Raw genomic sequence first — 72089 nt, 5'->3', positions numbered from 1 at the left:
TTGTGCAATATTCCATGTGCAATACTTGTAAATATTCTTAAAGTGTAAAGATTATTTTGCTTTTTTAATTTTTATATTTATGTGGTTAATTTTCGTTGATTTGTATTGTTAAACTTTATTTATTTTTATTTTTATATATCGCTGTTGTCGGAAAAAAAAACCCTGTATCTCCAAAATGGTAACTTTACACAAAAAGGAAAAAACCTTCTTTATTTTTAATGTAAGTCAATGGAACCGGACTTTTTTCCAAGTCATTTTAAGTCATTTCTTCTGGTCCATTCATCATGAGATTTACACACAATGTTTACATGCTACATTAAGCTCTTTGTTTATCTTTATTTTTTTAAATAGCCATGAAAATTCACTTTTCAGTTTTACAAAACTCTAAGATTTACGGCGGGGGGCAGGGGGGGTTTTGTTTTTGCTTCTTCTTCTGAAGTAAAGTCTTAATTTAGGAGATCGGAAGACCCCCAAACACACCCCCCCCCCTTAATTCTCACCGTGGCAGTGAATGTAGCTTAATTTGAATCAAAATTGTAAAAGTTTGGGCGACGCCCACTCAGCTCCCCCTACTCCTCCACTGAAACTTACACAGCAGGCTGCCTTATTATTCTTTTCATGCCGCTGTCCTGACAGATTAGCTGTCATGCAGGAAAGGAGCTGGCCTATCCTTGCTTTGTTTTGCTCCCTTCACCTTCCTGTTTTTTCTGTAAAGGCAATTTTAGTCATCACGAAGACGGAGCCAGATGCTTAGGATACAATGAAACTACAAGTTGTGTCAGTTGCTTGCAAAATAATTTGCATGCAACTTGATGATTCCATTAAGCAATGCAAAAAAAGTCAACAGTTATGTCTACATTTATTAATTTCTATCTATCTATCTATCTATCTATCTATCTATCTATCTATCTATCTAAAAAAAAGAATCATTTGAAATTATGTAATTCAACGCAATGACACGTTTTGTTGGCTGTTTCATAAAACTTCTTTCACAAAGTTGAGATATTTGCAACTGTTGCACATAAGTTTCAAACAGGTTGCAGGACACTTTACACAATACAACTCAGGAGTAATTTAATTTCATGTAAGTATTAAGCAACTAAAGTTGCATGAAAGTTTCATCATGTATATTCATGCTGAAGGCCCAGGTCACACTTGCACACAGTGGTGGTAATAGGAACCAGGGGTCGCCATGCCTACAACACAAATATAGCTATTTTATTCCCTATCCAAAAACCCCAGTGAACCTACACGAGTCTTCTGAGTTTTCATAATGAATGCTGATGATGGTAAAATCTAAAAAATACATTTTTATTACATATTTAGGGACTATTTTTCCATACAATGCCCTGCATGTATACCTTTCTGCCTTATTTAAAAAGTACATTTTAGGCCAAAAACATCTTAAAAATATCATAAAGCAATGTTTGAGACACGATATGTAACAGTTTCATGTAATAACTTTCCTATCACCACCACTGTAAACAATTCTGACTTGGTAAGTTTCGATAGAAAGGAGAATTTCAGACCAAACCAAATCTTACCAATTATAGTAATTATGCAGAAATAAAAAAAAAAAAAATGGTGGAAATCTCTCCAGTCTCTTCATCACCCCCACCACAGCCACCTAACATAGATGATGTAACTGGAGATTCCACTGTGCCCAATCTGAATCGCACGTTTACTGCCTACTCACGTTGCCAAACAAGCAAACAGAATTCTTACAAGTTGCCAGCTGCTGTTATCCATGTAAGCACTAACAACATTAACAAGAAACAGTCAGAAGTTCTGAAGAAAGACTCTACTTCTCTAATCAACAAGCTTAGGAACCAGTGTAATTGTGTCAAATCTGACCCGCTTCCTGTTTTTAATCTGGACATGGAGGCTTTTAGTCTTCTATCTGTCCAAAATGACTGGCTCAAGAAATGCTGTTCTGCCAACAATGTGAACTTTGTGGAAAATTGGAACTCATTCTGGAGAACACCTGTGCTTTTTAGACAGGATCGACTTCATCCAACTCGGTAAGGTACGTCTACTTTAGCTCTAAATATACTGAAGCTTTGCTGGAAAAAACTAACACATTAACGCTCCAGATTCCATTTGTCAGCCAAATGTATACAGTCAGAAACATTTTGGAAAAATTCAAGCTTTATTATTGATTAGAAAAAAGAAAAGAAACCCAAATATAATTATGAACAGATGTATTTACTGCATTCCCTGTGCACTCTGCACTGAGAAATGTAGCCCCATATACTTCATTTGGCTTTTTTTTTGTTTTGTTTTTTTTGGATTTTCATGCAATTTTCTTTCCAAATTAGTCTTCGCCAGTTCTATCTGCTAGCTAGACTTCCATAGAGAGACAATCACACAATGCTATCCAAGCTGGGAAGGTGAAGGTAGCACTTGCATCCTCAGTCACACGTGAAGCTCCACCAGATCTTTTCAAACTGCTGCTAAGACAATGTCATTGGACAGCGCAACACTAACTGCCAGTTCTAAACCGAAAGTCGCAAAAGCAAAGATTGTTAGAAAACATTATTTTGAAGAATCAACCACAATTGAATTTGCGGGCATTTTGCAAAACTTCCAGAGCCCAAGTTATCCTGTCTGACTGCATTATAAAGCTCAAAGCTTAAATACTGATTCAACCCATCATCTAAACATAGTGGCGCAGCAAATGAAAAAGTCTCAGACAGAAGCTGTTGTATGGTAAAATGAGCAGTTACAGTCCTTTAAAATAAATTGTCATAAAACAACGATTGTGGAGGAAAACAAGATTATTAATGCATCTTGAGGTCTTTAAAAGTTGTATAGCACAATTCTTTTCTCAGATCATTACTTACAATCCTGGGTTTCCCAGAAGCATCTTAGCACAAAGATGATTTTTAAATGGTGGTCTGAGCATTACATTGAACATTGAACTTCTGTACCAGCTAAACCAGCAGTATAAAATTTTAACCCAGTACACTTTTTGTCAGATTCAGCGAATATCCCCTCACCGTCTGCTAGCTGTCCACACTGTAAAAAACCCAGTGTTCATAGACAGCCCTGGCTCTGTAAATGGGAAACAAACAAATGGGCCAAGTCACACAACACTGAGAAAGATGGCAGAGAAACAGCCAAAGAGGAGAAGATCTGAAGAACAAAGACTAAGAAGGAAGTTCTTAGATCAGACAAGGGCGTTTCAACGGTGAAGAGACCACCAACTGTCGACTGTGAGACATTTCAAGACCTCAGATGAGGTTCAAGCTGGCTTCCTATTCGCCTTTTCCAGTTCCACCTTAAATCAGGCAGCAATTCCATTGCCATAATGTAACTGTGGCACCAAATAAGGTGGAACAGGAAATTTCAAATGAGAAGCTGAGGTGCCAGAATGTAACTCCTGCCCAATTTAAGGTGGAACAGAAAAATATGAACAAAAGGCTGAGGCACTGGCATGCAACTGCTGCACCATTTGATGTGGAATGGCAAAATTCACTTTCATTTAGAGCTGAAAGGCATGAAAAGGGATGAGGAGGTTGCTCTGCTCTGTTGCTCTTCAACATTAACATATTTGTGCTGTTTCACAGAACCAATAGGTCAGTGTTGTTTTGTCTCATTTGCTAATGTTTGTGATAACAACTGGTCAGCTTTGCTGCAGCAATCGTAGCGACAGTTTGCTAACCTATAACTTCGCTAACTTTAGTTACAGTACTTGCTGTGTCCTTGTTTGCTGTAACATTATATCATGGAATTTGCTCTGTAAAACGTTTGCAAAGAGTTTTATGGCCACAAAGATATGAAAAACAAGTTTGCTAGCCCGGTATCATTCACCTTGGCAGTGTGTGTGCCTGACTTTGAACTGGGGAGGTGGGGGGTCAATCTCCAGAATCATGTACTGCACCTTGAAGATGATCTCAACACTAAGGTGCTTTTGGGAAACTGGGCCAATGCAAGTAACTCGAAGATTCTGTTTTCAACTGTCAATCATCTCTTACATCTCCCACCGGTCACTACTGAAGTATCATCTGCAAATTGTGAAGTCTTTGCCTTGTTACTTCAGAGCAGCCATACAGTTCTCAGTTGGTTGTATATGAGAGTCAATAGATTACCATCCACAGTACTTTGGGTATTTTTTTAAAAAATGAACCTTGGTAATATATTTTTTTATATATATTCCAATCAAGATTCAGATCTGGTCATAATACAGAAATAGCACTGCTTAGACTAGTTAATGATCAAACTCGATGCTGATGGGAAGAACACATCAGTCTTCGTACTACACATCTTTTCTGCTGCCTTTGATGCCGTAAACCACACAATACAAGACAGACTTGAAAAATGGGTAAGATTGTCAAATTTTCTCAAATGACTAAGTAATAAGTATTCTTATTTAACTGGTAGAAAGTACTTAGTTACTCTTGTGATCATGTATCTGAAAGTATTACATTCCTTCCGGTGGTCCATTTCTTTATATGTGTTACCACATAGTCAAATTGTTAACAAATACAGCATCAATTTCCATAGTTACCAGATGACAGCCAGCTTTGCATATCTGGTAAGCCAGATAACTGTAATGCCCTAAACATTCTGGCCAATTGTATATATTTACTTTCTATTATTGTTGCTGATTATGCTTTTATGACTATTATATTAATTATTTTTTAAGCTTTAATTGTTTTAGATTACTTTATCGTTTATCATTATCATTTTACCCTATTCATGCTGCTTTTTTACTGTTTCTTCTTGTCTGTGAAGCACTTTGAGCTGTATTTTATACACGAAAGGTGTTATACAAATAAAGCTTATTATAATAATTATTATTTTATCACGTTAATTCCCAAGTGAAGAGGTGGACAGTCTGGCTGATGTAAACTGAATGTGTAAAGGATCTGACTGACCATTTAATTCCAACCTGTAGATTTTAAATGCTGTCTCAGCAACTGTGCTTCACTGCATCATCATACAGGCATTCCTCTGGCATAATGAGGTGCTAAATGTAACATGGGCAGTCCACATACTGCACACTCACAGACAGCTAACAAATGAGCTGTGCTAACCACAGAGCTGCAGTTATGACAAGGTCAACAGAGCAATATTTGCATCTCTCTCAAATACAAAAACTGCATATGAAGAAGATAAGAACTGCTCATATTCTGGCATGTCAGGAAGGATCCGGACTAGAGCTTTAATCAGACGTAAATCTGAGCCCAACCCGACCCAAAACACAGCACTGCTTTTTGATTCTGAAACTGACCCAAACCGGCCCATCATCACCCAAAGTACAGCTGTCCAAAATTTAGAAAAACATACGTGAAACCCCTCCTTCTTCTAATCTAGCACCCTATAAATTCACATCCTCACTTTCTGTTCCCATGATGAAGCGTTCGCAATCCCCACTGCCACCCTATCTCCATCAGTCCTACTACAGTTATGAGGGGGGATCTGGTCTTCTAGCTACAGGCAGAAGCCTCCCAGAACTCCAGCCCAAGTTCTCAGAGCTCTCTCCCCTCCCTCAATCAGTCTTCCCTCATACTACCACCACCATGTTGAAGGCATGGTCTGAACTCACACACATTCTTTTTTAACTATTTAAATAATGCTTTTGAACTGCATCTCAGACATTTTAGTCTTCCCATACTTCCCATACTGCACTGTTCTCAGGCTTTGTGGTGCTGATGTAGTAGGGTGACCACCTCTTTTTTCAGGATGTCCTCCTTTTGGGACCTAAAATGTTCCTCTGGAAAGGATTTCTAAACTGCCTAAAATGCCCAATGTTTGGCTTTGCTTTCATGTTGAAATTTGCTTGCTACAGTCTGCCCTATCACCCTATGATGTAACATATTACTTTTACCTGTTTGGGATTTTATGTCCATTTTACCATCTTGGCTGTAAATATATCTCAGTATTTACTAGTATAGGCTAAAAATATAATATAAAAGAAAACGCAATCTCACTTTGCTCCACTTTAAGCTATAGCTTTTCTCGCATCTCCAGCAGGAAACTTTTCCATGAAAGTAGAATAGTTTCTTGTAAAATGTCTCTCAATGTTTGATTTTTTAAGAACCTGAAGTCAACGTCTCATTCGCCAGACAATTTATTGTTAACATTGTGTTAGAACAATCAGCAGAGCTTTATTTTACTGCAAAGGAGGATTATTTTATCTTTACCTAAAAATCTAATTCTGCTGTGCAGCCGCAACAGAGCGGTAAAAGAGCCGCATGGTTGCTAAAACATTATTTTGGGTGCACTGAAGTGTCATCCAGAAACATATTTGAGAAATTATGTCTGAAATCCAACATGACCTGGTGTGACCTGAATGCTAATGTTGGGTTCGGGTGTAATTTATAAAAAATTCAAGCTCTAATCCAGACCAATGATTGTGGATTGTTTAACCTTTGCACTTGGTGGAGTCTGCACTGTGGGACTGTGAGAAAATGGCTTTATAGAACCATTAGAAGTTTGGAGTATATGTCCTGACAAGTTGTGGTGCATGTGGAAGGTGTTGGTTCCACAGAACATAGAAACAAACAAAAAATGTTAGTCACCAGAGACACTTGATGCATGTGTAGATATGGCTTTTTGAAGGTGTGGAGGATTAAAGAAAACATACCACTTCTACTGGAAAACATGTCTGTGGGAGTGTTTAGGGAGCAGCTGCCACTAAAACTTGCTCACATCTTCTTTGTGGTGCAAAAGGTAGGAGTGGACCAAACTCTGAAGTTAAAAGGAAAAAGTAGCTTGTTCACGTACAAATATATCGCTCAAATGTTGAAAATGACCACTGGCCAAAAAATACTAGTCTTGTGCACTGTTTGCATGCAATGACATCATCGGAACTTAGCTATTTCCAATGCCCAACCACTGGTTTTATCTCCCTGTATGACAAAGTGCTAGCAAATGAGATAGCGAAGGCTAGAACGTCCTTCCTCTGAAACACATAAATCTTTCCAAACCGCAGCATCATTAACAACAATTAGAATCATGTTTAGACTCAAATCTCACTCATTCTGTGGAGGCTAACATGAACAGCCATCACATTAGTGTAACTACATTTGCATGCAAACACACTACACTGTGTTTGAACACCTCAGGTCAAATGACTCAATTTGTTTACTGAGTAAGTATGTAAGTTTGTGTTGAGGATATTAAGGAAGCTAAGACGTCCTCAACAGGGAACACAATTAAATATGGCATTTTTCTGCCAATTTAAGTGCATAATTGTTATTTATTTGGGTTTGGCAAAACATAAAATGTGCTATAACCTTTGCACAGGCCACATTTTATGTTTTATTAACCCCCCTCCCCCAATTTATGACATTCAGCAAATGAACAGTATTTGTGCATTAAATTGTGTAGAAGTGTGTTAAGTTAATGTCATTTGACCAGGGGTGCAACATTTACACACAACTGTATGTTATGTCACCTTTGTGAACATTTTGCAAAGTATTAATTCTGAACATAGCATTCTAAAACGGATAGTTCCAGTCCTAGAATCTGATTGGCTGATTCTAGGCGCATTCTAACAGCAACTGAACTGGGTATCACTGCGCCACAGCATGAAAACCCTTGTGCTGTTAATGGAATAATCTTTGACCCTCATGCTGCTCACATGGACCACCAAGTATACTGATGAAGTAAGAACCCATTTTTTGTTCAAACTGAGAGGCAAATCATGTTTTTCCATCATTAATATCACAGGCTTAAATTAAAGTACTTATGGTGTGATTAACTGTAAAATGGCAGTATGAAAGTCTAAAATGTCACTTGAATGTCTTACACACTTCAAATGTTCGTGTTTCAGTCAGAAGTAGCGTCAAACCCAGGCTGAATCCCAAACTGCTCCGTACTCCCTAAATAAGGTACTAGCTATGGAAGTTTAGAAATTCTAGCTTATACAGCCAAACAGTGCATCATTTATCGAGTGTGGATGTGTCTGAGTCCCAAACGACTATTTCTCAGCTATATTTTGCACCGTTGGGCTGCAGGATGTCAGGAGCAGAGAGCCATTTAAGATTCAGCCCCTCCGTGAGAAGAGGGGCGCCGCTGGATTGGCGCTAAATAAGCCTCGTGGTGTTAATTTGGTGACCAAAAAGTGCTTTTAAAGTGAAAGTTTTTGCATTAATCAGTGCTGTGTTATCATATGTTCATTGTTATACGACAAAAAGTTTAAAAATGCAATATACAGCAATGGCCGACTGAACGTTCTGCTCAATTAGCGGCCCATGGTTGCTTGGCAATGATACCATACTCTAAAGGAACTACATTTCTTGGTGGAATACTTGTTTATATTGATTATTATTGATAATAACTTTGTGTATTTTATCATATTTTATGTTGGCCGCTGCTTTATAAAAGCAAGAAGCCACTTGAGGCTGAGCGTTACTGCAATTTTATCATAGGTGAGGGAGTTTTTCACTCCACTTCGTGTCGTGCCTAAGAACACCCTTCCAGTGATAAAATCACAGTAATGCACAGTCTGTTGTGGCTTATTGCTTTATTAACATACCATTCATGTTTACTTTCTAGTGCACTTATTGGTGTTGTAATAGCGCTTGGTGACTTTATCCTCACCTGGAAGAATAAAAAAATTGCTAAACTGTTGTTGGCTTTGCCTGCAAGTGTTAGCAAAGACAGAAAATGTAAGAGTTACAGCAGCTCTGCTTCCACACGACTGCGCACAAGTTATCTACTCAGAAGAACAGCCAACCTTCTGATTTGGCCTAGAACTCTATGTATTTCTTCCTGAACTGAAGTCGTGACATACATCAATCAGGCATAACATTCTGACCACCTCCTTGTTTCTACGCTCATTGTCCATTTTATCAGCTCCACTTACTATATAGGTGCACTTTGTAGTGCTACAGTTACAGACTGTAGTCCATCTGACCCCCTTTTACCCTGTTCTTCAGTGGTCAGGACCCCCATGGACCCTCACAGAGCAGGTACTATTTGGGTGGTGGATCATTCTCAGCACTGCAGTAACACTGACATGGCGGCGGTGTGTTAATGTGTGTTGCGCTGGTCTGAGTGGATCAGACACAGCAGTGGTTGATAATGTCCTGGGCTTGTGCTTTGTGTATGTGCGTTTATGTGTCTCACTGACACTCCCACTGGAAACTAAAGAGGATTACGTAGAACACCTCGCCTCATTCGTTCTGACAACCCATCACCACTATTTTGAAAGTACATCATGCATGAGTGGAAACGTAACGTCCTGACTCACTAAAATGTGCACCAGTCTGCAGAAAAATGTCCTGGCAATAACACCGTGTCTGTAAGAACATGTACCTCCTAAGATAAATATCAAATATAAGAGTCGGTGCGGGCATAGGCGTGGTTTGGCCTCAGGGAGTGGGCTTGACATCACCCACCCCTATCCTGTCTCCTCACTCTCCAAGATACACAGCTGTGCTGCTTTATATGCTATCAGTGTTGTGTTTGGCTGGCATTCAGATTCAAGCTGCAAAGAATGAACTCGGTTTTTCACTTATTTTGACTGAAACATCTAATTAGACACTTAATGGTCCTGAGATGTTAATCTGAGGTGTGGTACTAATGATTTCTGCTGAAAAAGCCTGCAACAAGGTGTGTCCTAATCGTAAGTGATAACTGTGCTCGGGGTGTGTTTGCCCAAACCAGACAGCAGAAACAGAAGCAGGTAGGACAAGATTGACAAAAACTTGTTCTTCTGTGTTTCTTACAAGAATTACAAGGGAAAGGTCAGCGCAGAAAGATAATACAGCACACCTGCAACACCTGCAAGCTGTGCACACTGAAAAAAATGTCTGTCAGTTCAACCTAAAAAAAATACTTCATGTGGTAACAAGTAATTTAACCCTTGTGTGGTGTTCAGGTCTGTGGGACCCATTTTCAGTGTTTACCAGATGAAGAAATTATGCAATTTATTAACACTTCAACCTCAGATTCTTGGCCTTTGCTCATTTTCTGTGATGAACATGTAAAATAGCCCATTTTCAGTGTCTTCACTCTGTTCACCCCCCACACATTTATATTACACATGTGGTGTTGGGCTGAAACTGCGGGGAGTAAAAGTGTGGAGGTGTTGTGTCCTTCACTCTGTTCTCCTCCTACAAGGCCTGCTGTTAGTGTGTGTGTCTGTGTGTGAATGTGTTTGTATGTGTGTGTGTGTGTGTGTGTGTGTGTGTGTGTGTGTGTGTGTGTGGACAACATGGACAGGCTGCTGACTGGCTACAGCTGCTAAAGGAGAACCCGACGCTGGACACTTGTGATATTTTAAACATCTGGTATCTTTACCTAAATTGTTATGGCTGAATTGATTTAAAAGACCTATATGGTGGGTCCATCAGACCACTGAGTAACAAACACATCAACACCACACAAGGGTTAAATAGTTTTATTCAACCTAAATAAATACTTGAATGAACGATTATTTCAAAGTAATTTTCTGAGTTGAATAAAACTATTTAAGTTTGTTTACTAAATACTATTTAAAACTATTTGTTTGTTACTAACCTGCCCAGGGTGTATCCTGCCTTTCGCCTAATGACAGCTGGGATAGGCTCCAGCACCCCATCGTGACCCAGAAGGATAAGTGGTTTAAATGATGTGTGTGTGGAAAAAAAAGTAGGTGTGTTGGAATAATGAAGGTATTTCAATTGAACAAAAAAAAAACATGGTCAAATCAGGATCCCGCTTGTCTACTTGGTATTTGCCATTAAAATGTAATCCCTCTGTGAAAGAAAAGTGAAAAAGGTCAAATATACAGTTTTCCACTCACCCCAGATGTAGGTGGTCAGCTGAGGTATGTTTGGTGTCCAAATTTATTTTTCATTCTACTCAAAAAATGACATTGATTGAGAGAATCGTTCATTTAAACTATTTAGTTAGGTTGAATAAATCTAGTTTATTTACTTGTTACGACATGATTTTTTTTTAGGTTGATGTGATGAACCATTCTTGACAGTGTAGGAGATTAACAGTCACGGCTATGACTGTGAGCTACGAACATTAGCAATGCTCCACTGTAGCTGAACACTGTGGGTGACTATTTTAGGCAACAGATGTTGTGCCAAATTCTGACTCCTCCAGTGTATCAGACTCACATTCACATGCATGATGAAGGCATATGGCTTTAGCATCCCAATGCCTGCTTATACTTGAAGAGCAGTCAGAAATCAGCACAACACCATACTGTGTCCAAAACCACATCAACAACCCTGTGCAACCTTAATAAAAAAGATTTGGGTGACTATTGACTTCAAGTTCAAGTTTGTTACACTGTAAAAAACTAGTTTGTCCATTCAACCTAAAAAAATGACATTATGTGGCAACAAGCAATTGAACTAGTTTTATTCGACTCAAAAATTGTTTTGATCTTATTTATTTAGATTAATAAAACATTCAATTTCTTATTGCTACATGAAGTCATTTTTCAGGTTGAACTGACGAACCATTTTTTACAGTGTAGCAAAATTAGCTCCAGTTTAAAATGAAAGAAGCAAAATTTGGACACAACACACATCTTGGCTGATTGCCTACATCTGTGGTAAGTGGAACATTGTGCAAATCTGATTTTTTGCCAGACCATTCCTATCAGAGCAAACTGCCTTGAACCCTTACGCAACGTAGCTTCTCTCCCTCATAAAAAGAAACAAGAACTGCCAGTCATCAGTGACTAGAGTGATAGTCAGCTGGTATAAAACCTGCTAACATGTGAGAAAGAACCAAAGAGGAACGCCTTGAAGGGAAGTTCCACTGATTTTTTCAAATGATTGCATGTTTCAGTTGTATTCAGTCACTCAGAGTGGAATGAGGTGAAATGCTTCATTTTTGTGATTTAGCCAATTTATTCACATCCCAAACCACCGGAGAACCTACATGTGTCTCCTGAGCTTTTATATGCAATGCTGATGATGAAGAGTGATAAATCTTTTTTTTGCGTGCTGCTTTATCTTACAATGCCATGCGTGTATGTCTCCACCCTGAATGGACAAAAGCTTTTTAGATCAAAATCATTAGTTTTAGATTCAAATCTTATCTCGAAACTATAGTAACACCATATCTCAGCCATCAGCAAGTGCACTCACAACATTTCATCTAATGGCTTTCTGTGAAGGAGCTTTTAGAGGCATTGAACTCTTCTGGCATCGCTGTGAACAATTCTGATGCAGCAGTTTTCTCTACAATGGAACACTTCACATCAAACCACTTGAAATGGTTTACATTTTAACCATTTAATTATGCAGAAATTTCTGTGGAATTCCCCTTTTAAATGGCCAGGAGCGGCTAACAAGTCCAGACGTCCACTCCTCAGTCCTGTAACTGTAGAATAACTCAGCCAGGTTGCCTTTTTTACTAACTAATAAGCCTGAGGATATAATAAGCCTGGGATTTTAAGAGGTCAAAAGCCTCCACTTAGAAAAGTCCCTGACAATTAGGAAAAATCAAATCACTCTGTTTTAGGACGTTCTACTGAAGTTCTATACGCTGTTACTTTTGGCTCCTGATCAACAGTGTAAGGGGGGAAGACATTCCTTCAATGCACTGCAGGCCATTTGCTTTGTCTCCAGAGAAAGAGGAGTGTTCCATGGGTGGAGCTTTCCTCCTGTAGATAAGTTCTAGAAGCAGAGGACTGAAAGCGCACCTTCCACTCTCCCTCCACCAGTGTACATCTGGCAAATCCCCCTCAGCTCTCTGCCAGCTGAAAGCATTCTCCGCCTGACGGAGACCGGACCATCTTACGAGCTCACAAACCGAGGTAAGGAGTAACGTCTGAACGTTGTCTGGACATAGCTCTCTTTCATGTTTCACCACTTCGCTGACAGAGCACATTCCATTGCATTTACTCTGGACGCGAGGAAGTGGCCGAGGAAGCGTAACAGAATAGGTTTATTTGGGTCAGTGTCCTGGGAGGTCTACAGTTGCGGTCATGCAGTAAAGAGGCACTGCAAACATTTACACACAGCTACCTTTGACCATTCATGACTGAGGCGCAATGTAAGTAAGTGATGATTGTTAAACATAATTTAAGGGTGGGTCACTCACTTATATGGTCTTTGGTAGATAACAGATGTACCAGGACTTCCTTTTACTAGGGTGTAGAGCAAGAACGGTTGAATTGTTATTATTCACTGAAGAGCCACCTTTTAACTTATGTGTAAATGAAAATAAGAATAAATACAGTAAAATGTATGTTGCACTGACCAAGCACTGGATGATAAATACAAATAATACTGGGTTGCTACAAAAAAAAGCTTTGGAAATGGTTAAACAAACTCACATACATGAAATCACCACTTATTGCACTGATATGATCCTAATAACTGTAAAATAAGTCTTTTTCTGAGCAAATAAACACCTACTGCCCAGATAAGCTGTTGAATCATAGTTTATTCCCCACTGTCAATGTGAAGGTATTCAGTTACATAAAAGTAGTGTCCAATAGCCCTGCCCATACTTGCGGTCTTCCATGCACAAGGATGAAAATATGCCCGTGCAGGAAAGGTGTCATTTCCGTCGCTATGCCAGACGTGTTTGGGACATTTACATCATGAAGAAAGAATGCTATTCATCTCTAACAAGGTATACCTGATGAAACTTGCACACCGAAACCCATCACTGTTGCTAGAACAAATTCCAGAAGGACTTGTAAAATGTTTTTCTATTGCCACATCAGTGCAAAAGAACATTTACGCCAGGTGTTGTTGGGACACTTTCCCTCATTTGAATAAAAAAGCTGTTGCAAAGAACTGGGGTGGATTTTCTGGACAAGGCAATGCCTCTCATGCTTGAGATCTGAGCTGAATTGGAGCGAATTCTAACAGATTTGGGTGGTTTTGGTTTTGTCGTTTGGATTTGTGGCGCCCTTTGTGACAATATGGCCATTGTGCTTCATAGCCAGTGTCATATTACTCTACTGCAAATACCACAACACATGCATGTTTGGTAAACACAGTCATTAGGGCCTCTGAGTGAAATAATGTTACCCTTCTCGCCTCAAATATTGTGGAATTGTTAATAGATTTTCTCATGTATTTTCCAACACTGTTATCTACAAAAATGAACAAAACTAGTGGCTTCAAGGCAGCTGCTGTTACTGTTTTTAGCTGTGCAACATACTTTCGTGCGTGTTTACAGATAAGAGTGTGTCATACAGACTCATAAAACACAAAAGCAAGTCTAATTACTTTACTGCTCAAAATGGTCTCAGGCAAGTGTGTGATGATTTATGTATACAGTTGGCACAGAGCTAATAAGCGAGGCGTAAGCTCCCAGGGCCTTGAAGCTCCAGACCCTGTACATATATTGTTGTTATCCAAAAAAATTCTCCATTTTTGTTTATTTTTTCTGCATCAATTGAACATGGCGGCTGTCGTTTACATTGAAAATATAACAATGAATGGACCAATAGAAATGCTCTAACATTACTTGGAATAAAACCACTTTACATTAACTTACATTAAAAGTTAAGACAGTTTTTGCCCTCTTCTGTAAAGACACTATTTTGGAGATTTGCGTTGGACAGTGACTAAATGCAGTTGTATGGAAATCTTTGAATACTCCCCAAATCACATGTTGATTTTCAATTTTCTAAGTGAAAATAACTTCTCCACAGAGGAGTCATATTCATATTATTAATAAGATATTTTTTCTGCAAACTGCACTGTAAAAATGTCTTGTCAGATCAACCTAAAAATTACTTCATGTAGTAACAAGAAAATGAACTAGTTTTATTCAACCTATATATTTTGAAAGAATGGTTCAATCAATGTCATTTTTTGAGTTGAATAAAACTGGTTTGATTGCTTGTTACTATGATGCAATTTGTTAAGGTTGATCTGACGATAACACTGGAAAAAAATGTAAAAATGTGTCATAAGTTTTGCACGCACAAGATTTGATATTTTTCCCAATATGCTAAATTCAGCATATAATTAGTAATTGAGTATTAAAATGTGCAGAAGTGTGCTCTCTGTAGAGGGTGTGTTCACTTATTTTCACTTAGAATGTAGTTTGACCAGGGGTGCCAAAACCTTTGCACAAAACAGTACATACACAATATGCGTTAAAGCACCTAAGCACTTTTATTTAAAACCATTTATTTTGAAAAAAAGTTTGTTTTTCCTGTAAAAATCTTATTTTCAAAAAAGTGGCTGATATTTTAAGTAGTAAATAGCTAAAGTTTGGCTCCAGATTCTCCTGGATGCCTTTAGTCAAACTTCATCACCAGCTCAGTTGATTAATGAAGTATGATCAGCCAAACAAGGTGCTGGATGATAATGAAATGCTGACGGCCTAGAATAACTGCTGTTTTTTGCACAGCACTGTATAGACAGTCTATTCAGAACTGTATACATGCTTAGATTATTCAATTTTGCTAGAATACTGTCTAATTGATTTCGTGGTGATATTAGCATGCAACATTGTTTTCACTGGAGATGGAGTTATGCAGTGACCAAAAGCCCTAAAACCATATGCGATGACCAAAATACAGTATCATTTAAGTAGCATAGATGGTGTGAAAGGTCTGGAGTTGTCTACTTTCAGAGGTTTGCAGCCAATAACAAAAGATCCCTGATGGGAAAAGAAGTTTCAGGAATGTTTATCTTGTCATCTCTGCCTGTGGGAGTCTGTGTTTCGTATGTGAGTGAAATGTCATGATGCAATTTCTCAGCGAGAGAAAAGTTAGATGTATTGTGACATACTGTGATTTAATACTCCCTACTTTTAGACAGAATGATGAGAGAGTGATTTTTTTTTTGTTCAGCTTTAGAGAAGATTTATCTTATCCATTAGAAAGCTCCCTTTCCTAGTGTTGTGTGTGGATCTTATAAAAGTTTACTATGGAGTTAATCTGTACCTAAAATATACTGTATATGCTTAACCTACACATAAACGGGTGACCTGATTCCAGTTTGATGGTGCGACATGTCCTACCAATGAGGTTTCTTAGAGCCTGTCCCTTCGAGAACACACCCAAAATGAAGATAGCACTGAAGGGAGTTGTCTGTTGCGATATTCTGCATATCTTAACTCTGAAACATCAATAGATTAGAAACTGGACTGTCTTGTGTAGCTTGGGAAAGAAGATTTACATGGTGAAGCTTTCATGCAACTAGTTTCATGCAATGTAATTTTAATGCAACATGAAACAATTAGAAACAAAGTTGCACATAATTACTTAATAAACTACTTAGTCAAATTAGCTTCCATGCAACCATCCATTCATCCATCCATCCATCCATACATACATCTATCTGATTACCTGGAGTAGCATTTTATGCTTTTTGCTATGACAATACCTGTATATCATTTAGGTTTTCCTTTAGCTTGTAGTATTTAAAGCTGTATAATAATAATAATAATAATAATAATAATATTTTTCATTTACACACACATCCTGAGCTTTCCTTATTTTTACAGAATATTCAATATAATATTTGAAAATGAAAATATCCAATTCTTGCAAACCTAATTTTTTGATTTGCTATTTTATGCAACTTGTTTCACAAAGCTGCAACTGTTCAAATGAGTTGCAAATGTGGGATGTTTGACATGCAATACCACCAAAATTTAGTTTCACGAAAATGCACATTTAAATATTTTTCTCTTTTTGTCAGGGTCCACTGACATTGGATGACTCATTTTTTACACTATCAGTGCAGACAGTTTGTTGATTTTTTACAGATTAAGGACACTTCTACTGCCTAATGTTTTGTGTAACCAGTCGCTGTCATAAAACCTTATTACTCCTTTATAGCTGTTTATTCTAACACTGAGATCATTCTAATGATCTCTATGATGAGCTCCCTGCATGCATGATGATCCACTACTAGACCTTTAGGGAATTAGTATCCTAAAGATAGTAAAGCATTAGTTAATCAGCAAACTTAATGTACAACATTTCATCATTTACCAGCATCCTGCATTTCCAGTTTCACTATGCTCACACCAGCTGCCCATTTTCGTAAACAGACCCTTATGTTTTGCCTGAATGTCATGTTGGCCTGTACACACACACACACACACACACACACACGCACACACACATGCACACCGATCAGGCATAACATTCTGACCACCTCCTTGTTTCTACGCTCATTGTCCATTTTATCAGCTCCACTTACTATATAGGTGCACTTTGTAGTTTTACAGTTACAGACTGTAGTCCATCTGTTTCTCTGATACTTTGTTAGCCCCCTTTTACCCTGTTCTTCAGTGGTCAGGACCCCCATGGACCCTCTCAGAGCAGGTACTATTTGGGTGGTGGATCATTCTCAGCACTGCAGTAACACTGACGTGGTGGTTGTGTGTTAGTGTGTGTTGCGCTGGTCTGAGTGGATCAGACACAGCATTGCTGCTGGAGTTTTTAAACACTGTGTCCACTCACTGTCCACTCTATTAGACACTCCTACCTTGTCAGTCCACCTTGTAGATGTAAAGTCAGAGATGATAGCTCATCTGCTGCTGCACAGTTTGTGTTGGTCATCCTCTAGTCCTTCATCAATGGTCACAGGACACTGCCCACAGAACGCTGTTGGCTGGATATTTTTGGTTGGTGGACTATTCTCAGTCCAGCAGTGACACTGAGGTGTTTAAAAACTCCAGCAGCACTGCTGTGTCTGATCCACTCAGACCAGCACAACACACACTAACACACCACCACCACGTCAGTGTTACTGCAGTGCTGAGAATGATCCACCACCCAAATAGTACCTGCTCTGAGAGGGTCCATGGGGGTCCTGACCACTGAAGAACAGGGTAAAAGGGGGCTAACAAAGTATCAGAGAAACAGATGGACTACAGTCTGTAACTGTAAAACTACAAAGTGCACCTATATAGTAAGTGGAGCTGATAAAATGGACAAAGGAGGTGGTCCTAAAAACGCACAATTTGTGTTTATACTTCTTAATACTCTTTTTTTAAATACTCTTTAATACTTTTTAAAATGTCTGCTTGTTACAAACAAGCCTTTAAAAGAGACATTCACAAATTGAGACTTAAATAAACAGAGTAGACACACAGTATCCCTCCCTCTAAGCCCTGGCTGTAATAATATGAATAACCAAATTATCATCAGGTATGTCAACAACATGTGGTATAAAACCATGGAATATCAACTTCAATAAAAAGCTGATACGGTTGACATCTGGTCTACAGGGAAATAATGCCATGGTTCTGTCTCACTTAACTGTTTTTTTAATATATTATGTATTCCAGTTCATCTGGTATACTTTATATGTCATGATATATATTATTTTATTCTTTCATATAACATGTATTTATGTGTTGAGTTCTGTTCATAGCCATTTCATTGCAAAATAATATATGGGAATTTATTACAGTGACAGGGAAACTTCATTGGCAGACACAGTTGGTGGAATTCAGCATTATAGTAGACAGTAGAAAGGTTATGCCAAAATATGAAACAAGAAGTAAAGTGTAGCACTTTATATGTGTAGCACATATGTTTGTCACAGCAAACCTGATTTTGGCGTAATAGTTAATGAGGTAACTGCACATGTAGTGTTTGTATTTCAGTACAAAAACATGGAACTGTTCTTCCATTTCCTTATGTTCCTACACAAATGATATGCATATATTACAGTGCTTCAGAACTGTTTTTCTTCATTTTTTTATACACAGGTTTGGGAGCAAGAGATCATCAGAACATGGCAGCCCAGGAAAATGGCCAAACTCGAGGGGCAGTGGCTGGGGTGTTTCTCGAAAAGTCAAATGAGACTATCACCATATACCAAGCCTTTAAAAAGCGGCTACTAAAATCAGGAACATGTTTGGCTCTTTTAGAAGCCCAAGCTGCAACTGAGGGAATCATCGACCCTCTTAACAACAGAAAGCTCTCAGTTGAAGATGCTGTCAAAGAAGGAATTGTTGGGCCAGAGATGAAGGAAAAGCTGCAATCTGCAGAAAAGGCTAGAAAGGGTTATGTAGATCCTTATACCAACCAACCAATCTCATTATTCCAAGCAATACAAAAAGATGTGATTCCCAAAGAATATGGGATCAGGTTGCTTGAAGCTCAGATCTCAACAACAGGCATTTATGATCCTGTTGAGCAGTGTCACATTTCAGAAGAGAAAGCTTTTGAGATGGGGCACTATGAAAAAGGTATCTTTACAGACCAGGTGGACACACTGAGAGTGTTCTATGACCCAAATTCTCAGGAAAATCTCTCATATTCACAACTGGTGGAGAAATGTTTTGCGGATCCACAGACTGGCTTGCAACTCTTCCCAGTGTACATTACATTCAAGGGTCTCCGTAGGGGAGTGACTTCCACTGAGCTGCTGGCATCGAAAATCATTGACCAAAAAACGTATGACGATCTACAAAAGGGCACAACCACCACAAAAGATGTCATGCTTATGGAAACAGTTAAGGAGTATCTGGAGGGGAAAGGGAGCATTGGGGGAGTGGCAGTGCTCTCCTCTAATGAGAAAATGAGCATCTATCAGGCAATGAAGAAAAGCATTCTCATGCCTGGTACAGCATTAATTTTATTAGAAGCACAGGCAGCTACTGGATTCATGATAGACCCTGTTGAAAACAAACAGTTCAGTGTGGATGATGCCATCAAAAACAAACTTGTAGGCCCAGAGTACCACGCAAAATTAATTGCAGCAGAACGTGCTGTCACTGGTTACAAGGATCCATATACTGGTAAAACAATTTCACTGTTTCAGGCACTGTCAAAAGATCTGATTGTCAAAGAACATGGCATCCGTTTGCTTGAAGCGCAGATCGCCACAGGTGGAATTATCGATCCAATAAACAGCCACAGAGTTCCTGTTGATGTTGCATACAAACGAGGCTTCTTTGACGAGGACATGAACGCCATCCTTGAAGATTCTGGAGATGATACCAAAGGCTTCTTTGATCCCAACACAAAAGAAAACCTTACATATCTGCAGCTGATCAATCGTTGTGTTATTGACCCAGCCACAGGCCTCACACTGCTGCCTCTATATGAAGAGACTAGTGGCCAAAATTACACATTCATTGACTACAAAACCAAAGTAACCTTCAAAGCTGTTATGGTTAAAGTGACACATGGAAAGTACAAAGGAATGACCGTTTCACTTTGGGAATTACTGATGTCAGAATACTTCACAGAAACACAAAGGCAAGACATCTTTCAACAGTACAGAAAAGGAACCCGTACTGTTGAGATGATAATCACCTATGTTCTGGAGATTATTGAACATTCAGAGAAAACAACCCATGTGATTTTTGAAGGCATCAGGGACCACGTCACTGCAGATCAACTTGCTGAGGCTGATATCATTACCAAGAATGATCTAGAGAAACTAAAAACAGGGAATATAACTGTGGAGGATATTAAAGAGGATGAATCGGTTCAAATATACCTGCAAGGTAAAACAAGCATTGCAGGGGTCTTGCTTCCTGATTCTCAAATTATGTCAATCTACCAGGCCCAGCGAAAAGGACTGCTAAGACCAGGAACATCACTCATCCTTTTAGAAGCCCAGGCAGCAACAGGATTCATCATTGATCCAATTACAAATAGGAAATTCTCAGTTGATGATGCTGTTAAGGCTAGAGTAGTGGGGCCTGAGCTTCATGCAAAACTGCTGTCAGCTGAAAAGGCAGTGACAGGCTACAAAGATCCATACACCAACAAAACCATATCTTTGTTCCAGGCAATGCAGAAAGAGCTGATCTTGAAAGATCATGGAATTCGCCTGTTGGAAGCCCAGATTGCCACTGGGGGCATAATAGATCCAGTAAACAGCCATCGAATTCCTGTCCATATAGCGTACAAAAAGGGGTACTTTGATGTTGAAATGAATCAGATTCTGGACGATCCATCTGATGACACAAAAGGATTCTTTGACCCAAACACTCAGGAAAACCTTACATATCTGCAGCTTATGAACAGATGTGTCACTGACCCCAGCACAGGCCTCCGCCTTTTGCCAATCAAAGGAAAAGATAAGCGAGTCAAAATACAAGACAGCATCAAAGAGACATTTCAAGCCACATATGTCACTGTGAAATATGGCAGATTCAGCAACAAGAAAGTGACACTCTGGGATCTCATTAACTCTGAATATTTATCAGAAGAGAAGAGACAGAAGCTGACACATGGGTACACGTCAAAGACACTCACAATTGAGGAAATCATTACAACAATTCTGGAAATTATCGAGAACAAAGAAGTTCTGAGGAATGCTGATCTCTACATCAAGGGTCTTAAGAAGAATGTCTCCATTTTGGACCTTCTTAAATTGAACATCATAGATGAGAAAACATACAAATTCTTGCTTGAAGGAAAACTTGCACTGAGAGATATTCTTCAGATGGACTCAGTGAGGAACTCTGTAGAAGGAACCAGCTCCATTGCAGGTGTGATTCTGAAACCATCTGGTCAGAAAATGAACATCTATGAAGCTAAGAAAAAGGGCCTGCTTACCCCTGGTACTGCTCTATGTCTTCTGGAGGCACAGGCTGCCACTGGCTTCATCACTGATCCCATACACAACCAAAAACTCTCCGTTGAAGAGGCCTTAAAACAGAAATTAATCGGGCCAGAGTTATATGAAAAGCTCTTGTCCGCTGAGGGGGCAGTAACTGGTTACAAGGATCCTTACACAGGTGATAACTTGTCCCTTTTCCAAGCCATGAAGAAGGACCTTGTTGTACATCAGCATGGGATCCGTTTACTTGAGGCTCAAATTGCCACAGGTGGCATCATTGATCCCTTGACAAGTGTCCATTTACCTCTTGAAGTTGCTTACAAAAAGGGCTACTTTGATGCAGATATCAACCAGATCCTATTAGACCCAAGTGACGACACCAAGGGTTTTTTCGACCCTAACACAAAAGAGAACTTAACTTACAAGGAGATGACAACAAGATGCATCAAAGATCCAGACTCAGGATTTCTTCTTTTGCCACTGACCGAAAAAGGGAAAGTACAACAAGAAACTGAAAACATCCTCTCTGATGCTGAAATAAAGAAGGACTTTGAGAAGAATACAATCACAATTTCTGTTGGCCGCTTTTCTGGAAAATCTCTTTCCCTCTGGGTGCTGATAAATTCTGAGTACTTTACTGATGAGCAAAGGCAAAAGTTCCTTGAACAATACCGATCAAAGTTGCTAAAAATACAAGACATTGTCACTATAGTCCTTACAACTATCAAAAAACTGGAACAAAGGGAAGCGACTCTTCAAACAACAATGGGCTTCAGAAAACCTGTTTCTGTGCAACAGCTTTTTGATTTTGGAATCATTGATGCCCCTACCTACAAGGACTTGCAGGATGGAAAAACTACTTTGGAACAAGTGGTAAAACAGGATTCAGTGCAACGTTATTTGAAGGGCACAGGAAGCATTGCTGGAGTGAAAATTCATCCGTCGGAAAGAGTGCTGAGTATATACGAAGCCAAAACAAAAGGACTGCTCAGTCCTGATATGGCACTGATACTACTTGAAGCTCAGGCAGCAACAGGTTTTATGATTGATCCCATAAAAAACAATCATCTCTCTGTTGAAGAAGGTGCCAAAGAACAACTCATTGGGCCAGATCTACTTGAGCACTTACTCCTTGCTGAACAAGCTGTTACTGGATTTACAGATCCATACACAGGTGAGAAAATTGCCCTACTTGAGGCCATAAAAAAGGATCTTATACCCAGAAACCATGGACTACGACTCTTGGAGGCACAGCTTGCTACTGGAGGAATCATTGATCCAGTTCTCAGCCACCGACTGCCTGCTAGTCATGCCATAAAACGAGGATGCCTGGATGAGGAGATCAGTCAGCTTCTGGCCAACCCTGATGATGACACAAAATGGTATTCTGACCAAAACACAAAAGGAAATCTCACTTACCACCAACTCAGAGAAAGATGTGTCAAAAATTCAAACACAGGACTTCTGCTTTTGCCTGTACCTGAAAATAATGAGAGGTCAACATACACTGATGAGCAAGTGAAAATGGTCTTCAAAGAGAAATCTCTTATCAATGTTGCAGGAAAGTTTGAAGGACTACGGGTGTCATTGTGGGATGTATTAATGTCAGGGTACATAACAGCACAAAAGAGGAAGCAGCTAATTGAAGAGTACAAATCAGGAAAATTAACATTGGAGGAACTCATACAAATGGTGACAGCAATAATAATTGAAGTGACAACAAAGAGACATTCTTTTAAAGGCCTCAGAAAACAAGTTTCAGCCAGTCAGCTTTTTGAATCAAAAATTATATCGAAAGAAATGTTAACTAAAATCATCAATGATGAAGTAACAGATGATGAAATCAATCAAACTGAATTCATTCAAAAATTCCTTGGTGCAACCAACTGCATAGCTGGGGTGAGAGTTGAATCAACAAAGCAAATTTTAAGCATCTACGAAGCCAAATCCAAGGGACTTCTGACACCTGGAACCTCACTGGTTTTACTGGAAGCTCAGGCGGCTACTGGATTTATGATTGATCCAGTAAAGAACAAAAAACTCTCAGTAGAGGAGGCAGTGGCTCAGGGAGTTGTGGGGATTGAATGGAAGAACAAACTTCTGTCTGCAGAGAGAGCAGTCACTGGCTACACTGACCCTCACACTGGGAACACCATCTCACTGTTCCAGGCCTTGAAGAAAGATCTCATTGTCAAGGATCATGGAATTCGTCTTCTGGAAGCACAGATTGCTACAGGTGGTATTATCGATCCAGTGCACAGCCATCGCGTCCCTGTGGAAGTGGCCTACCAAAGAGGATATTTTGATGAAGAAATGAACCAGATCCTTTCTGACCCAAGTGATGACACCAAGGGATTCTTCGACCCCAATACACAAGAAAATCTCACATACTTGCAGCTCATTGAGAGATGTGTGAAAGATCCAGAGACAGGTCTGAGCTTGCTTGTCATTGTGAAGAAGGGAGAGTTTTACTTCTTCATTGATGAGCTTACAAAGAAAATCCTCAAATCCACAACTACAAACAAGGCAGGAGGTAAATTCCAAGGACAGGTGGTATCTCTCTGGGATCTTTTACACTCTCAATACATCACAGAGGAGAAGAGAAGAGATCTGGTCCAGCAGTTTAAATCTGGCACAATCAAAATTGAATACTTCTTGGAACAAATTCTGACAATTATTCAGCAGAAGACATCTAGCACAACTATTACCACCACCACCACCATCACCACCACTGAAACAAAACAAGCCTCAACCTTCCAAGGCATCAAAAAGGAAGTGACTGCTGAAGAGTTGCTGAAATCTAAAATCATTGATAAGAAACTTTATGAAGACCTAAGTGCTGGAAAGGTCACAGCTGACCACATAAGCAAAATGGACTCTGTGCGAAAGTATCTGCAGGGAACAGACTGCATTGCTGGTGTATTTGTACAGTCAACCAAAGAGACTATGAGCATCTATAATGCCAAGTCTAAAGGACTTCTGACTCCTGGAACCTCACTGGTTTTATTGGAAGCTCAGGCGGCTACTGGATTTGTGATCGATCCAGTGAAGAACAAAAAACTTTCAGTAGAGGAGGCAGTGGCTCAGGGAGTTGTGGGGACTGAATGGAAGAGCAAGCTTCTGTCTGCAGAGAGAGCAGTCACTGGCTACACTGACCCTCACAATGGAAACACCATTTCACTCTTCCAGGCCTTGAAGAAAGATCTCATTGTCAAGGATCATGGAATTCGTCTTCTGGAAGCACAGATTGCTACAGGTGGCATCATCGATCCAGTGTACAGCCATCGCGTCCCTGTGGAAGTGGCCTACCAGAGAGGATATTTCGATGAAGAAATGAACCAGATCCTTTCTGACCCAGGAGACGACACCAAGGGCTTCTTCGACCCCAATACACAAGAAAATCTCACATACTTGCAGCTCGTTGAGAGATGTGTGAAAGATCCAGGGACAGGTCTGAGCCTGCTTGTCATTGTGAAGAAGGGAGAGTTTTACTTCTTCATTGATGAGCTTACAAAGAAAATCCTCAAATCCACAACTACAAACAAGGCAGGAGGTAAATTCCAAGGACAGGTGGTATCTCTCTGGGATCTCTTACACTCTCAATACATCACAGAGGAGAAGAGAAGAGATCTGGTCCAGCAGTTTAAATCTGGCACAATCACAATTCAATACTTCTTGGAGCAAGTTCTGACAATTATTCAGCAGAAGACATCTAGCACAACTATTACCACCACCACCGCCATCACCACCACTGAAACAAAACAAGCCTCAACCTTCCAAGGCATCAAAAAGGAAGTGACTGCTGAAGAGTTGCTGAAATCTAAAATCATTGATAAGAAACTTTATGAAGACCTAAGTGCTGGAAAGGTCACAGCTGACCATGTAAGCAAAATGGACTCTGTGCGAAAGTATCTGCAGGGAACAGACTGCATTGCCGGTGTGTTTGTGCAGTCAACCAAAGAGACTATGAGCATCTATAATGCCAAGTCTAAAGGACTTCTGACTCCTGGAACCTCACTGGTTTTATTGGAAGCTCAGGCAGCTACTGGATTTGTGATCGATCCAGTGAAGAACAAAAAACTTTCAGTAGAGGAGGCAGTGGCTCAGGGAGTTGTGGGGACTGAATGGAAGAGCAAGCTTCTGTCTGCAGAGAGAGCAGTCACTGGCTACACTGACCCTCACAATGGAAACACCATTTCACTCTTCCAGGCCTTGAAGAAAGATCTCATTGTCAAGGATCATGGAATTCGTCTTCTGGAAGCACAGATTGCTACAGGTGGCATCATCGATCCAGTGTACAGCCATCGCGTCCCTGTGGAAGTGGCCTACCAGAGAGGATATTTCGATGAAGAAATGAACCAGATCCTTTCTGACCCAAGTGATGACACCAAAGGATTCTTCGACCCCAATACACAAGAAAATCTCACATACTTGCAGCTCGTTGAGAGATGTGTGAAAGATCCAGGGACAGGTCTGAGCCTGCTTGTCATTGTGAAGAAGGGAGAGTTTTACTTCTTCATTGATGAGCTTACAAAGAAAATCCTCAAATCCACAACTACAAACAAGGCAGGAGGTAAATTCCAAGGACAGGTGGTATCTCTCTGGGATCTTTTACACTCTCAATACATCACAGAGGAGAAGAGAAGAGATCTGGTCCAGCAGTTTAAATCTGGCACAATCACAATTCAATACTTCTTGGAGCAAGTTCTGACAATTATTCAGCAGAAGACATCTAGCACAACTATTACCACCACCACCGCCATCACCACCACTGAAACAAAACAAGCCTCAACCTTCCAAGGCATCAAAAAGGAAGTGACTGCTGAAGAGTTGCTGAAATCTAAAATCATTGATAAGAAACTTTATGAAGACCTAAGTGCTGGAAAGGTCACAGCTGACCACATAAGCAAAATGGACTCTGTGCGAAAGTATCTGCAGGGAACAGACTGCATTGCTGGTGTATTTGTACAGTCAACCAAAGAGACTATGAGCATCTATAATGCCAAGTCTAAAGGACTTCTGACTCCTGGAACCTCACTGGTTTTATTGGAAGCTCAGGCGGCTACTGGATTTGTGATCGATCCAGTGAAGAACAAAAAACTTTCAGTAGAGGAGGCAGTGGCTCAGGGAGTTGTGGGGACTGAATGGAAGAGCAAGCTTCTGTCTGCAGAGAGAGCAGTCACTGGCTACACTGACCCTCACAATGGAAACACCATTTCACTCTTCCAGGCCTTGAAGAAAGATCTCATTGTCAAGGATCATGGAATTCGTCTTCTGGAAGCACAGATTGCTACAGGTGGCATCATCGATCCAGTGTACAGCCATCGCGTCCCTGTGGAAGTGGCCTACCAGAGAGGATATTTCGATGAAGAAATGAACCAGATCCTTTCTGACCCAGGAGACGACACCAAGGGCTTCTTCGACCCCAATACACAAGAAAATCTCACATACTTGCAGCTCGTTGAGAGATGTGTGAAAGATCCAGGGACAGGTCTGAGCCTGCTTGTCATTGTGAAGAAGGGAGAGTTTTACTTCTTCATTGATGAGCTTACAAAGAAAATCCTCAAATCCACAACTACAAACAAGGCAGGAGGTAAATTCCAAGGACAGGTGGTATCTCTCTGGGATCTCTTACACTCTCAATACATCACAGAGGAGAAGAGAAGAGATCTGGTCCAGCAGTTTAAATCTGGCACAATCACAATTCAATACTTCTTGGAGCAAGTTCTGACAATTATTCAGCAGAAGACATCTAGCACAACTATTACCACCACCACCGCCATCACCACCACTGAAACAAAACAAGCCTCAACCTTCCAAGGCATCAAAAAGGAAGTGACTGCTGAAGAGTTGCTGAAATCTAAAATCATTGATAAGAAACTTTATGAAGACCTAAGTGCTGGAAAGGTCACAGCTGACCACATAAGCAAAATGGACTCTGTGCGAAAGTATCTGCAGGGAACAGACTGCATTGCTGGTGTATTTGTGCAGTCAACCAAAGAGACTATGAGCATCTATAATGCCAAGTCTAAAGGACTTCTGACTCCTGGAACCTCACTGGTTTTATTGGAAGCTCAGGCGGCTACTGGATTTGTGATCGATCCAGTGAAGAACAAAAAACTTTCAGTAGAGGAGGCAGTGGCTCAGGGAGTTGTGGGGACTGAATGGAAGAGCAAACTTCTGTCTGCAGAGAGAGCAGTCACTGGCTACACTGACCCTCACAATGGAAACACCATTTCACTCTTCCAGGCCTTGAAGAAAGATCTCATTGTCAAGGATCATGGAATTCGTCTTCTGGAAGCACAGATTGCTACAGGTGGCATCATCGATCCAGTGTACAGCCATCGCGTCCCTGTGGAAGTGGCCTACCAGAGAGGATATTTCGATGAAGAAATGAACCAGATCCTTTCTGACCCAGGAGACGACACCAAGGGCTTCTTCGACCCCAATACACAAGAAAATCTCACATACTTGCAGCTCGTTGAGAGATGTGTGAAAGATCCAGAGACAGGTCTGAGCCTGCTTGTCATTGTGAAGAAGGGAGAGTTTTACTTCTTCATTGATGAGCTTACAAAGAAAATCCTCAAATCCACAACTACAAACAAGGCAGGAGGTAAATTCCAAGGACAGGTGGTATCTCTCTGGGATCTCTTACACTCTCAATACATCACAGAGGAGAAGAGAAGAGATCTGGTCCAGCAGTTTAAATCTGGCACAATCACAATTCAATACTTCTTGGAGCAAGTTCTGACAATTATTCAGCAGAAGACATCTAGCACAACTATTACCACCACCACCACCATCACCACCACTGAAACAAAACAAGCCTCAACCTTCCAAGGCATCAAAAAGGAAGTGACTGCTGAAGAGTTGCTGAAATCTAAAATCATTGATAAGAAACTTTATGAAGACCTAAGTGCTGGAAAGGTCACAGCTGACCACATAAGCAAAATGGACTCTGTGCGAAAGTATCTGCAGGGAACAGACTGCATTGCTGGTGTATTTGTACAGTCAACCAAAGAGACTATGAGCATCTATAATGCCAAGTCTAAAGGACTTCTGACTCCTGGAACCTCACTGGTTTTATTGGAAGCTCAGGCGGCTACTGGATTTGTGATCGATCCAGTGAAGAACAAAAAACTTTCAGTAGAGGAGGCAGTGGCTCAGGGAGTTGTGGGGACTGAATGGAAGAGCAAGCTTCTGTCTGCAGAGAGAGCAGTCACTGGCTACACTGACCCTCACAATGGAAACACCATTTCACTCTTCCAGGCCTTGAAGAAAGATCTCATTGTCAAGGATCATGGAATTCGTCTTCTGGAAGCACAGATTGCTACAGGTGGCATCATCGATCCAGTGTACAGCCATCGCGTCCCTGTGGAAGTGGCCTACCAGAGAGGATATTTCGATGAAGAAATGAACCAGATCCTTTCTGACCCAGGAGACGACACCAAGGGCTTCTTCGACCCCAATACACAAGAAAATCTCACATACTTGCAGCTCGTTGAGAGATGTGTGAAAGATCCAGGGACAGGTCTGAGCCTGCTTGTCATTGTGAAGAAGGGAGAGTTTTACTTCTTCATTGATGAGCTTACAAAGAAAATCCTCAAATCCACAACTACAAACAAGGCAGGAGGTAAATTCCAAGGACAGGTGGTATCTCTCTGGGATCTCTTACACTCTCAATACATCACAGAGGAGAAGAGAAGAGATCTGGTCCAGCAGTTTAAATCTGGCACAATCACAATTCAATACTTCTTGGAGCAAGTTCTGACAATTATTCAGCAGAAGACATCTAGCACAACTATTACCACCACCATCACCACTGAAACAAAACAAGCCCCCACCTTCCAAGGCATCAAGAAGGAAGTGACTGCTGAAGAGTTGCTGAAATCTAAAATCATTGATAAGAAACTTTATGAAGACCTAAGTGCTGGAAAGGTCACAGCTGACCATGTAAGCAAAATGGACTCTGTGCGAAAGTATCTGCAGGGAACAGACTGCATTGCCGGTGTGTTTGTGCAGTCAACCAAACAGACTATGAGTATCTACAATGCCAAGTCTAAAGCACTTCTGACTCCTGGAACCTCACTGGTTTTATTGGAAGCTCAGGCGGCTACTGGATTTGTGATCGATCCAGTGAAGAACAAAAAACTTTCAGTAGAGGAGGCAGTGGCTCAGGGAGTTGTGGGGACTGAATGGAAGAGCAAACTTCTGTCTGCAGAGAGAGCAGTCACTGGCTACACTGACCCTCACACTGGGAACACCATCTCACTGTTCCAGGCCTTGAAGAAAGATCTCATTGTCAAGGATCATGGAATTCGTCTTCTGGAAGCACAGATTGCTACAGGTGGCATCATCGATCCAGTGTACAGCCATCGCGTCCCTGTGGAAGTGGCCTACCAGAGAGGATATTTCGATGAAGAAATGAACCAGATCCTTTCTGACCCAGGAGACGACACCAAGGGCTTCTTCGACCCCAACACAAAAGAAAATCTAACATACTTGCAACTGGTTGAGAGATGTGTGAAAGATCCGAACACTGGACTAAATTTACTTCTTTTAAAGAAGTAGATTCAGAGATGAACTTGAAACACCCTACATAACACTGACATAACCATGCAATAAACATTTCATGGTAGATATTGTCACGAGCTGTCATGTACCTGCTTTGTTACAGATTTTATCTTATCCTTTGGTAAGGGCAACATCAACTTTTTTTAATAGATGTTTTAGTTCTACATAAACTTTAGGTAGATCATTTTGCTTTTATTTACTACATGTTTATGTTTTTGTAACACCATATGCATTTTGGGACGTTCATGTTTTAGGATATTAGGTTTTACCAGTTCTCCTTAAAATCCATTGTTCTGAAGATGATTACATTTTCCCTTGTAACAAATCTTTAAAATCTTGACTAATTGCCATATCTCCTTTTATTGTGATGTGTTAATACAGAGAACCCATGAAATATTGCAGAAAAATGTTTGAAAATGTCTGTGAAATGACTGTTGGTGCACTGATTTTGGGTACATTTTTATATATCTATGTGACTAAGAACTGATGAAAACAACACAAAAAGAAATACTTGACTGGAAGAAAAGAGAATGCACTAAAAACATAAGAAAATATGCATCTTTATTCTCAACAATTCTTTTTCATGTTTTTCTTTATCAGCTGCACCTTACTGGAATATTTACTTTTTGAGTTAATAAAAAACTTTTTCCTTTGTCTTTTGCATATGAATAAAAAATCCCTAAACCACAGCTATTGAAGTGTTAACATTATAACAAGCAAACTTTGAAATTTTACAACGTCTTTGTTACCTCATACCTCTGGAAGAGCTTTGATGTTGTTGCAACAATTCCAGGTTGGGTTCATCCATAATATAATACTACTACAATGTCGCTCTTCTTGCACATCAGTCAATCCTATGAACCAATCGAACTATGATAGTCACCAAAAGTAGAGAAGTCTTTGGTGTAATTTGTGAACTGCTAACTGCATCACCACCATACAAACATTTCAATACACCACTGAATGCAGTTGTAAAATTAACCTTTCAAAAACCATGTACAAAACAAGATACTACAATTTATCCAGGAGCTGTTGAATGTCCTCTTGGCCACGATAAACCCGTTTGAGTCCTCTTGGAAGGTAACGGCAAGATGACAGATTCAAGTAGCTTAGAGCTGTAGCCTGGGCCACTAGTAACCTGTGAAATTGAAATTAATGTTAACCATTAACATTAAGCAGTACATTTTAAAAAGATACATGACCAATAGCACACATACAGCCACTGGCCATTTTATCAGAAACCCCCAGCTGGGACCTCTACTGTAGACCATTAACTGACAGTTTGCGTTAGCCATCCTTTAGAACAGTGATGTCAAACTCAACCACTAAAGGGGCCATATTAAAAAATCTCAACAAATCCTTGGGCCAGCTGTGTTTTTATTTCATTTTTACTCATAATTTGCTATCACCCCACTGTCATTGTTCAAAATTTGCCAAAACTACAATGGCAAAAAATTGGCACTGAATACTAGAAAAAATGAATAAAAACAAATTGTCTTACATAAAACAATAGACTACATTAGCTGCAGATAACTGCTGAACCTCTTTAAATGCCCCAAATGTACAGCAGGTTTTTTGAAACTGCACATTCGCTTGAACTGGACACCTGGCAACACAGATTTTTGTTGGGGATGCACTGTAGTGCAGCTCACGGTGAAGAGGGCTAATAATAATAATAGAAAATTAAAATAATTTTGAGGGCTGAATAGAATTGTGCCACGTGCCTGACTTGGCCTGCAGGCCTTGTGTTTGACACATGAGCTTTAGAACTTCATCAATAGTCAGTTTAGTCAGAGCTGCTTTTGCCTAAATATGACCCAAATATTACCTGTCTGGGGTAGAGGGGGGCTGATCTATTGCGCAACAACAGATATGCACCTATATGGTAGGTGTTTCTGATAAAATGGCCAATGAGTAACGGTACAAAGTAGGTGTACTCAATAAATTGGCAATGCTGCATGTGCAATGCAATTCAGGGTCAGATGTCCTAAGAAAGGCATTGATTACTACCAGTTTAACGACACATTGCACTGTTGGTGTGGCCAATGTAGCAGGTTATCTGAGAACGTCTATGCAAATGAACACAGATGCAGCTTCATCATTAACATTTGACGTAACCTCTTAACTTTTTCCTCCAGTCAGTAATAAATTAAAATCTGCTTACACATTGCACTTCTCACAGGTATTTCACTGAGTGTAAAATGTTTTTTTTCCATCAAAAACAAATAAATGTGTCTGAAAAACTCTTTTTTTTCCCCTCTGAGCACAAACGATGGCAGGCATGTTAGCACCAAAAAGAAGACAATCTTTTTACAGGAGTTAAACAGCGCAGTCAGTATTTGGGTCATTCTACAGAAACATCCACTTTTCTATCTATCCATAGGTGTCACTGGTGTTACGGATCCTCACCGATTTTACACATAAGAAAAATAACACCAAAAACATTTTCAATTAAAAATTCATTTTAGAATTAGAATTCTAGATAATTGACTTAAAAACCAATATTGCTAAATTGATGGCTGAAGAAGACTTAATTGTTAAAATAACTTTATTGTTATTGTTTTATTTGAAAATGTAAAATGTAACCTTAACATGTTTTTCAAATGTAATATATCTGTAAACACAAGGGACACAAAAATGGATGTTTCTGTAGAGTGACCCGTTTACTGTCTGTCTTGGTAAATGGGAGTAGATGCCTCATTATATTAATCTTCTCCCAGTGTTTTGAGCTTTGAGAGGGAAGCTCAACATACAATACAATACAATTAGGCAAAAGCACAAAACAGCAGCGACCACTCCTTATAATGAACGCTACAAGACCTTTGCACCTCTGTAGTAATCAAGACAGCCACTTTTTAATACTGCAAATTGTTAGTGAATCTGCACTTTATTCTCAAAATATAAATACTATAATATTCAAATTGTTAAAAAGACAACGTGTATTTCGGTTATTGCTACCTCAAAAGGCAGGACAGTTCCTGTTAGTACCTGAGTGCAGATGAGGTGATCTTTGTCCCACTGACGTTCAAGGAGCGAAAGGCATCTGCTCCAGGGCCGTGGGCCAGATGGCCCATTGCAATCTCCATGTCCTCCTCTGTGAAAGGCTGGTTGGTCAGATCCAGCTCACGCAGGGTGCTACTCCATTTCTGAGCGAGCATGTGGATGCCCTTGTTGGACGCCACCATAACGTTGCTATTGAAATAGAGCCCCCAGTAGAAACACTCCAGATCTGAAACCATTGAGAGAATAGGTAAACGTGTTGAATGAATACGTTTTCATGAATATATTATATTTCATTTTTAAAAATAGACGAAATCCCTTGACGAGCAGGTTGTCATTTTTGATGCAGCATCAAACGGTTGCTCTCTCTAGTGTACTGAGCAAGGAACAGTGAGCTAAATTTCAAATTTAAAGCTGCAGTATGTAGGATTTGGGGATTGGGAGAACTCTCTGGTGGAAATGTGTAATTGCACACAGCGTGTGGAAGAACATTTTGTGGCACGGGTTGTGCTTTGGACCTGTTCCTCAAGCAGAAGAATCTAATGATTACGAATGCATTGGAAAAGTATTCAAACAAAACTCAGTCAAAACTTGGAGAAGGACGTGTCTTCTGAGGATGCGAGTGAATTATCTACTATTGTCATCATATCTTCATCAGTGTAATGTTGATTTTGAGACCTAAACATTGAGCCAGACCTTCTTTTTGAGCCTGTGCTCATGAGGTTAATATGTAAAGATGTGTGAAAAACTCCCGACTCGAAGCCTCTGACTTTTAAATAATTATTTGAGGCTTTACAGGGCGACTCGCAGCAGCGCACTAACTATATTTTAGCCTGTTTTTATTCTCCTCACTCAGAATGATACTTCTTTCAGATTTAACAAACACGTGTTACACTGTAACACTGCACAGTGTGCAATTTTGACAGAAATATATCATTTAATCTTGCCAACTTTAGCTAAAGCATGACATCAAATGACAGGGTTCCCTTTAACGTCTAAGTAATTAGTATTAAATAATTAATAAATGATTAAATAGCTGGGAAGAGCAGACTCCATTGTCATGAACTAATGCCTTACAGCATGTACATAACACTAATCTACTAAAATTATATTCTGTTTGATGAAAACAGCTTTGCACCTCTATGTATGTAACAACACTTTACCTTCACAGGGCAGATTGGAGAGTCCCATGGCAGTTACGCGTGAGCAGCCGCGCAGGTCCAGCACCCGCAGCTGGGGGGAGCCATGGAGAACATTTAGCAGGTCATGATCTGTTAGTAAGGAATGTGCTGAAGAGGCTATACACAATTCCTCCAGCAGGGGGAAGCCAGGAGTGGCGCTGGGCATGTTGCGAATCATTTTTGGTATAGGGCTGACGTTCATCAGCCTGAAAACCTAAAACCAGAAAAAAATGAGGAAAACGGTGAGAATAAAGTTAGCAAAGACACAGCTGAGCAACAAGAGGGGGCGCTGTTTCCACAGACCATGACTGGTTCTAAGTTTATATATTCAAATGTATTAATAGCTAATAATTAGCATGACTAAAATGACATTAAATGTACATCATCATACAACTGTTTAAAACATTATTTGGCAAGGCAATGAAATTTCAGCAAAAGATTTGTACACACACACACACACACACACACACACACACACACACACACACACACCCCCATTTCAAAAAAAGTTGGACGCTATGCAAAATGTAAATAAAAACAGTGCAATGATCTGCAAATCATTTAAACTCTATATTCAAAAGAAAAAGTACAAACACAGCATATCAAATGTTAAATTTCATCGTCGTTTTTTATGCCCATTTTGAATTTGATATCAGCAACACGTTTCAAAAAAAGTTGGAACAGGGGCAACAAAAGACAGGCAAAGACGACAACAATCTTTGGCTCCCTCAGGTGGCACTGCATTAAAAACAGACATGATTCTGTAGTGGTAAAATCACTGCATCAGCTCAGAAACACTTCTGAAAATTACTGTTTGTGAACACAGTTTGTTGCTGCATCCATGAGTGCAAGTTAGAACTCTACCATGCAAAGAAGAAACCATATATAAACAGGATCCAGAAACACCACCACCTTCTCTGGGCCTAAGATCATTTAAGATGGACTGAGACAAAGTGGAAAAGTGTGTGTTGCGCTGGTCTGAGTGGATCACACACAACAGTGCTGCTGGAGTTTTTAAACACCTCAGTGTCACTGCTGGACTGAGAATAGTCCACTAACCAAAAATATCCAGCCAACGGCGTCCTGTGGGCAGCGTCCTGTGACCACTGATGAAGGACTAGAGGATGGCCAACACAAACTGTGCAGAGAAACAGATGGACTACAGTCTGTAACTGTAGAACTACAAAGTGCACCTATATAGTAAGTGGAGCTGATAAAATGGACAATGAGCACAGAAACAAGGAGGTGGTCATGATGTTATGCCTGATTGGTGTGTTTATTTCGGAAAATGCACTGAAAGATCAGTGTGTGGAGCAGGTAATGAAGGTGTGCAAAAAGATGCAATGACATGGAGCTGATCAAAACAAAACCAGCATCCTTGAGCACTTTAAGGAGATGTTCTCAGACCCCAACACAGAAGAGCTACTGGACACAGCCAGTTTTGTTGATCCCAGATTTAAAACGGCATACGTCTCTGCGCACCACGTCCCCACCATTCATGAGAAAGTGAAAACAGAGATGGAGTCTTCACTTCATCAGAAGCAAAGAAGCCAAGGAGGTCATTAAAAGGTTTTTTTCAAAGTAAGTGAGGCAACCCCTTCAACTGCACCCCCTGTGTCACTTCAGCAAAGACTAGAAGTCTCCCGTGCTGGATAGCGAGGAAAATCCACTGCGATGGTAGAAAAAGCATCATGTACACTTTCCCACTCTAAGTAAGGTGGCAAAAAACAGTATCTTTGGATACCAGCCACCAGCTCCCCATCCGAGCGGGTTTTCATGTCAGGAGGAAACATTGTTACATGCCTCAGATCCTGCTTGAAACATGACAAGGTAAACATGCTGGAGTAAATACTAGAACATACAGTAGAGTGACAGGACAGATCGCACGCAACTTGTTCTTAATCAGCATCGTTCTATTGCCAAATTTTGCACATGGCATGATTTAAAATAACATTTGTTTACAAGAGATGCTTATTTTCTACTTTTCACATGGCAATATTTCAAAAATTCATTTTGTTTGCAAGAAATGCTAATTATTTACAACCCCATTTCCAAAAAAGTTGGGATGCTGTGAAAAATGTAAATAAAAACAAAATGCAATGATGTGCAAATCATTTAAACCCCATATTTAATTGAAAACAGTACAAAGACAACATATCAGATGTTGAAACTGAGAAATTTTATAATTTTGAAAAATATATGCCCATTTTGAATTTGATGCCAACAACATGTTCCAAAAAAGTTGGGAGACGGGCAACAAAAGGCTGGCAAAACAAACAAAAAAACCTGGTGGTTAATTGGCAAGAGGTCAGTAAATGATTGGGTATAAAAGAGCATCTCAGAGAGGCGGAGTCTTTCAGAAGTAAAGATGAGGAGGAGTTCACCACTCTGTGAAAGACTGCACAATCAAATAGTGCAACAATTCAAGAATAAAGTTTCTCAACATAAAATAGCAAAGGACCTTTTTTATCATCTACGGTTCATAATATCATTAAAAGATTCAGAGAAACTGGAGAAATCTCTGTACACAAGGGACAAGGCCAAAAACCAGTATTTGCTGGCCGTGATCTTTGGGCCCTCAGGCAGCACAGCATTAAAAACAGACACGATTCTCTAGTGGAAATCACTCCATTTGAAAACCACTGTCTGTGAAAACAGTTCAGCGCTGCATCCACAACTGCAAGACAAAACTCTAAAATGCAAAGGAGAAATCATATATAAACAGGATCCAGAAATGCTGCCACCTTCTCTGGGCCCGAGCTCATTTAAAATGGACTGAGGGGAAGTGGAAAAGTGTCCTGTGGTCTGACGAATCAACATTTGAAATTCTTTTTGGAAATCATGGACACTGGGTCCTCTGGGCTAAAGACCACTCAGCTTGTTATCAGTGCACAGTTCAAAAGCCAGTATTCATGATGGTATAGGGGTGCATTAGTGCGCATGGCATGGGTGACGTGCACATCCCCCCCGTCCCAACTTTTTTGGAACGAGTTGCGGGCATCAAATTCAAAATGGGCATATATTTAAAAAAAAAAAAGAGAAATTTTATTGTTTTTTTTTTATTTCAACATTTGATTTGTTGTCTTTGTATTATTTTCAATAAAATATAGGGTTTAAATGATTTGCACATCATTGTATTCTATTTTTATTTACATTCTGCACAGCGTCCCAACTATTTTGGAAATGGGGTTGTATTTTCTACTTTTTTAAGGAACTTGCTTTTCTACATTAAAATTAAAATGTGACCATTTTCATTAGTTGTTTTTATTTCAAGCGATGAGTGGTTTTAATGTAGTGGTGATTCCCAACATTATAAAATCCATGGTACATGGATACACAATGAGTAGTGCAACTACACATGAAAATAATTTTCAAAGTACTACTGAACTTCATAAAAACACTTTATAACTTTATAAACTTATAAAAAACTTAAAGAAAGATATTCATTTGTGATGATTTTTGGGAGCATGGGATTAAAATAAAAACTAAGCACTAAAAGTAGCGCAGCAAACTAAAAACAACTGTTTGAATTTAGACGACAAATAACAGATGCTAAAACATCTGCATTGAACAGTTTAAAGAAGAGACAGCAAAATGATGGTCAGTGTACACATAAGAAGTGGTCTTCATATTCTTTTTTTTTCCCTTTTGATTTAGTCATCAAATTTGTGACTCAAGTCCAAGTCAAATGACTCAATTCCACACCTTGAAACTGCAAATCAGTGAGTGCAACTAGTGTTATCTAGTACTGTACCTGGAGCTTAGGGCAGCCAACCTGTAGAGCCTGTATGCAGATAGCAAGAGGGCAATATCCACTGTCTAACTTAGTGTTGATCTCCAACAGTCTGAGTTCAGGACAGCACCCCCTCTGCAAACAAACACCAAGATTTTACTTATGGTTTATACAGTCATAGGGTAAAGTTTGGGCACCCTGGTCAAATTACATTTCCAAAATCAACAAAACATGTAATTTGACCAGGGTCCTTTGCATACACCTGCAGATTAGCAGTGTGGTACTGAATTGTAGATTCATACACTCTCAGAAATAAAAGGTAGTAAACTATCACTGGGGCAGTGCCCCTCTTGTCACTGGGGTGGAACCCTTTAGTCAGGGAACATAACTGAACCATAATCCACTGAAATGATATGTTCTAAGCTGTACTGACTCCACACACCCCGTCTCGTCTCCAGGACTTTATTTTACTGTTCTGTTTTAAAACATTCGGTTATGAAAAGGTACAAATACGAACTTTTCACCTGGAAAAATTGATTTAAGGTTCACAATCAGACCTTAAAATAACTGTTGTACCTTTGAGGGAACATTTACACCGATCAGGCATAACATTATGACCACTCTTGTTTTTACGCTCATTGTCCATTTTATCAGCTCCACTTACTATATAGGTGCACTTTGTAGTTCTACAGTTACAGACTGTAGTCCATCTGTTTCTCTGCATACTTTGTTAGCCCCCTTTTACCCTGTTCTTCAGTGGTCAGGACCCCCATGGACCCTCACAGAGCAGGTACTATTTGGGTGGCTGTGACCACTGATGATTGACTAGAGGATGACCAACACAGACTGTGCAGCAGCAGATGACCCATCGTCTCTGATTTGTCAGTCCACCTTGTAGATGTAAAGGTAGGAGTGTCTAATAGAGTGGACAGTGAGTGGACACAGTGTTTAAAAACTCTAGCAGCACTGCTGTGTCTGATCCACTCGTACCAGTGCAACACACACCAACACCACGTCAGTGTTACTGCAGTGCTGAGAATGATCCACTGCCCCGGTGGGTCCTGACCACTGAAGAACAGTGTAAAAGGGGGCTAACAAAGTATGCAGAGAAACAGATGGACTACAGTCTGTAACTGTAGAACTACAAAGTGCACCTATATAGTAAGTGGAGCTGATAAAATGGACAATGAGCGTAGAAACAAGGAGGTGGTCATAATGTTATGCCTGATCGGTGTACATCGTTTGTACCTTAATGGACAAAAAATGCACCTGCAGAGAATCTTTATTTCTAACAGTGTACAGACTAACAGTCGTGAGCAAGAGAAAAAAGGAAAGCTGTCTTACACTTAAAACATTGAGTAGTTTTTCGCTTTTCGGGTTGCGTGTAAGAAAGAGCCTTTTCAGTTTATTTCCGTTTGTCTCAAGGAAGGAGATCAGGCCATCGTCCCGAAACTAGATTGTAAAAGAAAGAAAACAACTAAGAGTTTACATAATGCAAAATAATGCATGGAATTTGGGCTTTCAGAGTGAACAACAAGCGAGGTTACATTACAGTACTAACGTGAGATAAAAGTAAGCTCTCAGGTCAGCTTGCATTTTATGGCATAATCATGCATAATCCTGGGCCTGACTAAGCAGTTTCAACATAAAGCCGTTTCATACAAACCTCTGTGTGTTGCACATTTATGCTCTCCAGAGATGGACAGGCAGTGCCAAGGTTTTGAAAGGCCTCTTTTGTCACACCCATGCAGTATGACAGCTTGAGAGACTGGAGATTTGAGCAGGATTCTGCCACGACCTAAAATTCATAGTTAAACAGGTTAATAATTAAATGAGACCTGTCATGCTGTCGAACAGCTTTGATCAATTTTTTAGCCCTCTAAACAAACATTCAGAACAAAAGCCATGACTTTTGTGGCATATTTGTAAAGATATTAAGGTAAATTTCAGAACCCATAAAGCTTGATTCCTACATCTCCCACAATTTGGTCTGTGACAGCTGGTGGAGACATGGTTATATCAGCAGGGGTCACATACAGCAGGTTATTGAGCTTTGCAATTTCATAAAGATCTACAATTTTTCTGAAATATACAAACATTTTTACTCTAAATCAGTCAATACGTCGACCTGTGCTGTTGAATGGCGCTCATGACAGAAGTCTTAAGTCACACACTGTTAAAAAGACTGTGAAAAAGCAAAGAGTTAAAAAGTTAATCTGAGCTGCATTTGTACTGCGAAACGTTTGCGTGTGTTTAAAACACTCCGAGTCACAGGATTTAAAGTTTTCTACATTTGAACAGCATCAAATCCAGACTTGAACTCCTTCCCTGGACACTCAGCAGAGACAGGAAACCGGAAACAGGAAAAGTGTTAGCAGTCTGCATGACCTGCCGCTGCTTCTCGCTTGACAACACTGCAACGTTTGTCTCAGCTCAGCTGAGTTATCTGAAATATTCTGGGGTAAATTTGTTTTTCACTCTTAAGCTGAGCTGAGAGACCCCAGTGCTCATTTCTTCTCACACTGCAGTTACCGTCATGTCTCTTCTATTGCTTCCAACATGAACATCAACATGATATTGGTTTCTGGTCTGTCATATTAAACTCCAACCACTACTGTGGCTAGTTCTGTAAGACTACCTGTTCTGTTGAAGGAGTATGAAGAAGGTGCTTTAATGGACGGCTCTAGATTGACCGTGAGTGAGCTTGAAGGGGTTGTTATTTTGCATTTTGCTGCCTAAGTATGCCCAATCTGGGGGCGGCACAGTGTTGCTGGCAAAGCAGCGCCGCCTGGGGCTTTGGGGGACCTCGCCCAAGGTCACAGCCAGGTATACCTGGTCAGTCATGGGATTTGAACCCACAACCTGATGGCTCATTGACGGCACACCTTTCCTACCACAAGGCAACCGGCCACCCCATATTTTATCTATTTACTAAGTAAAAATAATAATCCTCTACACAGAACAAACTTAAATATGACATTTTTCTGCACGTTTTAGTGCACAATTTATATTTATTTGCTGAGTTTAACATGTTGGATAAATAATTAAATATAAAATGTAAAATATGCCGTAACTTTTGCATAGACCACATTTTGTGTTTTATTTTTTCACAATATGTTAAATTCAGCAAATGAACAATAATTATGCATTAAAATGTGCATTTGTGTGTTCTCTGTAGAGGATTCACCTATTTTCATTTAGAATACCAACGACATATCATTTGACCAGGAGCGCAGACACTTTTGCATGCAAATCAATATTTAAGAGAGGGCATATTTATAGTTGTTCGTGTTAGACTAGACATACAGTTTATTTAAATAATATTTCAAAGAAATTACTGAGAAAGCATTATGATAGTAACACATTTGTGGGGTAAAATTAACCCAGCATTCTAGTCAGCATGAGCCAGAATATGGACCGAATGGTTCCAGTGACCCGGCTGTCTGTTTTTAAAAATAAACCAAAACTCAGACCTTTTCATAGTGTAGTGAGATAAATTCAGCTACAAATTATTCCTTAAATATTTCCTCTCTTTAACAGAAGCAAATTAACGTTAAGAAGAAAAAAATGTGCACGTATCATCCAGTAGAGTAACTCTGAATACCTGGACAACATAGTCGACATGCTTCTTCCAGTGAGAAAGCGTGAATTCCCTCAGCTGGGAGAACCTTGGAGAGAGGAAACAGTGTAGGACAAACAAATGAATTAAAATAAAAAAGCCTCTATCTGACATAGACTAGATCTCAGCGAGAGCTTGTAAGCTTCATAATTTGACACAACCCCTTGGTTGGAGATTAATACTGTACTGGTAAGACCACTGACCTGTTTTGCGCTAGCCAGTTTATAGTGTTCCTAATCTTCTGTTCGGTTCCAGGTAACTGACTCTTACCAGGTTCAATCCAGCAGTAGCCAATGGACACACTGCGCCAGAGGGTTGGTGAAGATGCAGCACTGTTCCACAGACGGCAAACTCTGCCAACCCTTTCAGAACACAACAGTTAGAGTTACCAAACAACATTTTAAGCCAAATTCAGTGCTTTTTTAACAATTCCACTTACAGATGTAAAAGATAATCGAAGTGGTTTGGTGTGAACTGCTCCATTCTACTGAAACTTACTGAGTCCTATCACAGTGTTGGTGATGGGAACCAGACGTCTGAAGAGTTTAATGTCTCTAAAAGCTCCCTCACAGAAAATGATTACTTGAAATGGTTGTGAATATGTTGCCTAATCCTTGATGTAGGGCTGAAACAGTTTTCAGACCAGTCCTGTGACTGCAATCTGAATTGCGATTATTTTCTGGCTTCAGGCTTGAACGCTGAACTCAGGGTGCCACACAGCATGCTGTGATTGTATCCTCATATATTCATCATGCTGGAGTTTAGTTGCTGCTGATTGGTCTATCCAATCAACAGGCAGCCCATGAGCTCAGTGTTATGTTAAAAAAAATCCCTTCTCAAAACTTGTAGGATACAATTACAATTTCATCTTTCAGCCCTAGTTTGATACATTAATTTAATGATAGTTTTGAGAAGGTTTGGGCCTAAAACTAAAGTACATGCAGGGTGTTGTGAGGCAAAATAGTCAGCATAGAAAACGTATTTTTTCAGATTTACCACTATTTTACCATCATCAACATTCCATGTAAAACTCAGAAGACCCATATAGGTTAACTGTTGGTTGTGTATAGTAAATAAAATGTCTATATTTATGTTGTCATGGCGACCCCTGGTTCCTATCACCACCACTGTAAAGAATTCTGAGTCTCTACAATCAACCATTTCACATCAAACCACTCTGAATGACTTTGTTTACATCTCAACTACTGAATTTTTTAAAGACTGGTGGAATTCCTCTTTAATCAGTGCACTGAGGAGTTGAGCCAGTTGATGGCTGCAATAATAAAGCTGTGACCTCCATGATTTGAGCTTGAGAAGCTCTAAAAGAAAAGCCAGTACCTGCACAGAAACGGTATGGCACCATCTTGAAGAACTGCCAGCTCAAAGATTTTCACAAGCACCTCCAGAGGCAGACTGTGGCCCCAGTCAGAGCTCCCTGTGTCCTCCACATTAACGTCACTGACCGACGCTTCCTCTGTGACTTTAGACAATCTGGGCTTCGTAGGATTTTTCCTCCTCTTTACTGGTGCGATCTTTGTCTTGGTTTTCTTCTTCTTGCTTCCCCTTCGTTTAGGCTTCCAAACGCTGTCAAACTGGTTGATGTTGGATATAATGAGCAGCATATCCTCTCCATGCTGCACGGTGTAATTGGGCCTTGGAGCTCGTCTGACACCGCTTCTCTTTTTCTTCTTGCTCTTTTCTTCGAGTGAGGTTGCTTTCCTTTTCAAGGGTTCTTTTCTTTTGGTACTTCTCTTTTGAGGTGTTCCTGTTCCATCTGACTGAGGATTCGCCTCCTCTTCGGTACCCGGAGTGATGTCCTGTGAAGATGGGCCACTAACTGGCATTTCAGCAGGAGCAGATGGCTCTTGATGAGGGCTATCCATGCCTGATGAAAACTCGATCTGTTCAAGGCAAGGCAAGTTTATTTATATAGCACCTTTCATACACTGCTGTCATTCAAATGAGAAAATACAGTCAGAAAATACCAAGTTTTTTAAAAAAAAGAAATAAAAAAAAAGGATAGAAATTAAAAACAAAAACAAAATCACTAAAAATTAGAAATCAAATTAGAAATTAAATTAGGATAGTTAAAAAAAAAAAATCAAATAAAAAAATAAACAGTTAGATTAGGATTAAAAATAAAACACATGTTAACAGTAAACAGGAAGATTTTGAGGCTGGATTTAAAGTGTCCAGTGTCGAGGCTCTTCTAATGCTCTCTGTCAACTGGTTCCATTTAAGAGCAGCACCGTAGCGAAACGCAGCTTCTCCATGTTTAGTCTTCACCTTCGGCAGGACTAACCGACCAGTTCCTAATGATCTGAGAGTTCTGCTCGGCTCATATCACTGCAGCATATGAAATAAATATGCTGGTCCTGCACCAGTGACAAATTTATTGACCAATAATAATATCTTACAAGATATATTAAGTAGAACATACAGTGCAGGCAGACCATCCTCCTGAAGGAAGCCTATTGCAAATTAACCATTTGACTAAACATTTATGGTCTCTAGAAACATGTACGCAATGCCTTAAAGCTCCAAGAGTCTACATTTTTCCCCTTTTATAACATTTATGAGGGTTTATGAACCCAGGGGCATAGCATTAAGCCAACGAGGCCATTTATATTTATGGCTGCATTTCAGTTTTTATGCAAGCTAATATCTTTTAACTCTCATGTAAAAAGACTGGAATGTGCGTCACGTGATTCAACACTTCTAACTGGACAAAACACACTGAGCATCTTCTGCTCTTCATTTTGTTACAGCAATGCAAACTGCTAACTTTTTGCTTGTGAATAGTAAAAATCAAAAACATTTTTTTTTTTTCAGGCTGTCACTTTTGTTTCACTGCAAGTTTATTTATATAGCACGTTTCCTACACAGCTGTCATTCAAAGTGTTTTACAAATGAGAAAAATACAGTTAATTAAAAAAAGTAAGAGTAAAATAGTTAAAAAGCAAAATCAAAAATTAAACAAAGTGAGATCAAAAATTTAATTGTGCTACTTAAAATCTTAATAAAAAATAAAAAATTAAATTAGGATAATAAGGTCCTGTTACAGAGGAGAAAGGTCTAGAAACACAGTGTTTTAAACTGAGCTGAAAGCTGCTGAATTAGAAATGTTTTGAGGCTGGATTTAAAGTGTCCAGTGTCGGGGCTCTTCTAATGCTCTCTGTCAACTGGCTCCATTTAAGAGCAGCATAGTAGCGAAACGCTGCTTCACCATGTTTGAGTTAGTCTTGACCTTCAGCAGGACTAACTCAATAAAGTGCAGAATAAAGTGCTGACAGAAGCTTAATCTGTGTTAAAGGCACAGTTGAAAAGATACATTTTCATAAATAAAATCTCTAAATTTTGCTGTTTCTTAGATGATAAAAAGCTGCCTTGGTGGTGGATTTGATGTGGCTACTGAAGTGGAGTTCTGAGTCAATTTGAACTCTGAGGTTTTTGACTTGTGTTTTAGCCTTTAAAGCCTTAGTGCAGGGGTGTCAAACTCAACCACTACAAAGGCCATATTAAAAAATCTCAACAAATCCGTGGGCCAGAAAACACCTATGTTTTTACTTTACTTTTAATTAACGTTGTGCTGTTCCCCAAACTGGCCATTGTTTATTTAAAATATGCAAAAACTTAAACAAAAAAATACAGGCACTGTATGAAATATAACATGAATACCTGAAATATTCAAAATTTAAATGCCCCCAGGAGCTCAGTCTTTTAAACCTACCTATCTGCTTGAACTAGACACCTGGCATCCTTTCTCTGTTGCTTGTTCATTAATACTTGGGCTCAGTTTCTGAGCTGCTGAGCTGATGTTGGGTGCTTATGTTGGTTGAACTGCAGCTGAAATGCATTTTGGTGATACGACTGGTGTGGAACTGTGTAGAACTGAGGTGTAACTGCCGCCCTATAGATTGTTGTTAGGGCAGGAGAGTTGCAGTGCACATAACGTTGCAGTGCATGCTGGGGACTGTAGTGCAGCGCAAAGTGAAACAATATTAATAGAAAATTAAAATACTTCTGCCGCCGGAGAGGATTGTGTCGTGGGCCTTATCTGGCCTGCTGGCCTTGTGTTTGACACATGGGGCTTAGAACTTAATAGGGCAATCAGTTTCAGACCAAATCCACTGACAATCTCTGAACTCGTAAGTGGAATCTTCCAAGAAGGACTCAAAGGTGGCCTTAAACAAGCCGTTTTTGTTACTGTACCTTTAAGACTGATGTGTTCCTGTAATGTGTCTCATTCGAAAAGCAGTCTGGACTGAAACGTTCCTATCACTTCTGTGCGAATGGCCGGAGCTAAACAGGGAAATACATATAAATGCATTGGTTTCAATTCAAAACACTGATTCAAAACATGCTGTTTTCAATTCGACTGAATAGTATGTTTTGAAATTTTAATAAATGTTTACATAGTACATACATTTTTTTTAAAAAAGCTCGATCTTCCATAAAAAATCATCACGTTAATATCATGTTTAATCAATCTTCCACATTAAATTAGAAAAAAAAGTCATTGAACATGATGGAAAAAAGTCTATCATTTAATTTGAGATGTTAAACACTGAATGGGGTCAATTTGACCTCAAAGATAACAGGAGGGTCAACCCAACTTAATGTTTAACATCTCTAAATAAATGACTAACAACATTTTTTGCAAAGAAACAAAAGTACCTGACACATAAACGTGTGTGATAATTTTAATATAATCATTTTTTGGATGTTTAAATTGCTGATCGGGGGTTAAACACTGGGTCCACTCACTGTCCACTCTATTAGACACTCCTACCTTGTCAGTCCACCTTGTAGATGTAAAGTCATAGACGATAGCTCATCTGCTGCTGCACAGTTTGTGTTGGTCATCCTCTAGTCCTTCATCAGTGGTCACAGGATGCTACCCACAAGAAGCTGTTGGCTATCAGTGGCTGGTACTGTTGTGGCAAATCACAAAACAGTTAGATGCTGTTATATCACCTTGACAAGATTACTGACTAGTACAGGTGTTTACTACGTGTGTTGATAAGTGAATGAAATGAACTGAACTCTGTTTTGTTAGATCTGTATTTGTGCACATCGACCAGCAAATATGCATTAATGATGTGTGTTGGTTCTTCATCCTAAGCAGCTCAACCAGTGATCTTGTCCTTGCTATGATACAGGCAAAGTGTTGCTGAGTGTGTTTACATGCACTCAATAATCCGATCATAATCGGATTTCTGCAGTTATCCGATTATTCAAATGGTCATGTAAACACCATACTCCAATCTAGAAATCTGATTTTAAAAAATCTGATAAAGAGAGATGGATTTTAGATCGGTAATCTGATTTCTCAGTGCATGTAAACTCTTACTCTGACTTCTTTTGGTTTACGTCACGTCTTCTTCTGTGAGTTTACTGGCTGGTTGCAAAGCAGAAATCTGATTTCTGCCTGACTCATGTAGACCCGGAGTTTCCCCATTATCTGATTACTCAAGTGCATGTAAATGCATTGATCGGATTTCTGTCAAAATCAGATTTTCTGCAGTTATCAGATTATTAAGTGCATATAAACACACTCACTGTTTTCAATACCTCAAAGTATTTCCTGCGTAACCAGGGAAAGTGTAGAGAGGAGATTTACCACTTTGTATTTTCGCGTTTCACAAACACTAGAGGGCGCTCCGGAGCGAGTCCAAAATGAATGGGTTAAGTTGGAGCGTTTGAGCAAAATCATAGTTAGTAAATACTTAAACATTTTTAATGTAAAAGAATGCAGTCATTTCCTGAACACACAACAGCACAAAACACTGCTGTTATATTTTTAAGAGCTTTTAAATCCGAGTTATAGGAGTTTAAAACGGCGCCTCATGTACGTTCATGACGTCAGTGAACGCGAACATCCAACCAATCAGCACTCATTAGCAGTAATGCTAGCGTCCTGCTGCCCAAAACCTGTTAGCTGTCGAAAAATGGAAGCATACAAGTAAATTCTCTTTGCTTTTTTAGTGAAATACATCCTTCTACTCTCTAAAACTGGAAGAAAGTTCTGGACAAGTGATTAGAAACTATTTGAACTTTTCGTTTTTAGCCGTTGAGCTCCATTCACCCCCATTCATTGAAGACTCGCTCGCGGGCGCCCTCTGGCGTTTCGCAGTCATGTTATTGATATAACGCGGGAAATAGGAAGAGGCCAGACTCCTCATAAACCGGCCCTGCTCAAAGCTTCACAAGGCTTCACTCTGCCATCCTTAACCGAGGCGCTTATCACTGCTTTTGCAAAAAAAAAAAAGGGACTGCATCACTAAATGTGAGCGACACAAACATTAACAGTCCTTTTAACTTGTGAAATGTATCATAATTCACCTGCTTTAGTCCTTAAATGTGGATATTCCTGGGCTTGCAGCTCTCCTTTTGTTGTTACAACTCGTTTCCCATGATGCTCTGCTCTACGAAGTCTGTGTCAGAGCCCGAATGGCCAATCCAAGGTTGAGTCTCAGGCCGCATCCCAAATGTCGCTTTACTCCCTATGTAGTGCACTATGTGAGGCGTGAATCGTTGACCTTTTCACCCAAAATAGTGCAGTTAGGAATAACGTGCACACTTTAACTGAACGATGAACGGATCTTCGTTGGAAATATTATGCTGCGTTTGAGTGCAGGAGGTATTATGGTTTTGGACCTACGTAGTGCACTACGTAGGGAGTAGGGAGCAGGGAGCAGTTTGAGACTCAACCCGAATTCCTGTTCAGATCCTCCTCGTTCCTCTCGAGTGTTTCTCTCGCTGCATGATTCGAGAGGAAAGGAAACACCGCCAACACAGTCACCTCCTTAAAACCACCCTGTGTAGGTGAGTCTGAATCACAGCAGCGTTTATCTTCTAATATGCGCTAAAGTTATTGAATAGACTGCGTTTACCACAAACTCTGTGCCTCCGGGGTACGAAGAAGAAGTTAGCTAGGTTAGCTTATTCACCAGCTCCTTGTTCGAGTTTTCCCCGTTCCACCTTAAATGGTTGCACAATTTAAGATGGAACGGGAAGCCTCGTGTTTTGTTTGGTAACGTTAGGCATGCAGCTAGGTAGCTAAGTTAGCTGTGTTTGCAGGTTGGTTAGAATCGCAACCTTTCAAGCAAATCCTACTAAAAGGCTGTTTTTCTTTTAGTTTCAAGTGACATGAAGTGCTCAATTCACTCAGCCAGCTACATTACCCAGCTAATTTTAGCTTAGGTTAGCTTCCAATTGGATTTTTTTCCGGTCCACCTTAAGCGGGGAAGTCCACCAAATTTAGTTAGGATGTAAACAGAGTCATTCAGAGTGGTTTGGTGTGAAATGCTCTGTTCTAGAGAAATATACTGAGTCAGAACTGTTTACAGTGGTGGTGATAGGAACCAGACGTCCACCTCTAAAAGCTCCCTCACGGAAAGATATTAATTTGAATGGTTGGTGATTTTTGAAACAGTGTCTCATATATATATATATATATATATATATATATATATATATATATATATATATATATACACACACACCCTGAATAGATTTTAAGCCCAAATCTCATTTCATAACTATAATTAAAATCTCGCACATTCATAACAACTTCCTATAAAATCTTTCTTTAAGGGAGCTTTTAGAGGTGGACGTCTGGTTCCTATCACCACCACTGTGAACAGTCCTGACTCGTACGTTTCACACCAAATCACTCTGGATGGCTTTGTTTACATCTCAAAGGTTTAAATATTTAGTTATGCAATAATGAAGCAATAAAGTTGCAACGAAGTTTTTATTTGATGCAAGAATCCACTGAAATAGCTAAAATAGACTCAGTCGTGGATTAAAAATAACAAAGTAGGTTCCTAACTCAGTTCAGAACGTACCATTAGTAATACTGAGCTGAGAAACCAGATCAATATGATTATTAAATCTGCATTAGACTGTAAAACAGCAGTGTAATAATAGTCATAATAATAATTGCAGCTGTTACATGTTTATCTTTGGGATTGCGACATGTGTGGCGAAGCTGCTGACCTTTAGCACTGTAGCTGTGGACTGTAGCACTGATTCTCGTGTTCAGTAAATGAGGATCTGCCCAGGGTTCCTCATTTGATATGGGCCTCGTTTAAGTCCCAAACTTTGTGCAGTTGCATGCTGGTGTGCTGTTGCATGCTGTCTTTCTCCCCTACTGAAAATCCATTGCTACTATTACTACTTCCACTAACAATAATAATAAAATTGCATGAGTGTGTATACATTAGGCTAACCTGTAGAATACAAACATCTCAGTTATTAAAAAAATGGTTCTCCAAAAATCGAGATGCACTGATATGGAATTTGTCTCGTAAACTGATAATTGCATTTATTTCAATTCAAATACTTTTTAAAATTGTTGATATTACCTTTACATAGATATTTACATGCAGAGATGCTGATCTAAAGAGCCTTCATGTTTGTGCATAAATATAACGAATCCTTAAAATGAACAACAGGGATGTGTTATTAACTACAACATCTACAACAGTGTTCAAGATCAGCTTTAAGGCTGTCAAAAATAAAATCATATCATGTCATACCCACGTAGCTAAAGGATCTCCCTGTGGCTACGTCTTCACATGGCGCTCCATGTATTGAAGGACTGAAGATAGTTTAGTGAAAAATGGCAAAAATGAGTAACAAAACAAAAAAAGCTGGTCACACTTTATTTGGATGGTCCTCTGTAGATGCTCTACAGACTTAAATCATTAAGAGACTCTCTGGTGATGTTCAGTTGATTATCAACAACATTATGGTTAGGGTTGGGGTTAGGAGTAGGTGTAGGTTTTGCCTTGAGGTTAAGCTTAAGGTTAGGGATAGATTTAATAAACTCTTTCACACTGAACTTAAAGTTCAGTTGCATTTAATGGACATTTAGTCGAATGTTACTTAAAAATATACTGAGCATTTACAAAGCGTCTACAGTGGACCATCCAAATAAAGTGTTACCAAAAAGTTTACGCAAAAGAAAATGGTCCCTGGCTCTTTTTGGCTTATGTTTTGACGTTGAAGGTGAAGCTGAGAGCGTCCTCAGTCACTCAGCATTGCTGAGGTGAACGTGAACACAGAGAGATATTAGGCTAATAGAGTTATCTGATATGTAAGAGTGTAACGTTTCTGGAATGGAGACCGAAACCGTGACACAAACATCCACGGTCGTGTGTCGCGGATCCGTCTTCCTCCCCCCACTGGTGGTTTTGGAGAGTAAATAAAGTGGCTGTGTATCTACAGCCATCCATAGCTGGGAGTCCAAGAGAGCACATTTGGCCTCGCTCTCTGGGTGGGTAGGATGGCCCCCTGCCCCCCCCCCCATCTGGTTGGCGCTTTCCTCCGAGCTCGTTCAGCTGTCCAATGACGTTGCATTAGCGGCAGTTCGAAAAAGGTGCGGTGGAGCTTCACAGGTCTCGAGGAAGCCTGTGCTAGCTTTCGCCCTCCCAGCGCTGGTGGTATCGTGTGACTGGGGAGCCCTAACTAGTGAGTGGAATTAGATGTGACCAAATTGGGGGGGAATATTGGGAAAAATAAAAAAGGCTATATTTGCATTGTAGTCATTGCGTCCCCTGGTTCCCATCACCACTGCTGTAAAGAAATCTGAGTCGGTACGTTTCTCGACAAGAAGGTCCGTCACATCAAACCACGTTCAGTGATTGTTTACATCTCAACAACTGAATGATGCAGAAATTTTGGAAAAAAAAACAATAGAATTCCTATTTAAATATATTGATTAAAAAAGTAACTAACCAAAATATAGTTAACGATGAAAGTTGTTTTTCTGTCAGAATTCACCAAAATACAGGGTGATTCAAAAAGATTCATCCAAATTCAAAATGATTTATTTCACTTGTAAATCGTGACAGATCAGTGCAGTAAACTGTAAAATGAGCATAAAGTTTATTATGTAATTGTACAAGGTCTCAGTATGAACCTCCTCCAGCTGTACAGACAACATCAACACCATAGTCAAACTCATCCCATGCTGGATTGAGCATGTCGGGTGTCGCTGCACTCACGGCTCTTTCAGTGCGATTTCGGAGATCATCCAGTGATGTGGAACCAACGCCGAACGCTCTGAGCTGTTGGAGGTTCACTGCTCACGAAAATCACACTGCACAGTTATGACGGATTCACTCTTATTGAAGTGGAGAACGCAGAACGCTTTCTGCTCAGGGGTCTCATCTCCTCTCAGACTGAAGGGATCCGTCTTCCACTGACAGTCAGAAACTCTATGACCCCCTCTTTCAATTGGATTGTGATTGGTTCCTCGGCGCCACACGGTTGTAAAAATATGGAGCTTTGAAATGAGATGAATCTTTTTGAATCACCCTGTAGGTTTCACTACGGGTGGCGGTGACAGGGAAACTCACTTCAGCCAGCAGAGGGCGCTGTGGGATCTAGAAGAATGGAAAGTTGCACCACTGTCGTCTTACACATGCTACTACACAATTTCAGTGCGTACACAGGCCGAAAGTAGGATGACAACTATTGCTTGTAATTATCAGCCATAATTGCAATATCGGGCCGATAATAATTGCGTTTTTCTATTTATTGTCAGATAAATAGAAAAATGAAATTATTATTAGCCTGATGTAATTCATCGCCCATGGATATATTGTGCATCCCTACCAGTTTACGTAATTTTTCCCGTATCCCGAATGTGAACAGCCAGGGCACGTCTGGTGTCTGAAATTTGCTTTTTAGTTTTCCAGTGGATTGAAGGCTAATATAGTCACGTGGTTTTGGGTGATGTCTATTACTTTAGCCTCATAGCGCCGGTGTAAAACTAAAGAAACACAACCTAAAGAAACACAAACTACAGACACCAAACTTGTCTTTTCTGATTAACTACATTTGTAATAAGGGGAAAATTTTGTGTGCATTTTTTGGTGAGCCAGTTCTTTAATGATGGTACCATTATGTCTTGCAGGGCCGCTTCTCAGCTGGGTGGGGAATTGGATTTTTTTTTATCTGGTGTTGAATTTTCATAACACCTATACTTAAACATTGGGCACAAAGGACACCCCACTCCAGCCTTAGAACCGGCCACTGTACGTTCTCAGAATGAGCAGAAAGTGGACAACGATTCTGTGACCGTTAGTACTAAAACATTTATCTGACCTTTATTTGGAAGCTTGTGCTCCTCTGGATGTTTAAAAACCTACTACCCAAGCCACCGCACGTCTTCGTGGCGTTATGGAGGACCTGCAAGACTCCGCTTTCAGTGGTCCTACTGCCATGAGTCTCACAACTGAATTAAGTAAGTAAAGTTTTAATTTATTTTTAATGCAGTTCAGTTGGTTTTAAAAGAACTCAGTATGTATTTTAGGGGTTAGAATCTCTAGACCTCTCACAGTTCGATTTGATTTTGCTTCAGGGTGCTGAGATTTTTCTCCTGCATTTGTCATGAACATGTACTGTTAGTTAAATTTTAATGTAGCCTGAACACTGCACACTTCGTCAGTCTGTAGGCCTGTTTTGTCATCTAATAAGTTAAAATAAAAAAGGAAAGGAAACGTTGTTTTACTGTTTTTTGTCATGTATTGTAGTATAGCTCAAAGTGTTTATTTTTTAGAAATTTTGGGTACTGATTAAGTATTTTAATAAAAAAAATATATTTTTTCACATTTAGTATTGCTTTTGTAAATGAAACATTCAGTCATATAGCCAAGGTATCATGACTGGTTTTAATACTGGTCCTAGCAGTTTTTGCTTACGCTACAGTAAATCCTTCAGTAAACCTGTAAACCTTACTCTGGATATGACTGGATTAGCCTGTTAGCAAGTTGTGGTTATTAAATAAAGCTAAATGCTTTGCTATGTTTTGTGCTCTTACATCATTTTTACTATGACTTTTTTTTTTTAATCTTTTGCTTCATATACATGAACATTGTGACCAATTTGTGACTGCTAACTGCATTAATGAGATCCAACATTTTTTCATCCTCTAAGCAGGGCTGTGTTAACGTATCCTAATTTATACAGTCTATACAGTTATTATTAGGTTTTTTGGTGACACTTTATTTTGAGCGGTCCTTTTTTGAAAAAACACTCAACGGACTCTCAGTAACATGTCAAAAACATATGAGGGTTAGGATTAGGTTTTGGGTTGAGGTTAAGGTTAGGGTTAGGGTCAGGGTTTGGGTTAGGTTTTGGTTTGAGGTTAAGGTAGGGTTAGGATTAGGGCCAGGGTTAGGGTCAGGATTAGGTTTTGGGTTGAGGTTAAGATTGGGATTAGGGCCAGGGTGAGGGTTAGGGTTAGGTTTAGGATTTGGGTTGAGGTTAAGGTTAGGGTTAGGATTAGGCCCAGGGTGAGGGTTAGGTTTTGGGTAAGGTTGGGTAAAGTTAGGTTTTGCATAATGAAAGTAACATATTAACAATACATCTACTTAATGTAAGTAATGTATCAACAGAACAACAACAAGATATTTACTTCAGTGTATTCAGACGCTTCACTACTGCAACTTCACTGATATGCTGTTGATGTGTCACTGATAATCTGTTAAGAGTTTATTAATCATCTACAAAGGACCACTCAGAATAAAATGTTACCAATTTTTACCGCGGAGGAAACAGTATAAAAACTTGATTATGATGTTTGTGAACCGATTTATAATCTTTCAAGAGAGAATTCTGATGTATCTAAGAACTGGTCATTCTTCTCACCCTAATTGTTTAAGGCCAGTGTTTTTTTTTTTACATGATGCACCTTAATTTCCAATGACATCCTAAAAAATGCCAAGTATATGTGTGTGTTTTTATTTTCATTTTTATGATGAAACTTGCTTTTTTCCCAGTATATTTGAATAAAGTTTGGTAACAGTAGTGTCAAGCGTTCCCTTATGTGCTTTTATATATTCACTTTTTTGCAGAGGATGACTTCTATTTCAAGCTTGTTGATGACTTCCTTGGACCTCAGACTGGTGACTTATTGGGTCCAGAAGAAAAGCCCTGCACAAACCGGTTCTTGGTGCAAGTTGGACTGATGAGAGAGGAGAACGATGTTCCATGGGTCAATATATTAAAATGGCTTCAGAAAATTTTTCCCAAGAATGAGTCTGCAGATTTTCGTTGTTTGATTGAGAGGAACACTGAAACGGCTCTGAGCTTAACAGGAGATGCCAGGAAAAGCTTCCTTGAGTCAGATGTTAATTTTGAGTTTGTTGGCCCTATATGTGACAGCATTGGCATTGGACGAAGAGATTTGCTGGAAATGTCTGATTTTTCTGACCGTGCAGAGCTAACGGATGTTACTAATGGTCTGATATTGGAGTTGACCAGCTTTATTGCAAGAGAAAAAATTGACCCAGTTGTCTTGGTGTCATGGCTTCGTAACTTTGATCCCACATTCTGTAGCGATGGTAAGATCCAGAAAGCCAACAAGCTCCTTCAGGCCAGTCTAAAAAAGTTTAGGATACAGTACCGAAACAGTCAGAGGAGCAGGAACAGGAGCAGTGGATTGTTTGACGAATTTCTTCACAGTCCGTTTGAACTTGTTTCTGATCTTGATGACTTGGAGTACAGGAGGGCAGCAGTAGTCAAAGGTCTTTGGAAAAGGAAACAGCTTAGATTAACCCAAGAAGAGTCTAATTTCCAGACGCTTAAGATCAAGGAGGAAAACGAACCCTTTGATATCTCAGAGGATAATGCTTCATCTGGGTATGGAAGAAGCAAGGACTCCTACCAGGCACCCCACCTGATAGATGTCAAGGAGGAATATGATCCTGAAAGTATTAGGAGTGACCCTGCGCAGGTCCAACCGCTAGACTTGGAAGAAAACCCTCCATCTGACACAGGTGATTGTGTTACTCTACTTGATACATCTTTCATGTCTTTGCAAAAGCTTACGGAACTGTACGGAGGAAAGAATGAAACCGCTAAAAAGGTTTCTATGGATCTCCTCAAGAATCAGTTTTCTCTCATGCTTAGAGAAGACCTTAAAATGAAGTCCCTGAATGAGAAGGTCACGGTCCATGCCGTGGCTGAAGAGGATCAACCTGTATTGCCACCTCTCAGCTTTCTTCAGTGCACCACTCATTTCCTTTTTGATGTTGTTGATGCAGTTGAGAAGCAGATAATGTCATATGAAAGGGAGATTGTGAACAATACAGGGGACAAGCTTGGACGGGACAACAACCCAAGATTTCGAAGTTTTGTGAACTTCGACGAGAGTGCAGTCACCCGTTACATCCACATGGCTTGTGAGATCTTGTGTCCAAGAGAAGAAACCAGCAGCAGTTACCGAAGGCACTGGCTTGCCTTTTGCATCGAGAGGAATAATCCTTCCACGTTACCGATGAATCGGTCAAATAGGTTCATGAACTATTTTGAAGCAGCAGCTGGACTTGTTCACCATTACAAGGATGTTGCTCTGTTTGTTTCTGACCTGCAGCAACTGAATGATGATTCAAATATCCTTCTCGATAGTGTCAGTGATGATGCAAGTGATGAGGCTATACAAACTCTAGCCTGTGTGGTGGCTGTTGTGTACTGTAAAGTGTTGGGTCCCTTCTGGCAGCTTCTGAAGAGTGATGCGCAGTACTCGCTGTTCAGTAAGTACATCTTCTGCCTTTATGAGAAGCTCCTGGAGTGGTCCCAAGATGTCTCGGCTTTGCTTCGGCCTGAGCCTCTGATCAATGTGTTCCTCCAAGTTCCGATGCAAGAGAAGAATTTTTCAGGGGTTTTTGGATTCTGCCAAGCAAATGCAGACAACCAGTTTGGGACACTATTGAAGGTGTGTTTGCAACGGATGACACAGATCCTTGCAGCCGTGATGGAGGAAGATCTCAAAGATTTCTTACCTGGAGGCAAATACTGCAAAGAACCTTCTCCAGAGCTTGTAGAACAGTTATCAGATTGCACGTTTTCCCAGCTGATGGGTGAGTACCCCTTCGGTCATACCTACTCCTACAACAAAAAGAGACCAGACAAAGTTCATGTCCAGACAGAGGGAAGCACACCAGAGGACTCTGCGAGGCTACCCGTTGCTTCACCCCAGGGGAAGACTACTTCACCTGAAGTTCCTTCCGGACCTTTCATGAAGCGTAGGACATCAAAGCCGTACGTCATGTTTGAAAGAGCGAATCTGCGACCTCTTGAGAGAATAAAGAAGAAGAGGTTACAGTTGATTGACCAGAGGCAGAAAGTTCAAAGGCAAGACCAGTTTTATAAGAAAATGATTGTTGCCGCAGTGGCTAAAAATGGTGGCCCCTGTAAAACGGTTCAAGATGTTGATAGACTGCTCACGCAAATGGAAGGAGCGCACCACGCTCAAAAGCGAGCGGCCATCCGATGCGAGTTAACCTACCAGAAGTTTATGGCTGGATCCAAAGAGAAAAAGCCAGAGCACATAGGCTTCTCTTTGGGAGACATGGTCTCCAAACTGAAAGCCATCTTGCCGAGTGAGAAAAGTGCAGCAAGCCTCGCCTCCGCACCAACTACGAATGTTGTTGTCCATGTTGGGGGTGATGGAAATCAAAGTAGTGACGTTGCACCGGACGTGTCGGAACCACAAGAGGACCCAACGAATCAACCGTCCCAGCCTTTGAACATCGATGTGGGGAACAGAGGCAGACAAGTTGTCTTGCAGAGTTATAGGGAGAAGTTTTTCGATGAGTTTGCACCCATTTCATAGCTAAATGGAAAGGAAATGGTAGGGTGGTAAATTAACATCAAAACCAATGTTGTTATTTTACCGTCATAGCCAACTTTTTTCTCTCCTCCCAGTCTTTTTTACAGTCTTACAGTCTCTACTTTTTTACAGTCTTAAAGTAAACATACACCATAATGTTTTGCTCAGAGGCATTATTTTTCTATGTGCTTATTGCTGTTAAAGCTGCTTTTAAATAAAAAAAAGACATCTAAACAATGTTGTTCAGTGCTTATTATTCAGTACATATCAATATTGTATTAATGTACTACATTATTATTCTGTGAGCTTATATCACAACTGCACTGTGAAATCAATTTGTAAGCTGTGGATTAGGCCAGAATGAGTTATTTACATACAGTACTCTACATACGTCTTGTGCTTGTGAGAAAATATGTAAAGCTGTTTATCTGGGCAGTAAACAATCAATTGTAATTTGAAGAGAGTTCTCATTAAGGAAATCCAGTGTTTACAGTTACCATCCAATTTCTAATCAATCAATAAATTAAATTAAATCAGATGCTGCTGATCAAATTTGGCACTGAACAATTTTTCTTTTTTTGTCCAAACAAAGAATGTGTATATATATATAATATTTTAAACAAATTTCGACGCCCCTAGTCAAATTACATGTTTTGTTGATTTTTTAAGTGGGGGAAAAAAAGTTAACACATCCTATAACTTTTGAACAGACCATATTGTATTATTTGTTTGGTTTCTTATAAACAGTAATTGCACTTTTTATTGAACGGAAGTGTGTTCTTTATGACGTACTTACTATTAACTTAGAAAATTAAAAAAATGTCTTTTAAACCTTTGCATACATGTATATGTACATATAAAAGCCTTCATTGTATTTGAACATATATTGGATATATGACATTAATTTACTCCTTTAATTTTACACAGGTGGAGATCAATTCTTGATAAACTCAATAAGTATAGAGGAGAAATTGAGGTTTTCTGCAAACAGTCAAGTCTGAATTAACCCTTTAAAATCTTTGGCTTATTGCATATTAAGGCTTATTTTTCATTGACTACAGAGACTTCAGTGCAGCCTGTTTGAGCTATTCTTAAGTTATAGAAGTGTGGAATAAAACCTCAGGCCCCCCGGCAGGCCCTGACCATGTAAGGGGTCAAGTAGTTGTAACTTAGTTACCAGAATCTGGCTGTATTGGCCAAAAAATGTTCATTTGAACAGTAGCTGACAGTAGAAATTTTCAATCATGTGGTCACACCTGAATTCTTCACTGCCCACATACACAGCCGTCCATTTTCAAAAGCATTCACACATTTGTACACAGAAGTTGTGCATAGTGCATTTGTAAAGTACAGAGTGCAACAGTTTTCTAGGTTCTTTCCTTGTTTAAACATTGAATTTGAAAAGCATGTGAATATTAGGCTTATCAGTGATCACATAGTTGCCTCACAATTATTCAGACTGACCACAGTTGTTTTCTACAGTCACTAGTCTTTTCCCAATCATAGTGTATCACGACAAGCAAAATATGGAATGGATGCTTTTTCATCAGTAGTTTTAAATGAATTAATATAAATTAGAGAAAGTGGGAAACATGTTCCTCTGGGGAACGTTAAGCGTTTTTTGGAAACAAACAAAGGTTCTGACTTTTAACTGGCTATAACGTTTTGGGGAATGTTTCTTGCTTGTGTTTTGTTGGCTAAGTAGCTAAAGCTAACTCTACCATGTTTGCTTGCTGAGCATTTTTCCCTCACATGTTCACTTACTCCAGAAAAATGTAAGCTTGGAATGCTTGCACCTGATTTTGTGTACATAAACACTTGAGTGAGCGCACACAAACAGTGCAGCGAGTTACTTGATATCAGTACAAACTTGTGTTCCCTCCAAAGTAAACATAGCTCGGAAGCAAGACAGCTAATCAGTTGATTTCACTGCTTTAGGCTTAAACTTTAATAGTGACGTAAAATTAGCAATACAATTAAATTTAAATGTCGTGATTTGGACAGGCCTATTTAAAAATAATGAAATTAAATAAACATAAATACTAAATTGTCATTACTTATGCATTTATAAACACAGTACTACTAATAGCCATTGGGCAGTAATGGGAAAGGAACGCTTTGTTTTTGTTAGAGGCCTGCAGCTAAATGGCGGACGCATGGTGGAATCGTGCCTTTGTAACACACATTCTGGTGGCCTTGTTTGGAATGGGATCATGGATATCTGTGAACTCACTCTGGGTTGAACTGCCTGTGGTTGTGAACATCTTGCCAGAAGGTAAATTATCTCTGCGTAAACATTTTAATAATTTTAAAAACATTATGCACACATACTCACTGAACACTTTATTAGGCACACCTACCTTTTATCTACATTTATTGCCCATTTTATCAGCTCCACTTACCATATTAGTGCAGTACGGTTACAGACTGTAGTCCATCTGTTTCTGCATACTTTGTTACCCCACCTTTACCCCTTTCATCAATGGTCAGGACCACCACGGAGCAGGTGTTACTTGGGTGGTGGATCGTTCTCAGCACTGCAGTGACGCTGATGTGGTGGTGGTGGTGGTATGCTGCTGGACAGAGAATAGTCCACCAACCAAAAATATCCAACCACAAGCGTCCTGTGGGCAGCATCCTGTGACCACTGATGAAGGACTAGAGGATGACCAACACAAACTGTGCAGCAGCAGACGAGCTATCGTCTATGACTTTACATTTACAAAGTGGACCTACAAGGTAGGAGTGTCTAATATAGTGGACAGTGAGTGGACACAGTGTTAAAAACTCCAGCAGCACTGCTGTGTCTGATCCATTCGTACCAGCACAACAGATGCTAACACGCCACCACCACGTCGGCCCGTTTGTGTGTGTGTGTGTGTGTGTGTGTGTGTGCGCACGCAGCACTGTGCAAAAGTCAGATACAACCCTTCATCTTTAATTTTTCAGTCAAAATTGCCATTAAGTGCATGTTGTTGTATCAGGAGGTATTTCTGCTAAGAAATAGTCCACTTCCGTAAGGAAGGAGAAGGTCAAAGAAAAACATGGGAAAGACACAGAGGTTTCCAACACTCTCAGAAATAAAGGTAGTAAACTGTCACTGGGGCAGTGCCCCTCTTATCACTGGGGTGGGACCCTCAAGGGTACATCTCAGTACCTTTAGCCAGGGAACATAACTGAACCATAATCCACTGAAATGATATGTTCTAAGCTGTACTGACTCCACACACCCCGTCTCGTCTCCAGGACTTTTATTTTACTGTTCTGTTTTAAAACATTCGGTTATGAAAAGGTACAAATACGAACTTTTCACCTGGAAAAACTTATTTAAGGTTCAGAATCAGACCTTAAAACCACTGTTGAACCTTTGAGGGAAGATTTACATTGTTTGTACCTTGATGAACGAAAAATGTACCAGCACAGCACCTTTATTTCTAACAGTGAACAGTTAAAAAAAAATATTAAATGCTACAAATAAAGTGGGGCTCCTATCAATCATACAAGACCTGGTAGACAACAAAACTGCCCCCATCAGATAAACAGCATTTAAAGCTTTCATCTTTGAGAGAGAGGAGAAAATCAAGCTGCTTCAGATCTGAAAACATCCATATCCATCCTTCCACTGTGAGAAGACGACTCAGCGCTGTGGGTCTGAAAGGATGTGTAGCTGTCAAGAAGAACCTCACTGAGAAAAGGACAACAGGCAGAAAGCATAACCAATTTCTAAGACTGAACTTTGGAGGTGTGTCTGCAGTTTTCTTTGAGAAACTGAAAGTGAGTCTCCTGAAAAAAACAAAAGCTGTAATAAAGGTAAAGAATTAATAATATATTTAGGCCAATTTAACTCGAAAGTAAATAAATATAGGGTGATCTCTGACTTTTGCACAAGTAATGCTCCCTTTCTGTATTGACCAACATGCTCTGATCAGGCATAATGTTATGACCACCTCCTTGTTTCTGTTTGTTGCCCATTTTATCAGCTCCACTTACTATATAGGTGCACTTTGTAGTTCTACAGTTACAGACTGTAGTCCATCTGTTTCTCTGCATACTTTGTTAGCCCCCTTTTACCCTGTTCTTCAGTGGTCAGGACCCTATGGACCCTCACAGAGCAGGTACTATTTGGGTGGTGGATCATTCTCAGCACTGCAGTAACACTGACATGATGGTGGTGTGTTAGTGTGTGTTGCGCTGGTCTGAGTGGATCAGACACAGCAGTGCTGCTGGAGTTTTTAAACATCTCTGTCCACTCACTGTCCACTCTATTAGACACTCCTACCTTGTCGGTCCACCTTGTAGATGTAAAGTCAGAGACGATGGCTCATCTGCTGCTGCACAGTTTGTGTTGGTCATCCTCTAGTCCTTCATCAGTGGTCACAGGACGCTGCCCACAGGACGCTGTTGGCTAGATATTTTTGGTTGGTGGACTATTCTCAGTCCAGCAGTGACACTGAGGTGTTTAAAAACTCCAGCAGCACTGCTGTGTCTGATCCACTCAGACCAGCACAACACACACTAACACACCACCACCACGTCAGTGTCACTTTAGTGCTGAGAATGATCCACCACCCAAATAGTACCTGCTCTGTGAGGGTCCATAGGGGTCCTGACCACTGAAGAACAGGGTAAAAGGGCTACAGTCTGTAACTGTAGAACTACAAAGTGCACCTATATAGTAAGTGGAGCTGATAAAATGGACAATGAGCGTAGAAACAAGGAGAAAGGCTTTATTTATAGCTGATGCAATCTTCTGTTTACTCTATTTGTAGGATGGAATCTGCCAGCCTATCTCTCGGTGCTCATTGCCTTTGGGAATCTGGGACCGGTGGCCGTCACCTTAACCCACCACTTTGCTCCTGGACGTCTGAATGAACGCGTGGTCATTCCCAGCATTCAAGTGCTGGCAGTGGTTGCTTCAGCCTTTCTTGCCATCTTCTGGTCCCGGGTCACCACAGTTGCCGGGGAGTCAAGATCTCTGCCGTTCCTGCTGCTGACGTTCGTGCTATCATTTGTATGCTGCACCTCCAATGTCACCTTTTTGCCCTTCATGTACCGCTACCCCCCAGAGTACATCCGCACGTTTTTTGTGGGCCAGGGGCTCAGTGCCCTCTTTCCCTGTGTCGTGGCGCTGGGGCAGGGCGTGGGGAAGCTGGAGTGCGTTGAGACAGAAAACGGCACGCAGGCTCACCGTCTCAAAGAGAACTTCCCTGCACAGGACTTCTTCTGGTTCCTGTTTGTCATGCTGACGGTCTCGGCCCTCTCCTTCCTCGCTCTGATGTACAGAGTTGTGGCACCTGCGGTAGCGAAGGACACTCAGGCCCCAGAGCAACAGCTGGAGAAAGATCAAGAAGAAGAAAACCCATTAAAAAACGGAGGGACGCCATCGTCTGAGGAACAAGTGGACGTGGAAAAACAGACCCCTGCCGTGTCGTTCTGGACTTTGAACAACATCTACCTGCTTTTGCTGCTTGGAATCTCCAACGCTCTGACTAATGGAGTGCTGCCATCTGTGCAGAGCTTCTCTTGCCTGCCCTACGGCACCATGGCCTTTCACCTCTCTGTTGTCTTGGGAAACATTGCAAATCCTCTGGCGTGCTTTGTGGCCATGTTCGTTCTGCTAAGGTGGGTTCACGGAAGAGTTTGAGGATGTCAGTCTCTCTTCAAATAGAGCACATACACTGAGCTGCCAGTTAGGTTCCCTTACCTTGGAGCTACACTTGATGGCCATTTTATCAGAAATACATACTATGCAGGTGTTTACAATCAGAGACTGTAGCTCATCTGTTGATTCACCATTGATCACAGTTTTATTGCCCCTTTCTACTGGATGTTATTTGGGTAGTGGTCCAGACTTACCGCAGCCGTGACACTGACATGGTAGTTGCATGATGTCAGTCTTCAGTCATACTTGGGCTTCAAATCAGGTCGAATCAGAATTGCTTTATTTTGGTGAGGATGTTACACCATACAAGGACTCGGCTGTCCTGATTATGCGCTGGAGTTTGGCTTGTTCTTGTGAGATGGAGTAGCCAAGCTAGATGGTTATAGGTGATGTGATCTCTCACTTCAGGTCTCTAGAAATGGTGGTGCCAGGAGCTTGAGTAACTCCACAGTGGAAGCCACAGAGCCATTGATGTTGAGGTGGTAGGGGGAGGGTGGTATTGGGGGGCCTGAATTAAGTACAAGTTATCCATCATCAAAGCCTTAACAATATACACAATATGTATAAATATAATATCACATTTTCAGTATTTCTGTCCTCTTTTTATCTTTATTACAGCTTTCATTCTTCTCAGGAGATTCACTTTCAGTTTTTCAAAGAAATATGTTATGTACTTTATTGGTCCTATGAGATAAATTCATAGTTTTGCTGCCTATCTGTGCCCAATCTGGGAGCCGCATAGCGTCGCCAGCAGAGCAGCGCTGCCTGGGGCAGTGGGGGGTTTAAGTGCCCCAAGGGCGCAACCAGGTATACCTAGTCTGGTTGATGGCTCACCTCTCCTACCACTAGAGTACCAGCCACCCGAATCTTCAGGGATTTTTTTTAAATGAATAGCAAAAATGGGCAGCTCAGTGTGTGTGTGTGCTTTTGTTTGTGTTATTTCAAATCAGTCTCCAAATTATTTTGTACAACAGGAACTGTTTGATTGCATTTTTGAAATGTTGACTGTAGTAAGCTTTAAATGACTCGTCTGCCCTGTCACAGGTCTAGTGCTGGTCTTGGTATTATGTCTCTCGGAGGATGTGTTTTTGCTGCCTATCTCTTGGCTCTGGCTGGTCTCAGTCCCTGCCCACCCCTGCTGGGAAGTCATGCGGGAGTGGTTGTTGTGGTAAGTAAAAAAAAAATGTTTTTATGCAGCTTTGACTGACTCATGGAGTTTTGTGGTTTTACTTGTGTTTTTATTATGAAGCATAACTTCTCCAGTATTTTTGTATTTAGTTCTCATTTCTTTACTGCAAAATTGACCAAAGGCAGATTTTCTTGGCTAATTTTTATTGTAATTTATTTGCTCTTTAATAAGCCAAATTCTTAAATGAAAAATTTAGCTGCCTATTTCAAATAACATGAATTGCTACATCAAAAATAAGAGGAAACTGCTTAGGTGGCACAATGAGTCTTGCGTAATTACATGCATCACTTCATTACATCATAACTGCAACACAGATCAGCCAAAGTCAAAATGATAAAGTAGCCGATCGCCAAACACGCGTTTGGGGCAGAAATCTGCTGATTCCATGTGTCCATCCCTACTGCAGTACTGTATACTGTCCAAAATCTATTAATGTGGTTATAGAATGATTTGATTGGGAATTTAAAGGTGTAAACTAACTGACATCATATCCCAAAAAGGATGTACAGGATTGACGCTAAACATTGTGAAATCTGCCTGCAGCAAACAAACCACACAGCAATTAAAGGTGCAGACTTGAAGTGGCTGCATCACAGAAAACTGACTTTCACTTTGTGTTATTGAATAATGCAACACCTTATTACATTATTGGGAATTTATTACATTGTTAGGTTGACCATATCACTGTTGTCGGAAGAAAACCTTGTGTCTCCAAAATGGTAACTTTACAGGAGAAGGAAAAAACACACTTTACTTTTAATGTAAGTCAATGGAACCAGACTTTCTTCCAAGTCATTTTGGGTCAGTTCTTTTAGTCCATTCATCATGAAATTTACACACAACGTAAAGAGCAACAGGCATTTTCAAATTATGTCAAAAACTGAAAAACAACAAAAATGGAGATACGAGGTTTTCTCCCGACAACAGCAAAATTTACAATTCTGTATTGTAATAATTCTCCAATAATGTAATAATCCTTAAAATGGAATTAAAAAAAATTAACTTGGTCAAAAATGTAATAAAACCCAATAATGTAATAACCTCACCCCATAATGTAGTACAGTGTTTTAACTGATAGTGTAATGAACCTTTCACTAAATATGTAATACCTTGTACTTATTACGCTGTTGTATTACATTTTCAGGTTTATCATATATAATGCCTTATTACATTACTGCAAATGTATTATATTTAAAGTTGACCATTTGTGCTCAGTATTTTTTTTTTTCCAAAATGGATGATGTAATACTGAGATGGTGTAATACTAAGGATGTTAAGAGCAGTTACCAGATGTCTTCTACAGTGCTTCTGTGCTCTGCAGGAATCAACACAGCCAGGAATTAGTCAGTTTAAGAAGAGTTTATTCTTCTTTCAGTAAGAGCCTCTGCTTTTAAGACCTCTTGTAAGACTTGTTTCTGACTATAACTTCAACTTGCCTAGTCTGGACAAAATAATACGGTCTTATGAACATTCAGATGACCTAAATTATATTTATGATGTAGTTAAAAGTGGAGGCTCTTTCTGAGAATAGAAGAATGAACTCTTCTAAGACTTTGTCTCATCGATGCTCCCCTCATTCCAGGGTTATTTCCTTTGTACAGTCTTACACAAAAGCACTGCAGAAGACCTTTGGTAGCTGCTCTTAAAAGTATTAAATCATCCATTTTGAAAACAAGTTTGAGAAACAATGATAAATATAATACATTTCCGAAAATGTAACAAGGTGTTACACTATTGGTAAAAGGTTCATTACATTAGCCTTTAAGTACGTTATGCAATATACATTATCATATTACATTATTTGGGCGAGTTATTATTGGGTTTTATTACATTTTGAAGTTAAGTGCGTTTTTTTTTTCCTTTTTAGGGGTTGTTACATCAGAGGGGAACCGTCAGGGCCCTCTATGCCCTCAGAGAGGGCCTAAGATCTTCTAAAAATACTATTTTAAAATTGAGCAGTTCTAGTTTTATCTGATTGTATTTTGACAATCAACATCTAAGCAAATAAGTCCATCAAACCTGCCTATTCAGTTTGTACTGGAATGTGAAAGGTTAAATTAAAGAAGCCCCTTTATCTCCCCCTATCAGAATTTAGCTGTATCTGCTGAAGCTGGAAAGAATGATAGTGACTGGTGGTCCAGCTATAAATTTACAGAGGGCCAAGCAATAGTGAATCAATGAGAGACAAATTTCAAATGACAGTAAAATCGACCAATCGTGTCTTCTCTCTAAATGGGTGGGCTTTGTTATCGCTAACTTTATGACAAGTTCTGCCCACTGGGGTGACACGCGGGCTCTGGGGACGAAGCTAGCGAAAAAAGCTAGCTAGCTTGTTGGTTCGTGATGGAAGCTGAGAGTAGCGTTACCGCTAGTGAGGAAGACGTCGCTGTGAATTTATTATCTATACTGTTTTCTAGATTAACTATTAATGAAAACTTGGAGTTAATCAGCAAAGGACGACCTACTCCAGAGCTTAATCTGGTGCAAAAAAAGGCTTTTGAGAGGCGTTTCAACTCCAGCAATTACACCATGATTCCCCCTGGATGACAAGATCAACCAAGGAACAAGAGCTCTACTGTTGGAACTGTTTGCTGTTGGCTTGAGAAGCAATGGTTGATTAATTTAAAGCAAAGGATCAGATGCATGATCCCGCCATCAACCACTTCATCCAAAAAGACAGGAGGATGGACTTCAGAGGGCCGAGGTTTAAGAGTCACGGTTCGCTACTGTGTTATATTATTGGGAAATTATTAAAATAGCTTAGCCCCGCCCTTTCCCTCAGAGAGTTTCAGCCCGAACTGCTTTTTGAATAAGGCAAAAATCAGGGCAGAACACATTTACATACATTGGTCTTAAAGGCAAAGTAACAGAGACGAAATGAAGTACGACTGCTTTTATTACATAAACCCACACAAACATCATAAGCAGACTTCAGAGAGCAGACTACAAGAAGTATGTAGGACCTGGGCTCAGTTTCATATTTTGAGTCTGAATGTATCTCTTCCCTCAGGTGATCTCCTGGATCATCTTCACGGGGTTGTTCTCCTATCTGAAGGTGGTGGTGGGGACTTTGCTGCATGAAGCAGGTCACACTGCTCTGCTGTGGTGTGGGGTCTTCATCCAGGCGGGCTCTCTCGTTGGAGCACTTACGATGTTCCCGCTGGTCAGTGTTTACCATGTCTTTCATCAGGCTAAGGACTGCGTCAACAACTGCAGCTAAGACTAGTGGGAGCGCTTCATCACGTTCATCTTGTGCCTTTTTATGGTGGGTCGCGCTACACAGGGGAAGACGTCTGAAGGCTGGTTGGAACTTCTACACTTCGGAATTATGAAGAAGCATTGCTTTTTGGAAAATAAATACAGTGTAAGCACTGTAGGAATTTCTTTTACCATAAATATAGCCTGCGTTAGGATATTTGCAGTGCCAGTTACCTGGTGCTGGGTGAGTTCCTATCTTTTCTGATCTGGGTGCCCAGATTTGTGCCAGTATGTACCAGCTGACAGCAGCACTTTGTAGAAGCAGTGCTGATTTATCCACAATACAGTGCAGTTGAACCAAGTCATGCAGACACCAAACTGACTAGTACTCAGGGGAATAAAACTACACTCTTAAAGATTGTTCTTCAAGGGTTCTCTGATAAAGACAATGGTTCTATGTAGAACATAGACATCAACACACAAATTTGCATGCTTAAAGGGTTCTTAAATGGTGAAATGGAGGATGTGTTGTATATGGTTCAATATAGCACCAAAAAGGCGAACTTGCAACTGTAGCAGAAACCTTTTTGGTGCTGTATAGAACCATTTTCCTAAAGGCTTTATGTAGAATCAGATACAACATATTCTCCATCAGTCTGAAGAACCATTCATGCAACGAACCCTTTAAGCATGCAAATGCTTGTATGTGTGTTCATAAAAGAACCCTTGAAGATTTACATGCTTAAAGGGTTCTTTGCATGTGAACTGGCTCTTCAGATTCATGGGGAATGTCATGTATATGGTTCTGCATAGCACCGAAAAAGAGTTTTCTATTGTTACGGACTTGACATTGTAACAATAGCAGAACCCTTTTTGTTACCATATAGAACCCTTTTCGAAGAGGTTCCATATAGAACTACCATCTACAACACACTGCAATCTGCAGTCTGAAGAACCCATTTGCGGTGCAAAAAGCCCTTTAAGCATGTAAATGGTTCTTTGAGTCTTCATGGTTCTGTATAGAACAGTTGTTTTTACTAAAGAACCCTTGAAGAACCATCTTTTTTAAGAGTGTGCCCACATCAGCAGACGTTCTGCCCTTTAACTTTTTTACCCACAGGACAAAGAGCAGGTCTTCTTGACAAAAGATGGTGTTGATTACACGTCTGCCAAGTATGTTAAAGGGCTATCCTGCATTTTTTTTTCCAATATTTCTACGTAATGTCGACAAAATTCTGAACTTTTATGATGTAAATCGTTCATGAACAGTGATTTGATGTGAACTGTTCTAGAGAAACTAAGTCAGAATTGTTCACAGTGGTGGTGATAGGTAGCCCTGTCACAATTAATACATAATCAACTAATCACAATTATTAGAGAAGATCACAGTTGTTTAACCTGACTGCAGTCATTTTCCACAGTCATTAGATTTCACTATAATATTAAGCTGAATGGGGTGCACTGAGGCAAATTGAAAGCAGTAAATGCCTTCGTTGAGACATTATGAGGGTTATGAAAATAAATAAATGTGCTTGGTGCATAAACATATTTAAAGGGCAGTGCTGAGTAATGTTTGTAGCTAATTCTAACATTTTTAGCATGTAAGCTGGCAGAATGAGTGTTTTTTGGCTTGTGGTTTCACTCTGGTGAAGAACATGTTACTTTGCTCGACTCCACACACAATTCTGTGTAACTGTAGACATTTGTCTGAGTGTGTGCACAATAGTATTGATTAACCAGCGTTAGCTACTAAGTAAACATGCTAGCAAGCAAGCCAACCAGCCAGTTTGGCCACTTGAGATCATTTTTGTAGTTTATAGTTGCAATTGGCAAACAAGAAAAGACAATTAAATTGTTAATCGCACTTATTTATGACAATTAATTTTCAGCTAAAATGTAATGAACTTTAATGCCTCTTAAAGCTATTAGATTATGAATACACTGCCTGATGCCCAAGACATTTTTAGGAGAGTTTTGAGCAGGTTTTGACCTAAAACAACTGAGGAGGTGAGGTACATGCAGGGCAAAGTAATTCACAAAGAAAGTACTGTTTTACCATCTTCCACATTATATACATCGTCATTTCCAAAAAAGGTGGGACACTGTGCAAAATATAAATAAAAATCGAATGCAACGATATGCAAATCGTGTAAACCCTATATTTAACAAACACTTTGAAATGTTGAAACTGAGAAATGTTGTTTTTTGAGAAATATATGCCCATTTTGAATTTGGTGCCTGCAACACGTTCCAAAAACGTTGTGACGGGGCCTGTTTACCACTGTGTTTCATCACCTCTTCTTTTAACAGCACTCGTAAGTGTTTGGGAACTGAGGAGACACTGCTGTAGTTTTGGAAGTGAAATGTTTTCCTATTCTTACTCAAAAAAAAACCATATATATATATATATATATATATATATACACACAGTCAGGCCAGTTAAGTACATGCACTCTTTTACTGTGGAGCCATGCTGTTGTAATACATGCAGAATGTTGTTTGTCATTGTCTTTCTGAAATTAGCAAAGCTTTCCCTGAAAAAGACGTCGTCTGGATGGCAGCATATGTTGCTCATATGTTATGTTTGTCATATGGTATGTTTGCCATGTGCTCTAATGCACCCCTGTACCATCACATGTGCTGCGTTTGTGTGCTGGAGATACTTGTTTGTTTTTTTTTTCCATTTTTTTTGGGGATATCGACGCTATGCTGTTAATATATGCTCAGCCTCAACTTCTTTGTTTGATGATTTGTCATTTTATTGTGTACATGTGAAGTCTAAGCAGCTTTTGTAACTGTGAAAAAACTGCCTGAGCCATTAGTCAGTCTTTGTATATGAAAAACATTTTAGCACATCACATAGGATGTGCAGCACCACCCTGAGGCTGAAAACATATTCCACAAATAAACATTCTAGTGTGAGAGAGTAACTCACCTGTATGCAGACTCTGAAATACCTACATTACATGATTACAGTTCAAGCTTAAATAAAAATAGCCTGGTCAAAGTACATGTTTTGTTGCTTGAAGTGAAAATTTGCTTGAAACCAGAAGTTAACGCACCCTCACACAAGTTAACACATGCTAATGCACAGTTTTTATTTTAATGTTTATTTGCTGAATTTATTATATTGTTGATATATAGACATAAATAAATACCTAATTTTTGAGTGTTTTTATTGCCTTGTTGAAAATGAAATTATAACTCTGTGTAAACAACAGCAGACAAAAACAACAAAAACTGAGATTCAATGTTCAGACAGCTTCAAACTAAAACTATTTGAATCTTAAAATAGGTTTCTTGTATAATAAGGGCAGTAATGACTGTATTGAAATGAAATCGTTAATCAAAGATGAGTCCGTTAATTTTTTTTTCATTAGTTTTTTTCTGAAATCCAGTCAAGTAACACTCCCATTGTAAGAGGTTCTGTTACTAAGTTAGTCAAATGGAAATGAATGCAATTTTCTGAATCTTTGTCAATGCACTTCTATCACTGTAGTAAATGTGTGGAAGAATGTTGTTAAACGGTTAATTAGTTGGTATTATTATTATTATTATTATTATTATTATTATTATATTATATATTATATTATTATTATTATTATTATTTTTGTTTTTCCCCCACACTGTTAGATTTATTGGTGAAATCCCTCAAAATTTCAATCACTATGGCTGTTTTGTTCAGATTCCTTTCTATTCAGGTATATTTTATATGCATGATGTATATAAAGCTTTTTTTCTCTAACCTACCTTTATACACATCAGTTTATTTTTTTACAGTTATTTTAGGAACAATTACAAGAACTGGTAACAGTTTATAATAACAGGCCCGTGTCAAAACCAACATAATCGCATATGTTTATGAATGATAGCCAAAAATTATATTATTGTTACTTGTGCATCAAGAAATGCTACCATTTTAATTATTAACCTCTTACTTACTGACCTACAGATATCACTTGGAATTTTTTTATAGACATATTACGTTTGAGTTTAATCAGTAGTATGATCTTTATAAGTACAGTCACAACTTTATAATAGGGGTCCAGTGATGATTATTAACGATTTACCACTTAATAATGATTAACTGTCTTTTTAATGTATTTGCATCGCACAGTAACAAGATCTTAAATAACTGCTTAATCATTTAAAACAGGGCAATAAAATCACAATTATGAATTGTTTATATGCAACAGAGTCGTCATACACAAAAGTTTTGGCACCCAGGGTCAAATTATGTTTTGCTGACTTTCTCAGTGAAAATGAGTTAGCACGTCCTCTGCAGACATAAGTATGGCATTTGCTGCTAATATAATGCACTATTTCTGTTTATTTGTTGAGTCTAAGGTGGCGCAGCGGGTATTGTTGTCGCCTCACTGCAAGAAGGGCCTGGGTTTGATTCCCCAGCTGGGCGACTGAGGTCCTTTCTGTGTGAGGTTTGCATGTTCTCCCTGTGTCTGTGTGGGTTTCCTCCCACAGTCCAAAGACATGCAGTCAGGCTAATTGGACACACTAAATTGGCCCTAGGTGTGAATGTGTGTGTGGATGTATATGTCTGTGTGTCTGTCTGCCCTGTGATGGAATGGTGACCTGTCCAGGGTGTATCCTGCCTTCCACCCAATGACCGCTGGGACAGGCAGATTGCCAGTCCACCACAGGGCAGACACACAGACATACACATTCACACCTAGGGCCAGTTTAGCATCTCCAGTTGGCCTGACTGCATGGCTGTTCCACTATGTAGTTTTAAGTTTTAAGTTAGACTGACCTCATTATATTGCTATAAAGGACAAGAATCACAAATTAACCACACACAAAAATGATGGTTCATCAAGGGTTCTTTAGTAAAGAAAATGGTTCTATACAGAACCATGGACACT

The 72089-nt window shown here is 39.8% G+C and overlaps 3 protein-coding genes across 6 annotated transcripts; 2 read left to right on the top strand and 1 right to left on the bottom strand.

Moving 5' to 3' along the window:
* The first annotated feature begins 12615 nt into the window (after positions 1–12615).
* eppk1 (epiplakin 1) lies at positions 12616–30650 on the top strand. Its single transcript, XM_036567654.1, has 2 exons — positions 12616–12721; positions 18610–30650. The coding sequence occupies exon 2, from the start codon at positions 18636–18638 to the stop codon at positions 29991–29993; it is 11358 nt and encodes a 3785-aa protein (XP_036423547.1). The 5' UTR covers positions 12616–12721; positions 18610–18635; the 3' UTR covers positions 29994–30650.
* A 92-nt stretch (positions 30651–30742) lies between these two features.
* fbxl6 (F-box and leucine-rich repeat protein 6) lies at positions 30743–47966 on the bottom strand. 2 transcript variants are annotated; one of them, XR_005007086.1, is made up of 13 exons: positions 47875–47966; positions 46322–46463; positions 45742–45831; positions 42868–43430; positions 41733–41891; positions 41515–41578; positions 39577–39708; positions 39255–39362; positions 37932–38045; positions 34160–34391; positions 32985–33225; positions 30900–31134; positions 30743–30868 (listed from the first exon to the last, which is right to left on the bottom strand). XR_005007086.1 is itself a non-coding variant. In XM_036567655.1 (12 exons), exons 4-12 carry the CDS (start codon positions 43410–43412, stop codon positions 31008–31010), a joined length of 1722 nt encoding a protein of 573 aa, XP_036423548.1. In that variant the 5' UTR covers positions 43413–43430; positions 45742–45831; positions 46322–46463; positions 47875–47966; the 3' UTR covers positions 30743–31007. The 2 variants fall into 2 exon arrangements, 1 of the variants encoding a protein (XP_036423548.1); XM_036567655.1 differs by having other exon boundaries at positions 30743–31134.
* Positions 47967–48224: 258 nt separating this feature from the next.
* Positions 48225–69487, top strand: slc52a2 (solute carrier family 52 member 2). Of its 3 annotated transcripts, none has more exons than XM_036567620.1 (5): positions 48225–48357; positions 59292–59435; positions 61930–62782; positions 63867–63990; positions 67022–69485. In XM_036567620.1, exons 2-5 carry the CDS (start codon positions 59306–59308, stop codon positions 67229–67231), a joined length of 1317 nt encoding a protein of 438 aa, XP_036423513.1. In that variant the 5' UTR covers positions 48225–48357; positions 59292–59305; the 3' UTR covers positions 67232–69485. The 3 variants fall into 3 exon arrangements, with proteins under 3 accessions (XP_036423513.1, XP_036423512.1, XP_036423514.1); XM_036567621.1 differs by lacking the exon at positions 48225–48357 and adding an exon at positions 52696–52789 and having other exon boundaries at positions 67022–69487; XM_036567619.1 differs by lacking the exons at positions 59292–59435; positions 61930–62782; positions 63867–63990; positions 67022–69485 and adding exons at positions 52664–52789; positions 54402–57237 and having other exon boundaries at positions 48235–48357.
* The last annotated feature ends 2602 nt before the right edge of the window (positions 69488–72089 follow it).

The sequence above is a fragment of the Colossoma macropomum genome, unplaced genomic scaffold (assembly GCF_904425465.1).
Source record: "Colossoma macropomum unplaced genomic scaffold, Colossoma_macropomum, whole genome shotgun sequence".
NCBI lineage: Eukaryota > Metazoa > Chordata > Actinopteri > Characiformes > Serrasalmidae > Colossoma > Colossoma macropomum.
This window is presented reverse-complemented; position numbering and strand designations above follow the sequence as displayed.

What these genes read in the sequence shown, in the direction of transcription:
- eppk1 (XM_036567654.1), top strand. Translation starts at nt 18,636, where the DNA reads ATGGCAGCCCAGGAAAATGGCCAAACTCGAGGGGCAGTGGCTGGGGTG.
- fbxl6 (XM_036567655.1), bottom strand. Translation starts at nt 43,412, where the DNA reads ATGGATAGCCCTCATCAAGAGCCATCTGCTCCTGCTGAAATGCCAGTT. An exon ending in AACTGGCTAGCGCAAAACAG is followed by an intron (nt 41,579 to 41,732) that starts GTCAGTGGTCTT and finishes CCTCTCTCCAAG; the next exon opens with GTTCTCCCAGCTGAGGGAAT. An exon ending in CTCCAATCTGCCCTGTGAAG is followed by an intron (nt 33,226 to 34,159) that starts GTAAAGTGTTGT and finishes CAATGGTTTCAG; the next exon opens with ATCTGGAGTGTTTCTACTGG.
- slc52a2 (XM_036567619.1), top strand. Translation starts at nt 52,726, where the DNA reads ATGGAGGACCTGCAAGACTCCGCTTTCAGTGGTCCTACTGCCATGAGT. An exon ending in GAGTCTCACAACTGAATTAA is followed by an intron (nt 52,790 to 54,401) that starts GTAAGTAAAGTT and finishes ACTTTTTTGCAG; the next exon opens with AGGATGACTTCTATTTCAAG.